Source organism: Scleropages formosus, chromosome 20, assembly GCF_900964775.1.
Source record: "Scleropages formosus chromosome 20, fSclFor1.1, whole genome shotgun sequence".
Classification (NCBI taxonomy): domain Eukaryota; kingdom Metazoa; phylum Chordata; class Actinopteri; order Osteoglossiformes; family Osteoglossidae; genus Scleropages; species Scleropages formosus.
In genome coordinates this window covers 2,889,141-2,959,503 of record NC_041825.1, presented here as the reverse complement: position 1 = coordinate 2,959,503, position 70,363 = coordinate 2,889,141, and the positions used below count along the sequence as shown (strand labels likewise).

The following is a 70,363-nucleotide window of genomic DNA, read 5'->3' as shown; positions in this document are numbered from 1 at the left end:
ATTTCACTACAAAAAATTTGAGAGCGATTAAGGACAAAATCTCAAGGTGGCAGGTTCTGGAGTCCCAAGGGGTTCTTGCTGTACTCTCGGAAAAGGTACTGGACAGTTTCAATAAAATATCCAGCTGTATTGATGCGTGGATAAAAGTTTCAGATATGTTATAATAATTTAAAATACACTCAATGTCATTTGCGCATCATGACATAGAACTACATAAATAATACCAGGTAAAGAATTATTAAATGAAAGTCATGCTAAGTTTGGAACGTACACGTAGAGGTGCATTGTTTGTTGCGAGGCTGAAAACAGTGATCCGTACCCAGAGTTTTCTGTGCTCCAAGAGCCAGCCTCAAATGTTTCAACCCCAGGTGAGCCTTCATTCGATTCACGGCCGTTTCTATGGAAATGGGCTCATCCAAAGTGCCCCGTCGCCCCACACCACAACCCAGAAGTGGTTGCTGGAACAAAGAGGATGGAGGACAAGTTTAAGAAATGTATACTCTCTGAATAAGTGGATGTCTAACTGGTGAAATTACATTTACTATTCAGTAATGTAAAATAAAGGAGCGAAAGAATTTCGGCACCTTGCTGACTGGCAGAATGGAGAGAGACTGTTGGGGGGTCGAGTGTTGCCACAGAGTTTGGACGACAGAGGTCAGCGCTGAGTCGCAACAGGACACACGCACGCTGTACGCGTGGCTGTCAGGTCTGTGTGGCGGGGAAAAAAAAAATGCATGCGTTGTTCACGTAAAAATGCAAACTCATAAAAAAAACCACTAAAGTACAAAACAATACAATCTAGTACTGTACCTGGCCGCAGAGAATGTGACACCTGTTCCTCTGTCCCCTAATTCTGAGAGAACAGTTTCCAGTTCCTCATGATTCCTCACAGTGAACTCCAGTTTGTGACACAGAGGGCCGCTGCTCACAGCCTGACGTAGTACTGAGACGCTGCCGCTGCCTAAAAAGGGGCATTCTTAATATTTGTAAAGCATTCACCAACAGAAAACCAGGAAAACTGTTGGTCTACTTACTGCATAAGTTCAAAGTTCTCTACAGATTATAATATAGTGAGCTTCTGACTCTTTCATTGTGGTGACAATGAGATCCTTCAAATGAAACTATAAATGTCACATATTGTGACTAGCCTTAGCGCTGGTATTACTGCACCCAACTCAGAACATCCCTTGAAAGACACTCATCACAAACATGACATACAGGTACCACAGTACTTTTATTCTGCCTTCATTCTTCACTTAAGTTATTCTTACCCACTCCGCCAATCAGCCAGTCGTTGATGCCACCTTTCACGCTGTCCAAAGCAGTGTGGGGAGAGTAAATCGCAATTCCTGCTTCAACTGCCCGAATTGCTAACTGTTGCTTCCAGTCCTTCTGAACCAGGCGTTTAAATGGTTTAAAGAGCAGTGGATGATAGGAAATGATAAGGTCACAGCTCATAACCTCTGCTTCCTCCATGACACTAACCGTTAGGTCATTGGTCAGTAATATTTTCTGAACCAAGCGAGGTTTACTAGGCTCCACCAGTAAACCAACATTGTCCCAGGGTTCAGCTAAAGACAGAGGAGCCAGCTGCTCAAGCACTTCTAAAATATCCGGTAAGTTCATGGCCTGGGCTGAATGAGAGATGAAGGACAACTGAGTGAAAGAATGACAAGGGGAGGTTAGTGGACAAAGGGAGAAGGTGGGAGAAAACTGACTGAAACAAGATTTAACCCCGGGAACATATACGGAAGGAAAAGGTGATGGAGCAAAAAGAGAGACTGAATGTTTGGCGTGAGGTGGCCTGAGAGAAAGAGAAGTTGCACAACGTGCCAATGCAGTGCGAGAGAGAGAGGAGGAGTAACACAGAGGCAAGAAAGTGTTTGCTAGTCCGTGTGCCAGTGGAAACACTCTCACAGAAGTCCTCAACCATCCAGGAGGCATCTGAACTCCTGCAGACAAAGGAGAATTAATTATTCCCTGCACTGCATTGATGTCTGTATTCAAGCAGAAATAAAGACAGACTTTTAAGTTCACATACATTAATAATATTTCAAAACCTGCATAAAATAGTGATCTCATGACCTGTGTGACTGGGATTTGTGTCTTCACACTTCAATATAACAAGACTGCTGCAGTTTGTGCTGCTGTTGTACCACACACAATGAAATTGTGCTCATTTTCATTACATAATAGACTTGACACTTGACTTATTCGATGTGTACTTTGCTGATGCATTTTGATTTGTCCAGACCAAAGAGACAAACACACGCACAACTCTCTGTACAATTAGTAGTTACTCTGATTTACAGGAGGTACCACTGTGCTCCAGGCCACTGTGGTGACAATATGAAGACTTCCTGCACTAAACTCTTCTTTGCTGTCTGTTTAGACAACAACAATAATAATAATAATAAATACTCTTCTTGAAAGCAATTCAGCCCAGTAGCTGCTTGTGATATCTTCTTCACAAGCTAAACTACGTTTCTCGAATGGTATGTACTTTAACTTTTGCAAAACACCTGAAGTGGGAAGAACATGTACCTTAAACATTCCGACAAATTAGCAAACAGCTATACTACCATCAGTAAGTGTAAAAATCCGACTTCTACACACTACTTACTTCGCTTAACACTAAGCGGAAAGCGCGTTTGCACCACTTCCTACCAAAACACTTCCGGGGCCACGTTCCTGTGATTGGCTGACACAAACCGGTAGTGTGAGGTTATTGGCTAGCGGTTCTGGAGCAAGTTTGACTGAGGAGTGAATGTTTATTGAGTCGGCGGTCCTCGTCAACCGCCTGCCTCGTTTAGTTGGCTGCACGCGCTTAACGGAGACTGCGCACGAGCGACACCGCGGGTCGTGGCCCCGCTTCGTCTATGCTGTTTGGAAATTATGTTCCTTCGTGTTCGTTTATTTTACCGCGAACGGAACAAACATCTTGGACACGGTGCTTACAGTGAATGAGACACCAAGTACCGAATTCTCAGAAATAATAATTTCTGAATACAGTTTTAAATGAACTAAGTAGTTGCGTCATTGATAATTCAAGTAAATTTCAGCTTCAAGTTTTCAGAAGCAATGCTGATGATTCTGTTACTTTTCTGTCACCATTAACTTGTTACTTTTGAATTTTTCATGTTTAATGTTACAACTTTTCTTAACAAACAATCAAGGTCAACTTTACATCGATCTTGGCAATGCCCCCTGGCTGTTAGCTTATTTCCCCTGTGGATGTCATTGGCATTTGTTGACTGTCAGTCACAATTTTACCCTAGTTTAAAAGCCATGGAGGAAGCATGCAGCTGGAATTGATCCCAGTTTATGAATAAAAGATACATAAGCCATTTGCTGTGTAGCTGAGGTCTTTACCCAAAGCCACTTTCAACTCTATTCGTTTGCACTGCAGGTTATTTTCGCTGAAGCAGTTCAAGCTAAGAGTTGCTCACGGGCAGTACAACAGGTGTAGGACTCAAAACGACATCTTTCACTTTAGAAGTCACCTTCAACAATTTTCTCGTACAAAGAGGAATTCATGGTTCCTTCGGTTAAATCAAGGTACCCAGAGCATTCCACTGCCACCACCATATATGACTCATCTATCTAGGGTAGGTGGGATTCTGAGATTTTCTGAAGACATCTACTCACGGTTTGCTAAGTGACGTTGGAGTTACAGAAGCAAAGCTGAGGGACCTACTGAAAGAGCTGACTGAGGAGGCAGGAAAAAAAACTTCTGGCTATGAAGGAATGATAAAGACTGGGAAACACATGGTCCATGAATGTAGCTGGAGGACTCAGCAAGTAAATCAAGGGACGTCTGTATTATAAGATTTAACTCATTCTGACAAAGTACAAAGCAGCTATTTTTATTTTTATTATATCTTTTAGGAAGGTGATCTCTTTTACTCAGTTTGCAGCAGAAGTAAAGAATTATTGTCCACATACATAACTCATATGTTCAAGTTAATATTTCTGATTTGATAAGCTATGAATTAAAACCCTTGGAGCAGTGAATTGTCTTTCCCAGCAAGGTCAAAGTATCCATGATGCCAACAACCTCAAACCAAGCTTCAGAGACAAAGCACTCTTTTTCCCTAACTGAATGTCAACACCCACTCAATGTATAATCAGCAGTGGCTTCTCGTTCCTCCTCTTTTCTTGATTTAGCCTCGAGTATAAGATTTAACGTCACAGTCCATGATGGAGAAAATCCAGAGGACAGAGTAGTGAATGAGACATGAGCTATTGAGGTGCCTCAGAGCCAAATGCCATGTGCAGTCAACTGAAAATTGCTCCAAGGTCAGGTCTCAGATGTGGAAGTACAACACAGCACAGTCATGTTGTCTGGAGGTGCCAGAAACTATTTTCATGTCTGGAAGGAAGGACTCACCAGTGATCTTTTCTATCCCCTTTGGAGAATATTAAATTTCCCTCTAACTGTCTTGATATCTGCTGTTCTCCACCCCTGTGGCAAGGAGACAGCAGAACCTCCCGGTGTCCCTTCTTCATCGTCTGAAGGGATATTGATTAAAAAGGAGAGTGAGCGTAGCCTATATCAACCACATAAATGCTGTTTCAGCAAGATATGTTTTCCCCTGCAGAGCAGGATCAAGAACAAAAATTCAAGGCTAGCAATGTATCTCACTGGATATTATTCCACAAATACCGTCTTAATTTTCCAAACAAGTTGGCTTGGTCAATGTATTAAAGACATTGTTTCTGTATATTGTGAAAAGAATTATAGTGATAATTATGAGCTCCAAGGAGGTGATGTAATGTCTTACCGCTTGGTAGACAGTTCCCCATCATCTACGTCATCCCAATTTGGGTTAAAGATGATCAGCTGCTGGCAATTAATTACATTCAACTTCAGGATCTAAAAGTTGGTCTGAACTTCAGGATCTAAAAGTTGGTCCGAACAGTGGACGAGTCGGAGAGGGACTAATAGAGATGAATAAAGTCCCCTAGAAGGAGTCCAAGGGCTTTGAACCAGGCTGTACAGTTTGGCTGGAGTGTGGCCATCTTTGGCGGCTATTTTGTTTACACCTTTTTAAAATTCCCGTTTGGTTTTTTTTGCTTTAATGTGGTCTCATCTTCAGTTTTCATTGCATGTTTTCAGTAAAAGCATTGCTTTTTAAATATTTTAACTTGCTTTATGATAAAATATCCTTTCACACATGTGCCCTCCCCATTTCACAAGTGGCCATAAAAAATAGTATTTGTCAATTCATACAGTCAGGTAATTTTACTGGAGTAAGTACCTTGCTTAAGGGTACTATGGCAGGAGGAGAGATTCAAACCTCCACCCTTTGGAGACATGGGGAGCAGCATTGACCACTACACTATCAGCTGTTCCAAGCAGTTTTAAACTCATGATGGACTTGATAGGAAATTTTTTGTTCAATTTATATATTATGGTCATTACCTAAAAGATACCCTTTGACAGCAATTTTTTAAATTGCTGCCTTAGTAACCTCAGATGTGGCCTTTGGCAAACTTATAGACAGAGGTTGGATAATATTCAAAATCCGCTTGATAAGATTTTGAAAAAGGTGTTTATTTTCTTAGTGACCAGAATTCAGTCTTCTACAGTTATTCTTGCCATTTTTTTTTTAAATATTTGTTTTTATATTCTCAAATTTTGTCTAGAATTTTTCTGTCAAAATATATATTTAACTTTTTTGTCATGGTTGATGGTACAGTTGCTGCTAGTTTCAATTGCAGTTTTGCATCATTTTCCCCTGATACTGTGCTTTAAATGTTACCAAGAACCTTTCGTAATTCATACATCAGATGCCTGGAAAATTAAAGGTTTTATCTGCTATCCTCATTTGTTAATGGCTGATTTAATCCTTTTCGGCCAACTGCTGCAATGTTTTAAAACCATCTGTATTTCATGGAGCCTAGACTTTTGTTTATTTGTGTCTTGACTGTCAGTTCACTTTCAGATGGTGCTAAAGACACAAAATGCCTTCTGCTGCTTGTTTGCCCTCAATTTGCTTCGGTCTTAAATGACCGAGCAATGCACAGTTACAGCACATCATGGAAAATTTGTCTTCCTCAGCTTGGGGAAAACTAACCTTCTTCAAACTTCTGGAGCTGCAGAACATGAGAAAAATTAAAATACATTATAAATTATCCATAAAGTATTATATATTAAAAATCTCCAAAACCCAAAAGTCCCAATCAAAATATCCAAAATCAAAGCATACAGATCTTTAGGGAAATTTACTATAAAATGAAGGGCTATATAAGGAATGCAATACAATTAGAGCTGGGTTCTATACAGTAATTTAATCTAAATGCAATGCTGTAACATACTTTTGTTGTGCAGCATTGTTCCGCTGACGTGATCTGTTTTTGTTTTTTTAGCCCTAAAGCCGATACTCCAACTAATAACTGGTGATGTCAGTTGTTTCCGTTCCATTCTGATATGCCTCTCTTATGATTGCTTCCCTTGAACGTGCATTAAGCCACACCATCTCTACCACCCTTCATATGCTCACCACACACCCCTCCTTATTTTAAGGATTGTGGATGGGATTATTCAGAGATTATTCCAAAGGTTGGTTGATTTACAGTTTTTTTGTTTTGACTAACATTTGACTCCAACATTCAGTTAATTTATTTTCAGTGTAGAAATGCACAATGTCTTACATTTCAGTTTTATGGCTTTATTCTTTAAAATCAATCCAGTCAAGTTCCATAAAATATTTACAAAGGAAATTTCTAAACGATCTTTGTTCTGTTCAGGTCTAACATTTCTTATGACTAAGTACATTTCAGTTCTGATTTTTTTTCTCCTGTGAAATACTCATGTCAACAAGTCTTTGAAATACATTGTTGCTAAGTACTGAAGGAGAGATGTATACAAGTGTGCAATAATGGTTGGATTACATCAATTTTTTTCCTTTCCATAGTTAAACAATAGTACAAAAAATAGCAATGTTTACCAGTAAGTAATAAAGTAAAGTGAAATGGCTTTTCCAGGACAAACTAAAATGGAAATAAAATTACCTAGAAGAGAAAGAAAACCAAGAAACAGAACCATCATAGTCAAACCCTGTTGGTTCATACCATTCCAAACATAAACTTTTATATTTCTCTCAAAACATTTTCCATAAATCGGAAATTCCAAGTACAATACACTATGGAAGATTATAGGCATTTTTAAGTCTCTTGATAGTGCTAACTGGCCGCACCTGGTGCTCATTTCTCCATAAGGAGTTGTCTTTGGGTGCAGAGGTACGTAGGGGAGGCCCTTGGGCATGTTCAAGCTCCAGCCTGCCCCATGAAGATTATGATATCTTGAAGACCAACATTCAATGCCCACATATTTGGTCAATAAACTCAGCTCGCTGGTGATGAGCTTCAATATGATGTCAAATTGGCACCAAAAATTTGAAATCTGATTTATATTGTAAGCTTTACAGTAACACTTTGACATAAACGTACACACTATTAACATCATTCCATGATAAATACTGCCCTAATCCAATGTTTACAAGTCTGGTATACTTTCGCAAGTAAATTTCATTAGAGGGTAAATCTCTAAATCCCATTAAAAATCCATGATGGTAGGATTTGTTGGTGTATTCCAGCTAGTCACATCTTCTTTTTTTATCCATCATTCTGGGTAATTGGTGTGTTTCTAATAATATTGATTCATGAATGTCAGTAGCTGAAGTGTCCCAGAGAAATATTGTATATTTTGGTCAAAGCATAAAAGGCACAGAAGTCCGTTGACACCATTAGGGTCTAGAGGCAATGAATTTTAGTTAATTGCAGTGACAGGTCAGGCTATATCCGGCTTATAGCGATCAGACCGAGTGGTCATAATAGCCAGATGAAGGCTTTTTTTTTTTGAAGTCAAAAGAAAATCCATTCTGGGTTAAAACTAAACAAAACACCTTTTCAGGTGCATTCATTGCAGAAGCAGAGTAGGACACCCCTGCTAATCTCAGCAACTTGGACCAGATGTCCTCAAATCGACCATAAGGGAACACATCTAATTCCACAGTAGAGCGAAGCTACATGAAAAATCAGGAGAGGCTGTCCTTGCTGACCACCTCGCACCATCACAAAGCTGATTTATTTGGTAAATGTCAGCAGACCGAAGTTTCCATGCTGGGCTACAGGGCGGTATTTACAGCTGCTGCAGGTTTGAAATGCTGCAGAAGATCTCCACGGACCTCCTTCTTCAAGCGACTTGAGATGAACTGCTTCACTAAAAATATTAAGCTATATAAATGCTGTGGAAAAAGTTGGTGTGTGAATGCTCTCTACTCTGAAATGAAGCATCTAAACAAAGCCGCTGGATAATTGTAATACATAAATAATTATGTACTACAATAATAATATTATAGAGGGAGATATCTCACTCATTGCAGTGCCCACTTAACAGCTATAACTTGAACAGGGTTATTGAAACACCTTCAGGTGTCATCAGATAGAAATGTAGGCTATGGTCCAAGCGGGAATTAAACCCCTATCTTGACAACAGCCCGTGGCACCACTCCCAGGAAGACACAGCTATCTCACCCAAAGCTCACCATACACAGTAATCATTGTCTCATCTTGGCTCCAAGGGCATTAGGTTAATATCCGCAGCAGGCCAATGCACAAATTCAGAGTAAATCCACTTCATTTTCTGCTTTTAAACGGTTGACGTGACCTAAGTCATGCAACAGTCTGCACTCCTGAAATGAAACCCATGCCTTCTGCTACAGAATGGGGCAAAGGGTAAGAAAAAAGCTTTTAGCTCTTTGTTTTCTTGGATCGGTGAATTTCTAACCTCATATTATGACTCCAAGGAAGTGTTTGTGTTGCACAGATGATTCTATGGAACACTCTTGCCTGGTTGTAATTAATTAATTTCAATTATACACTTTTAGAGGGAGATTCTTGTTTTTGTATTTCTCAAATTTTAAAGCACTTCTTGCCATAACATTGTCATAGCTATGAAATAAGACCATTGATATTTATGGAATTATACCCTACTATGGACAGGTGTCCTGTCCAAGGTGTACCCCCCTCAGCCTTGTGCCCAGCGATTCCGGGATAGGCTCCAGACCACCGTGACCCTGCTCAAGACAAGCGGTTACTGAAAGTGGATGGATGGATATTTATGGAATTGACCAGTTACTACCAGCTAATACTGGCAGACATTGCCGAGTCAATTTTTTTGTTACCTTTGCTTTCTAGTGACGTGAAAATGTGCACAGAAAGCCGTCTGCTGGATAGCAAATCCGCCATTGTTTAGTTACAAAAGTAGCTTCGCTTAATGAAAATAAACTCAACATCCTAATGAGCTCCATCTGTTTCATTCCTGCGAAACGGGCGCAAAAATTCACAAGGGAAATTCAGTAAATCAGTTCTGTTTTTTCAGAATGTCGGTGAACATTGTATTGAATATTTTTCATCACTAGGGGGGGTGCGGACCAACAGAGTGAGTGACACCAAAATGACTGTCTATAAATCTTTGTGCAGTGTTTAAGCAGAAATGGAAAATTTCCTGTAAAGAACAAAAAATATTTTTCATAATAAAGCCCAGTTTACATGTATCAATATTCCTACGAGGGTAAAACTGTGCTCATTGACCTTTTGAACCTCCCAATGCACTGAGCTCAGAGCTCTCATTATTATCCAATTACAATTACAATACAATTACAATTACAGTGATGCTTCAAATCACGTGGATCCGTCTCCACGCTCTTGTTTTCGTCACCACTGCATTTTTTATTTTCTCACATTTTCTCATGTTTTTGCTACAACATTGCGGTCATTAGTATTTGTGAACCTCTATCAATAAAATTAGAATAAACATAATTTTAATGTAGCTTTTAAACATTTTTCTTTTGAATTCTGTTGTTTTCTTACCGAATTTTCACTTTAACCACATGAAACTATGTAAATAAAAATACATTTCGGTTGCGCGTATGAAATTGTTGTCACGTCCACAAGCCAAGCAGCCGCACATGACGGTAATCAAGGCCAGGGATAAAGGCAGTGCCGTCCCCGCACAAGGTTGCGGAATCTTGCAACGCCCTGGCTATGAAATTCAGCGTTTCAGCCCTTGCTGTTCCTCATTCTCGTGTCCACCCGGCTTTCGACCTCTGCTTGCTTTCCCTTGTTCTGAGTACTGTCTTGCCCTCCCAATGGCGTTTGCGCCTCGATCGACCCTACGCCTGTCCCTGACCACCGATTTCGCCTGCCTCTCTGTGTTGGATGGAATCCGGGATGACCTCACCTGCGCTTGGGTCCGAACCGCCTAGCTCCCGTGTGTGACAATTGTAATTTAAAGGTGTAATTTTAATTTTGCTAGTTGTTTATGTCACCATTATTGCCATTACATTCAATGATATATGGGAATTACAATTTATGAGTAACATCTGTACAAAAAAAACATTGCTAAGGATTCTGTACGCTCTGGTACGGGACGAGGTCCATGGGGGTTGACACCATGAGTTACCGCACTGGTTGGACATATAAAAGGGCCAAGTGTGCACATATGGCATCAGACGTCCCTCCGCTTTCCTCTCTCACTCGCCGTCTCGCTGCCTTTTCTCACACATCCACCGCATCGCCGGGGCTAAATCCAGATTACCAGACTTTCCGTCCTCTTCCTTGCCCCCATCCTTTAATCCCAAAACTAAAGACATTCTCAAGTGATTTTTTTCACCATCTGTTCTTTCCATTACGCGGATTAATATGGATGCTGCTGATTTTCATGGAAGCAAAGATGATTATAAATGTTGTTTATTTAAAGAGATTTGTTGGCTTTATTTCACTGGGGAACCTGTCACGTTTTTATCCCTTCTCGTCTCTGAGATGATGGTTCCACTTTTTCCCCAGTAATTTAGCTGCAGTAATGTTCTGAAAATTGAAATGACAAAAGCGTTACTTTCTGCCTTTATTGAATATCTACCGTTTTTTGTATCAGTTTAAAAAGTAGTATGTTATGTAAACTCAGCAATATCGAGTAAGCTTGTCCAGGCCATGATGACATCCCGTCCAGACACTGCAACTCTCTCCTGTGTGGCCTTCCTGCTACTGCCATCAAACCTCTGCAGCTTCTTCAGAATGCTGCTGCACGAGTTGTGTTTGACTTGCCGAAGCGTTCGCATGTATCTCCTCTACTTGTTTCTCTGCACTGGCTTCCTATAGCTGCTCGGATCAAATTTAAGACCCTGGTTATTGTCTACAAAAGCATCAATAGAACTGCTCCCAGATATCTACAAGACTTGATCAACCGCTACACCCAAACCAGACTGCAACGCTCTTCCACATCTGCCCACTTAGTGGTCCGGGTAAAGCACGGAGGTTCTCGGTTCTGGCTCCGTTGTGGTGAAACAACTTCCCCCTGTCACTCAGAACTGCTGAATCTTTGTAGTCATTTAAAAAGGGTCTGAAAACTCACCTCTTCCTGACTCATTTTGCCCATCATCTCAGGTTTAAATGTTCATGCACTTCAACTTTAAGATCATGTCCGGATAAACCTTTATGCAGCTACTCCTGTCATGTAACGTAAATGTCGATATTTGGATAAAGTTTAATACAGCTACTCGTGTGACGAACATTGGTTCTTATGATGGAAAGAAACAAACTAACTGCACTTAAGAATCACGCGTTTGCATCTTAGTGTCTCTTTCTCCTAATGTAATGAGCACGTTGATTTTCTATGAGATCTTCGTCGCTTTGGAGAAAAGAGTCTGCTAAATGAATACACGTACATGTGTTTTCACCAGTCTGGGAGGAGATTATGACCCCTGAGAGATACAGCATGACATACCCGTTTCCATATTTTTCATCTCGTTTATTGATATTTTTCAGCACTGTACAAGTGATACAGAGTTCAAAAGTGAGATGAGCTCATACAGCGAGCGTCAGGTATTGTTGGGAGGTACGGAAGAGAGAACGGGACAAAAACGTTTCACACACATACTGTCATAAGATGATTTCCTTCAAAAGGGAGAGTCACAAACAACTGTAAATCCGTGTATCCACGTCCAGTGAATTAGACTAATCGGTTCCATATATTGAGCTGTGTCTTCTCCTCGCTCCACATCATTTTCTTCTTCTACCTTCTCGTCCTTTGCTCTTTCACTGGCGAGACATCATTTTCACAAATTCTGTGTATGGAAGAAAATCAAAGCGAATAAACTTCTCTGTAATTTACATAAATTAATGCATCCTAATACCTTTGTATCTAGCAATGTGGCCATGTATTTTTATGGAAATAAATGTTCCTGAGAGACTATTCCGAACTCTGAATACAGCTCTGTAGAGCTACATGTGTGTTCGGTGCTTTTTTAAATTCTACACAGAGCTGGGAAATCAGTTTCATGCACATTTTACATCTAATGCAATTCAGTTTCTGGAAATTCGCTTCTTTAATCAAAATCTACATCCAGCCTGCTGTCTGGAGTCTTTGGATTTGTCAAGCAGCACATAAAGTTTATACCAAGCAAAGCTGAAATGACTCTGACACCAGGAGTGTGTGTCTGTGAGGGCTGCCTGCTCGTGCCCCAGGGTGTGTCTTTGTCTTCAATTCTCACCCTCAAAGTCTACTGTCCCGTCCCCGTTGTTGTCGGCCTCTTTCACCACGGCGTCGATCTCTCGGCGGCTCATGTGTTCTCCCATCAGCTTGGTCATGGCGCAGCGCAGCTCCTCGGTTGTTATTGCTCCGTCCCCATCCATGTCAAACTGCAACCATCAAGAATGAGGGCATGGACACATTTCAGAGACATGAAGTAGACCCAAGTGGATACATCGGGGAGAACGTTGTTTGAAACAGGCCTTAGATGAAGAAACCATAGTCTCGCTCTCTTTTTTACTTTCATTCATTTATCTGACACTGTACTCCAGAGCAACTGACAGTGTTAATCTGCTTACAATTATTTATCCATTTATGCAGCTGGGTAATTTTACTAGAGCGGTTTAGGGTAAGTAGGCACAGTGGCACAGCGAACAGCGCTGCTGTCTCACAGTTCCTGGGTGGTGCGAGAGGATGTGGGTTTGATCCCTACTCAGTCTGTGGGGAGTTTGCATGTTTGCCCTGAGTATGCTCTGGTTTCCTCCCACACTCCAAAGACATGCTGTTCAGGTTCCCCCATAGTGTGTGAGTGACAGAGAGTGTGTGTGTGTTCCACTGATGTATGGATGAGTGACCCATTGCAAGTAGTGTATCAAGCAGTGTAACTGACCACGGTGAATAAGGTGTGTGGGCTGATAACACTACATAGAGCTCATTGGAAGTTGCTTTGGAGAAAAGTGTCTGCTAAATAAATAAATATAAGTACCTTGCTCAAGGGTATCACAACTGGAGGTGGGATCTGAACCTACAACCTCTGAGCCCAAAGGTGGCAGCGCCAACCACTTTGCCAGCAGCTGCCCTTCATTTTCAACCCTAAACTAATGTGACTGCTGCTCCGCCTTGTTATTCGTCCTTCTCACCTCTTTGAAGGCGTCTCTCAACTCCTTGACTCCAATCATCCCGGCGGTTTCAGCAAGGAGCTTTGGGGCCATTAATTCCACAAAGTCCTCAAAATCCACCCTCCCTCCCACTGGAAGAAAATGGGAAGAGAGTCTGGAGATTAGAGGAACTGACCATCAAGCCCTGGCCAGACTCCCAGTTAGGATGTGATGTAAATTTTCCCCATGGAAAGAGCGCAGAAGAAAAGAGCACTGAAATTTATTAAACACTTCTTACAAGAATATAAAAGATTTTCCAACTTAGTTCCAATTAGTTTCTTGTAATTTTTTCCAGGAATAAATTGACGATATTTTTTGCATAAGCTGTTAACTATTGAAAAGTTTATGAATGTGTTACTCTACAACTACATGTAAGTGTACTTACAAGAACTTGCGTAGCTACTAGTGTAGCTGACGTTGCGTTTACGTTACTTTATTCAGCAGACGTAAAGTAACGGAAATAAAGTAACGAAAACGTAGTGTCGCTTCAGTTCTTCAAATACATAAAGAAAAGACAAAAAGACTAAACTTGTTTGTGATTGTTTTGAAAGTTACTATTCATTCCGTACTGATGGAAATAAACATGACTATGCTGGTTACTAATGTGCGCTCCAGTGCGGATTTTTACGTACAGTTTTATTTTCTATGTACGGCTATATAGGCTAGACATTGTTTGAGGTTTTTGCATTACGAAAATATTTTTAAATGAGCAAGGTGTTCATAAACACTGCAGCAAATATATGTTTTGCCATCTAAAATTCCACACTAGTATTCATCAATAAAAAAAATCTTAATTGTTAGCTATTTTTGTAATATCATGTTTTGTTATTGTTTAAATCTGGAAATATGGCTGAAATAAAAACTGCTAATGTCGATATATTTGCAGTCCCTCGCTGTACCTGTATATCGTTGTGACCCCGAGCTGTCAAATAAAATAAAATAAATAAAAAACAAGATACTTAATTATATCAGGTACCGATGAAGAGTATCCTCACTGGAGATTTTAAATATTGCAAAATACTTTTTTAAAAAGTGAAATGCTGGTCTGCTGACATCTCGTGTGTTTTCCTGTAGTTAAATTTAGAGCTAATTTAACACTTTAAAGGAAGTGGCAGCACATTTGTTTTGGATAGCAAAAACCTCAGAATAATTCGAAGGAATACATTTGCTTTCACATATTTTTCATTGTTCACGTAAAATATGAACAATTAAAATTATGTATTACTTTGCGACTTTCCCCTTTTTACTCAGAATTCAGACATTATGTAATGATTTGTTGAGAGTAAAGTTACATGTAATTTGTTAACAATTAACTGTTAACAGTGGCTGTTAACATCACCCTTCACTTTATTTGTCATATAAAACATGGAGAGATTGTCACAACATAAATGAACATACATCATCATGCATTTATGGTTATTCCTTTCATCTGTCTTTTTTGAACTAACACTACTGCTGCATGTTGGGACAGTTCAATTAGTCCAAAGTTGATGCATCTCATATGGTAAAGCATTTCAGTCATGGCTGTACATTATTTACATAATAATATTTACACTGTATATTATATATACAGAAAAGGATGGTATGCCTCCTCCAGGTAAGAGGAGAGAATCTGTCCGGACTGTAGTGGTGAAGGGGGAGCTGAGCCATAAGGCGAATCTCTCCATTTACCGGTCGATCTACGTCCCTACCTTCACCTATGGTCATGAACTTTGGGTAATGACCGAAAGAATAGGATCGCAGATACAAGCGGCTGAAATGAGTTTTCACTCTCCGTGATCGGGTGAGGAATTTGGCCATACGGGAGGAACTCGGAGTAGAGCCGCTACTCCTCCGCATTGAGAAGAGCCAGTTGAGGTGGTTTGGGCATCTGGTACGGATGTCCCCTGGGCGCCTCCCTTCGGAAGTATATCGGGCTGGCCAACCGGGACGAGACCCCGAGGTCAGCCCAGGACACACTGCGAAGATTACATCTTCCAGTTGTCCTGGGAGTGGCTGGGGATCCCCCAGGGTAAGCTGGAGGAACTCGTGAGGGACAGGGACACCTGGCCTTCTCTGCTCTCCCTATTGCCACTACGACCCTAGAAGGTCTAAGTGGCCTAGAAGATGGATGGATGGATGGATTATATATACACTGTTACATCTTCTCAGAGATTCATTGAATTGGAAATACATCGAAAGGTCAAAGTCAGTAGACATTTTCGTCCCGAGTGGATGACCTTTTCTGGAGTAGCTCAAAGGGACAGCAGTCTAGAACAGTCCAAGACCCTGACAGTCCCTCAGTGTGCCGTTCACAGATCACGGTAGACATTACTTTTGTTTACTGCTTTAAGAAACAGATCGTTTTGGCTGCTACACATTTCTGTACTAATGCGTTGACTGTATGAACTCACAATTCATGTTGATGTTCTGGCTCAGTTCGATGAGCTCCATCTCGGTGGGCATGTAGCCCATCGTCCTCATCAAGTTGCCCAGATCCTTGCAGCTGATCAGGCCGTCCTTGTCCTTGTCAAACTCGTCAAAAGCCTCCCGCAGCTCTGCATGGGGCGACAGGGAGTGACTCAGTGTTGGCCAGTGAGGCTGGAGTGAGATCAATAGAGGACAGGACAGTTCCGACATCGCCACTGCCTCATCTCCGCTGCTGGGCCAACGTGGAGAGACAGCCACACCATGTCCAAATAATGCGTTCAAACGGCTCACACAAGGACGCCCATTAGAGTATTTTTATCAGCAGACAACAAGCAGTTTTTTTGCATGGAACAATTATCAGAAAATGAATAAAAAAAAATAAATCGAAAAAAAGAAAGATTTTACCTTCAATTTCATCATCTGCTAGTTCCCTTTCCTGGAATATAACATGAAATTAACAATTAACAATTTAACAAGTCCTTATTTTCACGAAACAAGTTTAGTACTTAATTAAAATTTTAAGAAATTACAATTTTATGGTGTAAGTACATGAGAAAAGTGAAAAAAAAAGGTGTTCAATAACCCAGACACAGTATCACTATGTTACATAAGAACACGGAAAAGCACACAAATACACAGATTGGACGGTAAATATTCTTTTTTTTTTCTGGTACATCAAACATACAGCCAGATTTTAAATCTCTATCATATGATATTCTGCAGGAGAAAAAATAAAAATTACTGAATAAAACTCTTGTAAGAGGAATAATGTTTAATGTTATTATTGCCCATGTGGGGAATAAGGAAGAGGCTGCAGTTTGGCCACCAGAAGCATAACTAGTACAATGAGGGTAAAACACAGACATTGGCCCACATGTGCATCATTAGATGATAAAATACTTGACAAGAAGTGAATAAATTGTGTAGTAAATAGTACATTGGCACATATAGAAAATGCCAAAATTCAAATTCGTGTATGAAATCCATGAATTAAAGAGCGACACACAGAATCCAACCCTGGTTCTCTGTTCTCCTTTTGCCCATTTTTACTGTATTTTATTATTTCATTTATTCATCAGTAAAAAGGGAAAGAATCAGAATCTTTATCTTTTGCTGTTGACATTAATTGTACTCCAATTCAGTTCTAGACCATTTGAACTCGGGTTCAATGTCTTTATAGCGAGACCTGCCGAAAGCAAGAGTATTGAAACACTTTTTGGAAATAATCGATCCAGTTCCTTTATTTGAGGATCAGCATTCAAAATCCCTTTTGTAATATTATAGCAATCCTTATTACGAGCTGAAGTTGACGCCCTCCTCTCAACAGCGCGCTCCGCGGACATTGAGGACACACACTACACGAGCAGGGAAAGCAAGACACTTACGATGTTCTTGCCTCCTCTCAGGAAGATGCACGCTTCTCCAAAGCTCATGGTGGAGGAAGAGGAGTTTGCAAAGAGTCTGTGTGTGTGTGTGTGTGTGTGTGTGTGAGAGAGAGAGAGAGAGGGAGAGTGTGTGTGTGTGTGTGGCTGGGCTCTACTCTCTACTCTACTGCATATGTGTGCTTCTGCTGCGTGTCTGAGTCCCAGCTACAGGCACGTCAGTGAGAGTTCAGCCCAAGTCTCACTCCTGTTTCACCTACAAAATAAGAACGTGGATGTCACATCTTGCTTTCCTTATTTGCACTTTCCAGCACCGTTTAACTGTAAGTAATAAAAAACTTCTGCTGTTGGTAATATGTGTTAAAATCAGCAACTCAGGAACAAATGCATGATCATCACACCATTATTTTAATGCAGCACTGATTTAAATTGTAGAAGAGTACTGAATTCGGGCAGAAGGTGGCATATTAGTTAGAGCTGCTGCCTTACACTTGGAGGAGGTTCGAATCCCACTTCCCAGTACCCTTGAGCAAGGTACATACCCTGAAATGCTCCAGTAAAATGACCCAACTGTATGACAGAGTAAATAATTTACAGTTATTCATTCAGCTGATGCTCTTCTCCAAAGTGACTTACAATTTTAATGACAAGCTTACAATATACCCAATTATACAGCTGGGTAATTTAGGGTAAGTACACTGCTCAAGGGTACTATAAACCAAGGTGGGGATCAAACTTGCAACCCTTGGATCCTAAGGCAGTAACAGTAACCATTACACTACTAGTTGTCCCCATTGTAACTGTAAGCAGTTGAACATTGTTAAAAAAAAGTATAGTTAAATGTCACTGATATGTAATGTGGTAGTTAGTGCTGAACCGACCTGAGGTTTTCCGGGCTTCTCTTCGTCCAGAGATCAGCTCACGTGTTCTTTCCCATGGAGCGAAGGGACTTCCTCTGGACCGTCTTCCCTCCTTGCTATTCCTTCGTGAATCATGAGGAGACGACTCTTTGTCTGTGTGAAAACCGTGAATGAGAGAGGAAAGGAGGGACATTTACAGGAGCAGAGGGCAAGGGGGGGGGGGTTGGGAGGAGGAGCGAAATGAGGAATAAGAGCAAGGGGGGCAGTAAGAATATATATGTATGCATACACACGCGACGATAAAATTGAAATGACATTATAATAATATTTCAGTATTCAAATTATTGTGCAAGAATTGTATAGCAATAGGTAGGAAGTCTCATGACGAGGATATTAAAATTTTGCCAACTATAAGCCGCTTTCCCCATTTAGTGCTCAGCCGTGGCCTTTGGAACTCGTAGTAAATTCCACAGTTAAGCACCGCAATAAAACCTTTAAGTTTTTTTTTTATTCCGTATCACCGGTTACAGCTGAGCTGGAAATATGAGTGGCTCAAAGTGAGCACGTTTCTGTTCTTGCAGTTAATAGTCATTCGTGTCAGTTATGGTGTAGTTCAGAGAAGAAAACCACTATAGAGCAGCAGCTTTGGATTAAGTGGCTCATTATGGTTATGGTTATGGTTATGATTATGTCATTACGGAGCGCCTCAATGCATGATTATGCAGGCCTGCACTTGAAAATCCGTGCAGATACACAAATGGTGAACATATGCAGTCTTTACATTGGCGCGGGGTAAATAGTAGTACCACTGCGACAGACCGGGATTAACCCTATTAAGCTCTTTAAATCACCTCTACAGTCTCAACACAGAGTCTACACTTTATTAACCTTTCTGACTTGGTTACATAAATTTGCCAGAACCCCCCCCCCCCCAACACACACACACACATTTTATGGCAAATGAAAAATCTGTTTGCATAACAGAGTTAATCCAAAGCCTCAGAACGGGGAGCATTAATAGCGATTCGGTTTTTTTCGGTTGTGTTATTATACTGGGGCGACTGCGGCGTTACGTAAAGGCTGGAAGAGAGCGAGGAAGAGGGACCCTGATGTCATGGGCGCCTGGAGTTGGGAGAGGCAAGAGCAGAGCGCTGAGAGGAAAACACAGATGGATAGGGGGTGACAGGATGTTTCGGAAAGGTACAAAGACAGAGGTTGAGCCGGGATAAAAGAAGAGCAAACAAGTTATTTTGGGAGAGCTGGGATCAAGTAGGGGAAAGAGCATAGATGACAGCATATGTGCAGATTCATATGACACAGTATGAGACATGTCATCTCAGGGTGAAGGGGGGGGGAATACAGCTAGAGTACAAGTTAACCAAGAATGAAATCTATCGCAAAGTCAACTGCATATTAAAATTAGATATTTGGAAGAAAAAATAAATATTCTCTAAATCTGACTCTGGGTAAATATCATTAATATTACAGCGTACAGCCCCTCCCCTACTTATGACAGATGCGACTTATGACCATCCGTACACACGACTGAAAAAAATACAGTAGAAATTTAAAAAATAAAGAAAAAATATATGTAGATATAAAAATTACGTTTGGTCGTACGTGCACCAGTGCTAACGGCAGCAAGGGTACGATAGTGACCGTCGGACGATTTCCCGGCATTGTGTTCATCACAGCGTCTCTCTCAGGTCTCGCTCTCAGTTGCCATTCGGTAATTTGCGTTATTCGAGTAGATCTAACGAATTTTCCTGCTGGATTAAACCATTATTGTATTAAACCCCAAAGAAGACGACAAACAAGAGGAAAAACCCATCTCCCCCCGATAGACCTGGCAGGAAGCTGAAGAAGACGCTCGATTTGGAATTTAAAATGAATGTAATCAACCAATATGTAGGAGGAAAAAAGTTAATGTGATTCTACGTGATCTACAGTCGTCCCATTCGATGGTCTCCACAATTTTAAAGGACAAAGAAAAAATATGGGAAGCACTGAAAGGTTCGGCAAGTATGAAGAGTATAATAATGACAAAGCAACGAGGGCCCATCCATGAAATGGAAAAGCTACTGATGCTGTGGATGGAACATCAAATTCAAAAACATGTACTACAAAACTTACTAAAAATAAAAAATAAAAATGATGAAATGTGAACTAAAAAATCTTAAAGGGAAGTCAAGAAAAATGACAGAATCATATAAAATGTCAATTAATGAAGCCGGTTAATAAAAATCGAGATTATCGCGATAGAAACTGAGTAGGATAAAAGAATGTTGTGCAGGTACACGACTTCTAGATGCCATGATAACATACGTCCGACTTAGGTCCATTTCGAGATCCGACCGGTTGGTCAGAACGGAACTCGTACGTACAGTATGTCAGGGAGCGGCTGCCTTGGATGTTGCCGGGATCCGGGAAAAATGTGTTCACTTTATGAAATTATTTATGCAATGAGGAGGCACAGTTTAAACGATCGGTCAGTATCTGGAAAATACTTACAAGACCAGGAATAACGCAAACTTTAAATGTTGACTTTTACTTTGTGTCGCCTTTGCTTACATGTTACATGTGAAATAAAATCCTTTTTCTTCAATGTTCCAATATGATATTCAATTTAGAATATTATTTTACATGTTTGTAGGTACATTTCCCCTAATTTAAACTGGAACTTTGTGCTGGACAGACAGTTACTGATGATGGATGGACAGATGGACGGATGTATGGATCGATGTCTCTTTTTATTTGATTGTTTTAGTCAATATAAGTTACGCAGCTTACGAGCAATCTATTTGTAGAGCCAAAATGAAATAAATGAGGTCTGGTGCTTATTTTAATGAGCAGATCCTTCGTTGGATATGAAGTGAGAACCTGATGGTCATAATGCATTGCTAGTATCTCTACTGTCAACTTAAAAGGTATGCCGTCCAGCAGCCTTCTGATCATATTAAAATGATATTAATATATCAAATGATGATACTGAAATCACTGAATGTGTTCATTTGTCATTTTCTCCATCGCTACTCCCTCTGAAGCTAGTGGCCGTGCTCACACTTGGCACTAGAGCTTGAGAACTTTGCAGATGATCAGCCGTTTGTGAGAAGCTGCTCTTGTACCCTTGACCAAAGCGTCAGGACAATTTTCAGCCCTTTGGCCGATAATCATCAACGAAACGTCGCAAGCTGCGCGGAGCTTACAGTTCCTTGTTCGTGACGGACCTCCCGTCTCAAGGCATGGCGGTTTAGACTTCTGACATGATGTCGCTAGCTTGGTTGGTTTCTTGTCCTGCAGGTTCTGTCACATCTTGGCATGGTGGCACAGCGAGTAGTGCTGCTGTTTCACAGTGTCTGGGTGGTGCAAGAGAACGTGGGTTTGATCCCTGCTCAGTCTGTGTGGACTTTGCATGTTCTCCCTGTGTCTGCATGGATTTCCTCTGACTGCTCTGGTTTCCTCCCACACTCCAAAGACATGCTGTTCAGGTTCACCCATAGTGTGTGAGTGACACAGCGAGAGTGTGTGTTCCACTGATGTATGGATGAGTGACCCATTGTAAGCAGTGTAAGTCACCACAGTGACTAAGGTGTGTGGGCTGGTAACACCACGTAGAGTTCATTGGAAGTTGCTTTGGAGAAAAGTGTCTGCTAAGTCTTTAAATTGAATGCAATGTAATTCTCCAAGGCAACTTACAAAAATCAACCTATTTACAATGGTTTACATGTATTGATTTAGCAGGTGCACTTCTCTAAAGTGACGTACAATGGAAACTTTGTAGTGTTTACCTGACACCTTCAGGTGGAACCCACGTCTCCACGCACTGGGAGAAAACAGAGCTTCTCGCTGCACCACTGTGCCATGCATTTACATAGCTGGGCAATTTCTGCTGGAGGTAAATACCTTGCTTGTGGGTAGGACAGCGGGAACTGGGTTCAAACCTACTACTTCTGAGTGTAGAAGCAGCAGCTCTAAGCCCCACACCACCTTGGGCCAGGATCACGAGACAGTTGAGATTCAGAACCACAGCGCTGAACAGCTCCAGCTTTGTTTTTTGACAGTTGAGGTCCAGCTCAGCCCCCGGTGTGTGTGCTGCTCATCCATAACCACTAGATGGTGGCCAAAATTCATTGTGCAGCCAATGAGGAATGGCCCCTCGAAAACTGGCACAGCCAAAACTGAACCTTGATCTGGCGATGGGAGAACACTGGAATTTCATATTTTGAGGACACGTTTCAAATTGAACGCTGAGGGATATCGGTGACGTAGGTCAGATCCTGCGACGCGTCCCCCTCAACTCTGTGAAACGTTCAGTCCGAATCAAACGGGCTGCTTGTAATTTTCACGTTTCCACAATGCAAATGGGTGCTGTAAGACGCAGCCAAAACAATAACTGAACCATACAGCATTTGAAAAAGACTGAGGAGGACTCAGGGTTGAAGGGAATAGAGAGGTAGTGTCGAAAAGCCAGAATTAAAAAGGAAAAAGCACTGGATGAAGGTGAGTTAAAGCGCTCCAACATAACTGATATATCCTGAATTAAAGTGTGGAGTTTGCATGTTCTGCCCGTGTCTGTGTGTGTTTCCTCCAGGCACTCTGGTTTCCTCCCACAGTCCAAAGAATGCTTTTCAGGGTCACCCACAGTGTGTCAGTGACAGAAAGAGTGTGTTCCCCTGATGTATGGCTTCACCCATCATCTCTTAAGTTCATGTAAGGTGTAAATGTTCCTGCACGATAACTTTAACATGATGCCCAAATAAACCTTTAAACATCTACTTCTGTAATGTAACATAAATATTGATATATACATTCACACATTGTCTGAACTGCTTATCCCATACGGGGTCGCGGGGAGCCAAACCCAGCAACACAGGGCGTAAGGGGAGGGGACGCACCCAGGACGGGATGCCAGTCCATCGCAAGGCACCCCAAGCGGGACTTGAACCCCAGACCCAGCGGAGAGCAGGACCCGGTCCAACCCACGGCGCCACCGCGCCCCCCTGTAAATGTAGATATATATGTCCAAATAAAATTACCAAGAAGGTGATGAGGACTCGTGGATATTCTGAAAGTTTTATGCAGCTACTCGCGTGATGAACATCGGTTCATATGGTGGAAACAAAACAAAAACTAACTGTACTTTAGAATCACGCGTCTGTATCTAAGTGTCTCTTTCTGCTAATGTGATGAACACGTTGTATTTTCTGTGAGATGTATGTCACTTTGGAGAAGACCGTCTGCTAAATGAATAGATGTAAATGTACAATGTAATAAGGGGGCGCGGTGGCGCAGTGGGTTGGACCGCAGTCCTGCTCTCCAGTGGGTCTGGGGTTCTAGTCCTGCTTGGGGTGCCTTGTGATGGACTGGCGTCCTGTCCTGGGTGTGTCCCCTCCCCCTCCGGCCTTACGCCCTGTGTTGCCGGGTGGGCTCCGGTTCCCCCGCGACCCTGTATGGAACAAGCGGTTCTGAAGGTGTGTGTACAATGTAATATATTCTGAATTAAAGACGGATGAGACACAGCTGGTGCTCAGTAAAACATTAAGGCAACTTGCACTTAGTGCTGAAAGATATGGAATTCCACGGAAAATAATTTTACCAAAGCTGTGCACTGGTTGCCACGTAGGCCGTATTCTAACGTATTGTTTCTTTTTTTGTGGGGAAAAAAGTTCATCTGCAGTTTTCATTTAAAATAAGAGCAGCACTTTGCACTTGAGTTCACATCAACAGCAGTCTCTTTGTAACCATGACAATAATACATTCAAAGGACATGTAATTATCGCTGTTTTGACAGGCGTGATCGCGACTACAATGTTTCGGAAAAAATGAACACGCAAGGCTTTTTCCTGCTGATTCTTAAGATGCTTATGGTGATGGCAATGATATGAAGGCAGATGCTGCAGCTGAGTTTACGACAAGTGCGTAGGAGAAACTGCTGCCGGTTCTCCGCACAGGAGCGCAAACGATGCCTTTCGGCCCTATGTGAGATTCTTCATGCGCAGGGTGTGTCGACAAGCTCTAGAGAGCTGTATGATTGTCTACGTAATCTGGATTTTCATACGGTTATCAGTGGCATTGTGTCTCGTTGAAATATTGGCATGCAAGATTGGAGAAATGGAACAGGAGGACCATTTCCCAGTTTATATTTATTGTTTTCCCAAGGCAAACAGCAAAACAACAGACACAAAATACACATTGCATCCAACAGCACAAAAATCAGTTCTGCTGGGAAAAAACAATAAATAACGCAAGGATATTTGACAGACTATTTCAGTCTATGAGATACATACGTAAAATTAACAAGGTTAATCTTGTTGCTCGATTCTGTCCTGGGCGACTCCTTAATAGGCCTAAAGGGTCCATACTCCGGACCATCGGTGTGTCCGTGTCCATGTCCCTGCTGGATGAAGCGCCACGGTGCTTTACGGAGATTACCCAAAGAGAACTTTGAAATGCATTATAAAGATCTTATGAGGAAAAATATATGAAAAGCATTCCTTTCAGTGTGGCCAGCTGTACATGAAATACAAGCATAGAAATTTGCATACCTGCTGTATTCTGTATGCTATATATATTGCAGCGCAGATATATTTAATTCCTCCACATGAGTCAGAACAGTAAATACATACAGTGATAAATAAGGAAAGTTATACAGCACATTACAAGGTATGATTTATGGAGATTTATGCTCATCATAGTGTTTGCTATATCCAGAGATGGGCTGTGGTCAATATTGTAGTTTCCAAGTAATATCCTGTGGAGATGATCTAGTAGTCATGGAGGGGTCATGGAATGTATAAGTGAATGTTATTACGATGATTAACCGACCTTAGAATCATTTTTCAGCATTTGATGGTGGTTGGGGACTGACCGACTTGTTCTTTTCTCACAGCTCTCACATTGATGCCTGCAGTTGGTCGGCACTTGAATATTTACAGGCATTTTTATGCTCTATGCAGAACGCATCTAGCTGCTCATTTTCAGCACTTTATGTCCTTTGATTACAGGTTATGCTGCAGGTTTCAGGGTAGACGTGGACTTTTGAAATATGCTCTTCTTTCTGTGTTCGAACGGAAGAGGGTTCCTATTGTTGGAACGGAATATGTTCAGATAATTCTCGGTTCTTTGGAGTTTCAACAATGAGGCAGAAAATCTTAATAAATGGTTTATTAGAGTAATGCAGAGTTTCTCCACATTTTACCCTATCGCAAACAGATGTCTCCCCGCAGTGCCCTCACTGCGCTTTTACCGCCCCCACCCCCCATCTACCTGAGGCCGTGAAACAGACCATCTAAGGTCTCCTAAACAGATGAGCAGAAATTTCCAAGGCAAACAAAGAGAAACAAAGGCACCAAGTGAGACATAATGGAATAAAATTGAGACATAGATAGATAGACATATCTGCAATAAAAATAAGACATAGCAGTAGGGTGAATGATATACACACACACTCTGAACTGCCTGTCCCATAGGGGATTGCGGGGAACCGGAGCCTACCCGGCAACACAGGGCATAAGGCCGGAGGGGGAAGGGACACACCCAGGACGGGACGCCAGTCCGTCACAAGGCACCCCAAGCAGGACTCGAACCCCAGACCCAGTGGAGAGCAGGACCCGGTCCAACCCACTGCACCACCGCACCCCCCTCAGTGAATGATATAATAAAGAGTAATTAAAGAATTATGAAAAGTCGTTAATGACAAAAATCATGATGTTATACTAAAGGGAAACAATCAGCTTCCAACACTACCCTCCTATTCCTTCACATTTATAGATGGTTTTCTTTTTTCACAAAGCTTCTTTTTTGGTACCTGAGCAAACACAGAGTTCTCCTGCCCTCTTGTGCCCCTTTATAATTATTGCTTTACAATGTTCACTTAGTTCAGGTATTCAGGTGTTCGCTGAGCTTGGCATTCAGACTGCAAACTTTTCATCACCAGTCGAGGTGACATCATCACTGATGTCATCAGCGATTATGACATCATGTCATCAGTGATGATGTCACCTCTACTGGTGATGAAACGTTTGCAGGGAAGAATTCCTCTTGTATAACATGTCTGGAGGACAATGCAGTGCGTCCTGTGGTAGCAATTTAGTTGTGACTCAGATATTCTCGGCGCTCTAAAAAAGGGCCGAAGGACCGAAGGAACGCTGGGAGTTGAGGACTGAACAGTTTATCAAGAAAATCTTCCAGCTGCTCACATTCACCACAGAACATCAACATTCTCCTTTACAATTTAATCACTAAAATAACACTCTTGTCTTAAAGAGTGTTTTATCAAAATCAGAATCTGATTTATTTGTCCAAGTCTCCACACATATACAGGGAATTTGGCTTCAGTTCCCAATGGCTCATAGTGCAGAGAAAACAAAAATAAAAACACACACACACACACACACACACACATAGTCAGACATCAGAAGACTGCAGCGGATAGTTCGGACTGCTGGAAGAATCATCGGCACATCCCCCCCAGCTCTCCAAGAACTGCACTCGTCCAGAGTCAGTAAAAGGGCGAGCAAAATCATTCTAGACCCCTCACATCCAGGCCACTTCCTCTTCGGACCCTTGCCATCTGGCCGGCGCTACAGAGCACTGTGCACCAGGACAGCCAGGCATAAGAAAAGTTTCTTTCCTCAGGCCATCTACCTCATGAACACCTAAATCTCTCACCTAGAGAGTAAACCGTGCAATACATAATGCTATTTATATTTATAACTATTTATCACATTTCTCCTACACTCCCTTGCATTTGTATCTAGCGACTATTTTTGTACTATTTTTGTATATTGGGTACTTTATATTTTTTAATATTTTTTGTCCCTTGCTCGCGTGCTCTATCTTCTCATCTGTGTCTTGTCACTGTCATTCTGTCTGTGCTGTGGTGGTTCCTGTCACCAGGACAAATTCCTTGTATGTGCGAACATACTTGGCAATAAAGCTCGTTCTGATTCTGATTCTGATTCTGATATATACACATATAAACATACATACAAGTGCAGGGATGGGAAGGAATAAATAACGAGGGGTGGAATAAATACGAGGGATGGAATAAACAATGAGGGAGGGAATAAATAAGAGGGAGAAAATATTCTGCTGTGTAGACCTGGATCAGTAGCTCAAGCTTCCTCAATCTGGGACAGAAAGTGTATCCTCTGCTGGGCCTTTTATCAAGTTTATTGTCATTTTATGTGATAGACACCATGTTGGCTTTATATTTACATTTATTTATTTATCTAGCAGAAGAGGGTGTGGTGGTGCAGTGGGTTGGACCAGGGTCCTGCTTTCCGGTGGGTCTGGGGTTCAAGTCCCTCTTGGGGTACCTTGCGATGGACTGGTGTCCCATCCTGGGTGTGTCCCCTCCCCCTCCAGCCTTCTGCCCTGTGTTGCCAGGTTAGGCTCCGGCTCCCTGTGACCCTGAATGGGACAAGTGGTTCAGAAAATGTGTGTGTATCTAGCAGAAACTTTTCTCCAAAGCAACTTCCAATGAACTTTATGTAGTGTTTTCAGCACACACACCTTATTCACCATGGTTACTTACACTGCTAGATACACTACTTACTCCTCTATACATCAGTAGAACACACACACCACAGGTGAACCTCAATAGCATGCCTTTGGCCTGTGGGAGGAAACCAGAGCACCTGGAAGAAACATGCAAACTCCATACAGACTGAGCAGGGATCAAACCCACATCCTCTTGCACCACTCAGGCCACCGTGCTACTTGTAGTTTTCCATGTTCGGTCCCGACATATTGTGGATTTGTATTGTTTTGTTATTGTAAAATTGTAAATTTTATTGTTGGTTAAATTGTGTTTGTCTCAAACTTCTCTTGACCCCCTGTCTCATATTCATTTTTTTTTTTTTTTTTTTTTTTTTTTTTACAGGCCCGTAGCGGTACTTGGACTGGGACAGCTGGTAGTGTAGTGGTCAGAGTTGCTGCCTTTGGATCCTAATGTTGTAAGTTTGAATCCCACCTCCAGCTGTAGTTCCCTTGAGCAAGGAACTCAGCCAAAAATCATTCTAGTAGAAATGGTGTAAATGGGTAAATAAGTGTAAGCTGCTTTGGAGGAAACCACAAACTACATGTAAACAGCTTAATATCTTCCTGTTAAAGGGTATTGAGACATTAGCCCACTTCTCCCTGCTGAAACTCAGACTGACTTTTTGAAATGTAAACTTAGAAGAAAAATTTACGGATTAATTTGCTCATGGGCTTTTATTACACATGAAGATAAAGTGGAAACCTCTGTAAACACGTATTTGTATTTTAATTAGGGGGTAAACTGCGCACCATCTCAATTAACTCATCTCAGGCCTTGAAAAATGCTGGGAAAGGGAAAAAGTGTTACTACAGTTTTACTTCAAACGAGGAACACAGGAAACTGTGCGAAGCAGGTCATCACAGCACGTTCTAAACACGATGCCGCGCCTCAGCACAACAGCGCTCCAAGTGACCGGAAGCAAGCCTCGTTTTCCTTCACTTTTACTTCCTGTTTCCGGTTAGCGACCGCCCCTGTCGCCATCTTGAATTTTTGAACAAAAAAAACGGATGAGGAAGAACGGGGAAGCTCGGACTTGAAATAAGGCAGAAAGAAAAATTTAATTGCGCTTCGGCCGAATGTGACGAGGAAATATGACGGAGAGGGGTGCGGGAGAGGAGAGACGCGGCGTCCCGCTTTCAAACGGAAACGTTTAGGCGTTGTGTGTGTGACGGTTGCAGGGAGGGACTGAATTCATCCGGCGAGGGGGAGAGAACTAAGCGAGCAGCCAGACGGAGAGGGGCGAGTGCAACTGTGGCCGGAATGGTGGACCGTACGGACTGAGCGCTGGGAAGCGGAGAGCGCGTCGAGCCGCGGTGAGCCGCAACGCCGCCGTCCGTCCGTCCGTCCGTCCGTCACCGTGTGTTTGCCGGATTCATTGCTGAGTGCGTGCTGTACAGCAGCAGTACAACGGGGGCGCGAGCGAGAGCGCGAGCGCGCCCGTTAGGTAATGTAAAATGTAGCGGCCGGGCACGAGGCCCCCCGGCGACCGGCCCGGTTCCCGGCGTTCAAACTGCACTGTCCTGTCTGCACTGCCGCGAGGAATGAAACACGCGGCAGAACACACTCGTGTACAGTGGTGCAGCGGGTCCTTGCCCGTGAGCGCGAGCTATATCTCTGCGACCATGATCATAACATACGCGCGTGTTAGTTCGAATCCCATCTGTACTGTACATTCATTCTCACTTCCCCGCCCGGGTCCGGGACAAGCTTTTTACCCTCATTTACTCCACTCAGAAAACCTTGCTGTTCGTATGGGTAAGTCATTGTAAATTTGAACGTGTAAAACCTGGTAAAAGGTGTAGAAAGGTTGGGAATGAGTGGGCTGAGCACGCACAACCTCCTGTCCACTCGGGGTCCCCCCCCCCACCTCCTTCTCTTCTGCTGATCTGACTTGCAAGGTGATAATTATGTGATGCTTGATGCAAATGTTTTGTGCTTTTCTTGAATTAATATAATACGGCTGTCCATTTTTTTTTTTTTTTTTTGTTTTCCACCCCACTTACTCTGCTTCTGTTCTGGTGCCTGTAGCTGTGTCATCAGGCTGCCCATGCTGGTCAGAGTTTTACCACGCCACGGTTCATCATTTAATGATTTGTCGTTTCCTAGGACTGGAGGCACTGGTCGTCTTCATACTCGGTAATAATTCCAAGTTGTGAAGTTCATCCCCCGTCACTCGGGGTTAAGTATACAGTTGGGGGGGGGGGATTCGAACCTCCAACCCTTCAGTCCACTACGCTTCTGCTGATCAGTAACTTCAGTGGCATTTACCCATTTTCTCCTCTTCGCTCAGCCCCAGGTTGATTGCTGTCAGGGTCAGAAGCTCCAAGTTTTTCCGTGACAACACAAATATTTTATTTTTGTTTTCCTGTCCTGTTGAGAGGTTTTAGTTCGTTCCTTTATATAAGACCTCTTGCTCTTAATGGTTTACCATTTTTAGAGGTGCGCAGCTGAAGTCCCGGATGTTTTAGACTGTATGTTCTATTTTTGGTTTAATAATAGTACTTGATCCCAGCTTGTCACCAGGTGAGGTGAAAACACCATGCAGTTACCTACGTCAATAGTGCAGTGTAAAGGTGAGGGTGGAAAAGAGGTATATTGGGCAGCACTCGAGGACCCTGCTATGGACCTGCTAGTTGATCTATGTGATGTTAAGTATAAATTCCAGAGCCTGACAGCATAGACACATTGTACTGTTATTAGTTTAACTCACACCTTCGTCCAACGGAATTTACAATGTAAGATGATTGACTTTACAATGATTTATCCATTTTTAAAGCAAGGTATTTCTTACTGTATCAATTCAGGGCAAGTACCTTGATCAAGGGTCTTGCAGGAGTAGTGGGATTTGAACCTGAGACCTTTAGATTGCAAGGTAATGGTCCTAAATAATATCCCACTGCTGCACTACATGTAATGTTCTGGTTTGTTCAATTCTTATTTATCTTAGTTCTAATTGTAAGAAGTGCACCAATCGGTGTGTAAGCTAGGGTGTGTGTACCTGTTCACTGTAACATTGTCACTGATTTGTCTTTGCAGTGTAAAGACATGTATTTCGGCTTGTGTTTTGTGTGAATGTGCTTTTTTTGGATAATCTTTTGTATTGCGGTGCATTGTTAGGATTGATTGAAGTCGTCTTTGGCAGTTGTAACTAACTCGTCCAACTTTGGGGGGGGTATCTGACATGTCTATGGTTTGTTGACTCATTACTTTGACTCATTCTAAGTCTCAGCTACAGTGTTTACATCTGAAACTTTCTTTAAATGGAATTCTTTTTTCCACTATGAAAATTCACATTTGAGCTAAAGTTTAATATATGCTGTTAATGTTCACTTATTTCAATGTTATGCAGCAGTTTTTTTTTTTTACACCTGGACTAGCCTTTCAGTGCTGAAAATGTGTAATTAATGAAATATTATTGTTCCCTTTTGTATCAGCCTTTAAAGGTAATTTGCAGGAAGTGCAGGCATGGTTTCGCTATGGTTCCTGACTCGCCGATTTCACACAGTGCCGGAGTGTGAATATTCAGATTATCCACTCGTCTATTCTCACGTCTGCCTCTCCTAGATGATCAGTTTGTTATATATGTGCTCAGGGTTTATGCAACGCTGTGTTCTTTCTCAAATATAGTCTGTTCCACATGAGGTTTGCGGGAACAGCTGACCTCCACCCACAGCACTATCAGCCTGAAAAGCGATCAGTTCAGCACAAGCATCACATCACCTTAAACACATGCTTTAATTTTTTCAGTTTTACAGAGGCTTCATGTTTAAGCTGTTGAAATGTAGGTTAATGTTCTGCATTTCCCGAACAAACGGCCAGTAGCAATGCTTCACTTTTAAGTAATTTGGAGCAGTGGTTTTAGTATGGTTAGTTGAAGTTTTTGTAACCAACAAAGATGACAGCTGTGGATGTCTGACTGTGTAATTATAGATACAAAAATTCCTGCGTTTACTTGAGCTCAACTTCTGCGTCTTCAAATAGAGTTGGCTCGGTCTTGGATACCCAGCGCTGCTCGGCGCTCCTGGCACACTTTGATGTTCCCATGAAACGTAAAGGCTGCTGTGTGCTTCGTGCAGATGCAGAAGCGAGATGCAGTGAGTGCAAACAAAATGACATGAATTCAGGCAAACTCATCGGGCACGCGAAAGATTGATTCTGTTTTGCTTGAACAAACAGCACTACATATGTCCTCCTCGCTTTCTTTTCAGGTTCTGGATTTCATCTTTTTCATTATTTGCAGCCATACAGATTTTATACTTTGACGTTTAGCGTTTCATCACTCTGTCATGTGTAGCTATCTTGTAGCTAGTAAACAGTTGACTTTTTTAAGAATTCACTGCTGTTAGTTTGATTGCTGATCAGTCAGGGCAGCAGGCAGTCTAGTGGTTAGAGATCTTGCCATGAAATCCCAGGATCTGCTTACAATCCATACTCTTGAACAAGGTACTTACCCTAAATTGCTACAGTAAAAACCATTCTTTTGTATAAATGTGTAAATCGGTGTAAGGAGCTAAAGATGTAAAGCTAACATTATAAGTCAGTTTGGACAGAGGTATCAGCTAAACAATTAATTGTAAATTAAAAATTGTAAATTACCAGTGGTTAAGAAACACATCAACATACATTACTGATCTCAAGAGACGTACTGAGATGCTGACGCTTTTTCTGTCTTTGCTCGAGTGTTGAGATAGCCTACTTCTTTACTGGACTGTTGAGGTCGGTTTGGCTGCAAAAGCTTAAAAAGCATTAAAGTTCTCAAATGGGGAGTGATTATTCCCAGAGTGAAAGGCCTTGATCCATATATTTTAGAAATTACATGGTATTTTTTAACACCTCCAACACATTCCTGTAACTCAGCATTTATGCCAGAAATGGTTTTATTTGAAAATATTTAAATGGAGTGCATTTTATTGTTTAAAAAATAAGGATGGAATCGTGTTTCAAAAATAGCAGCAAACAGTTTATTTGAAGATGTGGGTTACGAACAGTGAAATGCGAGCACCTTAGTCTAGTGGTGCGGTGTACTGCTAATGCACTTCATTTACTTAATATTGCTAACTGCTTATTGTCCCCATCATCAAACCTGGGTTAATCTTGTCCGCCTGGTTTATTTTTATCATTCATCACTGTATTGTCACTTTGGTTTGTAAGGTGTGTGGGCTGATAACACTATATAACATCCAGTGGAAGTCGCTTTAGAGAAAAGTGTCTGATCTATATCTGCTCATAACAAAAGACATGTTATAAAAATTACTGCTTTAAACTGGGTCATGTTCAGACATGAAGTGGTGTTGCTTGGATAAAGGTTCAGATCCAGTCATGTTTACAGACTGTTATGATCAGGTGATTTAAAAAAAACTGTTTTAATGATGCTTCGTGGGGGAAAGCAGCTTGGCTGGTCTCACTGGTGTGGGAAGTGTAACCGGTGGCCCATTGTTTGAAAATCACATCCTAAAATTCCTCAGCATTTTGTTTTCGAGGCAGTGCTACACAATGTGTATAAGGACTCTTTGACAGTGAACCAGCCTGATGCTTTTTACCTTCATGTATGGTTAATTAACAGATTAACTTAGGTACAGCTTTTGCGGTACCAAAGCTCTGTTTAATTTTGTCTTGATTCTTTAAGATTTTGGGGGATCCTTTTTTTGATTTTTGCAAAGTAGAAGAAATTGTAGTTTTTTTTGCACTGTGGTATTGTTACTGTCCATCCATCAGTTATCAATAACCATTTGTCCAGTGCAGGGTCCAGGTGGTGTGGAGCCTATCACGAGGGAATGGGGGTACACAGAATGTTAGCGTGACATTTTAAATCACATAAACTGCGCGTTTTTCTTTTCTCATGTAACGCTTGGTTCTTCAGTTTGTCTGGCAGCACGTGGAGACCTGTGGTTCCTTACCTGCCGACTTACTGAACCCTTATTTTGGGGGAAATGAAAAGCGAGTGGGTTGGTGGGAGTGTGTTTCACTGAGGGACTGACGGAGAGTGGAGCACTGAACTTTACCTCCCCTAAAAACCTCTCCCCACATCATTTACGCTGCTCAGTAGCTAAATTGTTGGCTTCTTTTTTCCCCTCTCAACATTCTTTAAATATAAAATTTGTGTAAGGGAACTGGGATTCAATGTTATGTAAAAAGATGTAACCGTATGCAAATAAGGCTGCTAGGTAAGAATTGTTGCTTTGCACTGAATGTTTTACCTGTTGCTGTTGTTGAATAGAACTTAACTGAAAGCTCATTTTAATAGTCTGCAATGCTTTATTTATTTAATAAAACCAGTGGACCAAGGGAAACAGCTCTGGGTTTCTGGACAAGTTTGGGATGTGGTAGTTTTTCCTCACTGAAGCTGTAAATTAAAAATTTCCACCACTAATGAGGATAAACATATTTTGATTTGTGTGTAGAGAAATTAGTTTTCCACTCAGTTGAGGCAGTTGTAATTAAGATATTTTTTACACAGAGCTTGCTCATTCTCGCCATGTTGACGAGGGCTTCTCTGGTCCTCATTTTCCCTACCGCGTCACAAACACCTGCTCTTCAGGTAGATGAAGGAAAATCCCCAGCTGTGGTCCGGGGAGCGTTTACCCCGGTGACGCTGCTGAGCTCTGCTGGCTTTGCGTCTTCCTGCACGTAAGAGATTGCTGAAAATGGAAGGGTGGATTGTTCTGTTTCAGGAGAGCATTTTTAGAATCTGGGTGGGTTCGAAATGGGTGCCTTTCATTTCCAGTTGCGTTTGAAGCTACAAGCAGCGCCAAAGGTCTGTTTTGTGGTCCAGTCGGCCGGAGAGTTCGGTAGCACACCTACACTTGACGTTTCCGCTGAAGGGCACTAGGACATACGTTGGCCAGGGCTTTGGCCTCCTGGGGAGGTTATTGAGTGTTTTTCTTTTTCAGAAAATCTCTTTATAGCACTTTGAGTGCGCTGTTGCCGAAAGGGCAGTTTGGCGGCTCTTCAGTGCTGGTCTGAGGAAGTGTGCAGAGGAACCTGGCTGTGTCACACAGGAAGCGCTAGGGGGATGGGGGGGGATTCAGGAAGTGTGCGTTAGGAAGGCAGCTGGGCCTAAAAGAATAGTTTTTTGCTGAAGGAATGCTAGGCTGGCGTCAGCACTGGGTTCCAGCCGCACTGTTAATTCACCCATGAGGATGCCTGGGTTGCAGTAATTGGGTTGGTTGTTGAACACTTTCGCCACTTTGCTGACTTGTGTAAACTGTGCCTGTTAACTGCTATGGACAGAAACTTCAGCTGAATAAATAGTAGTAATTGTGCAGTAGGAATGATGGTATTCATCTGTTGCATGTTTGAAAAAGGAATTATTTTGAAAATGTGATAAGATTGTGGGCTCCTGGACGTTAACGCGGCTGGTTTTGGACAAATGATCGAAATGTTGGATTCCTCGCTGATATGGAGTTTATTCTGAGCCAGGGCCAGAAATCATTTGATCCATTTATCAGAATACACTCGCAGGCTGAAGGTGAGGTACTCGTACCTTCGTTCCAGTGGCTTGCCTGACTGGATCTGGAAGACATTTTATCAAAAACCATGCATCACTTTAAAATAACCTGCGAATATCTGGACAAGTGTGGTTATCATTAGAGTTGAGTAAACGTTTTTCTTAATATGAAACTTTTCAAGCCCCAGTGTTTCGGTTGCCATCGTACACAGTTTTTCACCACCCTGAAATAGCACATATCTACAGTGCTCTAACAAAGGAGAGTCACTTAAAAATTAGTTTTTCTTCATTCTGCTGCTCTGCCGTACTGTTAAAATGAGGTGGTAACCTTCACTGTCCAGGGTGACTCAGGACAGCATCATCTGTCATCAAAACTTAAAGAAGTATTCGAGTGAATTTACTGTAATTATTCCTTGCAGGCAAAATAGTATTAAAAGGTGACAGGAATTGAAAGATTGGTACCTTTTTTTTTTTTTTTGAGGTAGACCAAGGCATGTCTTTAAGCTTTTGAAGTGATAGAGGTAAGAATGTATCAACACTAAAAGTGGTGCATATTGTTATGTTAGTGTCCAAAACGTTGACCCGTGACCCCTGCTTCTGTACACAAGTGTAGAAAGCTCACTCTCACACTCATCTGCTTGTCCTGCTCTTGGACATGGTGGTCTGGAGCCTATCCAGGAATCAGTGGGTGCAAGGTTAGGTCCGTCACAGGGCGGCCACACACACGTGATCACGCACTGCTTTCAACGTCGAATGTCCAGTTCATGTGAACTGCGTGTCTTTGGGCCGTGGGAGGAATCCAGAGTGCCCAGAAGGAACCCACACAGACATGGGCAGAACACGCAAACTCCACATATTCCGAGTCGGGATTGATCCTACGCCCACGCGCAGAGACGTCAGTGCTACCTGCTGCACCGCCATGCCACACGGTGTTAAAAAGCTGTTGACTACAAATTTATAGTTGTTTTTGCATCGCTACGCTTATTTCTGAGTTGTGTTGGCTGTACCACAGTCAATTTGCGAGGGTAATGTTCCAGCTAAGACATCTGGGCTATCCCTTTTGGTTGAAGGGCAGCGTTTTACACTACTTAGGTGGGAGGGAAATCAAGGAAATGAGGGCATGGAAAATATTCCCCACCCTTTTTTTTTTATTTTGGAATGTAACGCCCTTTGAAATGGACAACTTGACTTGAGATTACCCCAGTAAAGATGGCTGGTTTTGGGTGCTACAGGATGCGTTTTTCTGCAGTGGATCCTGTGAAGGATTATCTGTCTATGGTCACGTATTGCTGCCACCAAACAGCAGTTCCGTCAGGATGATCAAACCAGCGTTAACATTTGGGACTTCATAGCCTGTTGATGGTATGTCCAAGTGATACCTTGTCATATTGCCTTTTACCAGAAGTTATTGAGCACGTGTTGTGAATCGCTTGTGAAATAAGAATATTTTCTTGTAGGTTTGTATGTTCAGTCATTTTTAATGACTAATTTCAGGCATTGACAATGGAATTCTTGGTTAAAGGTTTTACTGTGTTGGGATTAGATGACTGGGGCACAGTGAGACCACCTGTCACCGTCTGCGTCATTTAAACTGGTCTTGTGTCTCTGTCCCCATGTGCCTCTCCAGGCGCTGGCCATGCCGTCGAGTGCACGGGCCGGGAGCCTGAAGGACCCAGAAGTGGCCGAGCTGTTCTACAGAGAGGACCCGGAGAAACTGTTCACTGACCTGCGGGAGATTGGACATGGCAGCTTTGGCGCCGTGTACTTTGTAAGGAAGGGGCCCGGAGGATGTGGGAGGGTGAGGGCGATTAAAAATGATGTGGAGGTGTGTACGAGGAAGGCAAAGGGGATTTAGGGGTAGGATGTGCTGTTGAAATTATTGCACCGGGAGACATGATTTCAGTGGCAAATGTTGTACTTATTTGTCCCTAAGCAGACATTTTTTAACCCAGAGCTGCTTAAGTATTAGTTTTGGTAAAACAGGCAGCACAAATAACCGCAGTAGCACTCATGTCACAAAATTATGGCATAATAATATCAATATTATTAAAGTCAAACTGTATGTCAGTAGTGCTGTTGTTAGATTAGTCAATCTGCGTGTTTTCAGAAGTGATGCCTATTTTGGTTCCATTGCAATTTAGTTTCAACTGCATGTAACTGTGTCCTGCACGTTCCTCTCTGTCAGGCTCGGGATGTCCGCACAAATGAGGTGGTGGCGATTAAGAAAATGTCCTATAGCGGCAAGCAGTCCAACGAAGTGAGTGTCCAGATGTCATATATTGACAAGTACTACCCAGCTTGTTCACACTCTGCCTTGATTTGTGGGGGTGGTTTTCAGTTGAAGTTGGTGTCTTTACAACAGCTGCTTAGACTGGGTGCAAAGCATGAAGGGAAAAGGGTTGTTGCATCTTAATACAGCCACATAACATTGTAGTTCTGTTTGCGCTGCAGTGGAGACACCTGTTATGGGCTGGAATTTTAACTGTTTTTCTTTTTGGCAGAAATGGCAGGACATTATCAAAGAAGTCAAGTTCTTGCAGAAGTTACGACACCCCAACACTATTGAGTATAAAGGATGTTACTTGAGGGAGCACACAGCCTGGGTGAGTTGTGGAAGCTCCGCACTTAGCTGCGCTCCACAAAAAATAAAATAAAAAATTGTCAAAAACTTAACTTGATGGAGGTTGAAATCGACAAAATGAAATGGCATTTAGGTCTTGCAGTAGTTACTTCAGTGTTGTTTGCAGAGTTTGACATACAGTACTGTGCAAAAGTCTTAGGCACTTAGATGTTTCACAGAAATGTTTTAGACGGTTATTTAATGTCTTCTTCATTAGTGTCAATACGCAAGAGCATATTTTACATTTCCAGGCATTCCTTTTGCAAAAAGTTACAGTATTACAGTAAGGGTTTTGTATGTTAAAGAAAGAACACACACACACAGTCTGAAACCGCTTATCCAAAGCGGGCTCGCAGCGAACCGGAGCCTAACCCAGCAACATGGGGCACAAGGCTGGAGGGGGAGGGGACACACCTATGGCGGGACACCAGTCCATCGTAAGGCACCCCAAGCAGGACTCGACCCCCAGACCCGCCAGAGAGCGGGACCCAGCCAAGACCGCCATGCCAAGCGGTTGTTGACGATGGATGGTTACTAAATTTTGTAGGATGTTTATTAAGAGCATTGTTTTTGGAAGCATTCTCACTTTACAGGTTTTTTTCCCAAGTGCCTAAAACTTTTGCACAGTACTGTAGTTGAAGGACTGTGTTAGATTTTGTGTAAGAAAAGTATGCAGTTCTTTAACACTTTCCTTAAAGTGGCTCCTTGTTTTGTGCAGTCCATAAGGTAAGTGAAAATGAGTGCGGTGTGGGCGTAGCTCAGTACCTGGTTTACATATAACAATATATTCTTAAATTCTTCCGAAGGTTGCCATACGGAATTTTATTGTATTGTATACAGTGACAAAGTATCGTATTATATGTTATCTCTATATATTTGTATCGATATAAACATGTTTGTCATGGGCCAAACGGAGAAATGTGGCAGACTTCTATAACAGTCTTGTTTTCTCTCTGTGTGTTGCAGAGTCAGTCATTGTGCATGTAATCCTTGTTATCTTTCAGCTGGTGATGGAGTACTGCTTAGGTTCAGCATCTGACCTTCTGGAAGGTGAGTAGCAGAACGGAAGATTGTTTTAGTCTTCCTCAAATAGTTGATGGTCAGAGGTGTAGGTCTGCAGTAAGAATTGTGTCGTATAAAGTAGTAATTATGCGCAGTGTGTTGAAGGCCCATCAGAGGAGCATAACTGCTTGTGATTTTCTCTCTACAGTTCACAAGAAGCCACTACAGGAAGTGGAAATAGCTGCTATTACCCATGGCGCACTGCAGGGTTTGGCGTATCTTCACTCTCACAACATGATTCACAGGTAAATCGGATGTTTGCTGCTTTCACATGGTACAGCAAACAGGATGAGGTGTCGATCTTCTGAGATCCATTAATCATCTTTGGCGACGACATTTCAAGGGATGTGAAGGCAGGGAACATCTTGCTGACGGAACCTGGTCAAGTGAAGCTGGGAGATTTTGGTTCTGCCTCCATCGTTTCTCCCGCCAACTCCTTTGTGGGCACACCCTACTGGTAAGTCCTTTGACTACAGAGCAAAAACCATGAGTGTATTGCTTTAAACGTGTGCGGAGCATACGCACTTTGGTTGGGACTTTCTGGAGGTGAGCAGAATGTAAAAGACATTCCCAGTGATGCAACTTGGAGCAGGACTCGTTCTGAACGTTTGCGGTGTTGATGTATGGGCCTCCAGAACGCCACATGCTTCAAATAATACATCTTAAATGTTTATTCACGATGCTGTTCACGCACACTCACGACTGCCTTTTCCACACCCCGTATAGGATGGCCCCGGAAGTGATTCTCGCAATGGATGAGGGCCAGTACGATGGCAAGGTGGACGTATGGTCACTGGGCATAACCTGCATAGAGCTAGGTAAGAACAGAGGAGGAAATGGAGTGCAAATCCATGCATTTTGGAGCGTGCCGGGTCAATGCTGTACGAAACATTTGTGAAACGGGTGCCGGGGATCCCCTCTTGGGCCTCTGTATGTACAATGGACTGATCAAGTTGACAGTGTACACTGATTAGAGCAAAGGTTTAAGGTAATACTTTGCCTGTGTCACTTCTGTTAGCGGAGAGGAAGCCCCCCCTTTTCAACATGAACGCTATGAGTGCCTTATACCACATCGCCCAGAACGAGAGCCCTGTCCTGCAGTCAAACCACTGGTGAGCAGACGGCTGCTGCGTCTTGTTGCTCTGGTCGCCGAACGAAAGTGCTCGATTGTAACATACGAATGCCCTCTTTTCGCTCTCAGGTCAGATTTTTTTCGTAACTTTGTCGACTCGTGTCTGCAGAAGATCCCCCAGGACAGGCCTACCTCTGATGTACTGCTCAAGGTAAGCGTGACGCTAGCTTGTGCGCAAACTCGGCGGCGTCTCATTTTCACGCGACAGACGAGTGACCGTTACAGGTGCCGATCAAAAACGTTCTCTGCCCTTCCAGCACCGGTTCCTTTGTCGAGAACGCCCCGTGTCTGTGGTGTTGGACCTGATAGCGCGGACGAAGGACGCAGTCAGGGAGCTGGACAACTTGCAGTATCGCAAGATGAAGAAGATCCTGTTCCAGGAGACGCACAATGGCCCCACGACAGAGGGAGGGGAGGAGGAGGAGGTAGGCCTTCCCGTTTTAGCAGTCTCTCTTGCCTTTGCTTGACAGTCAGCGGGTTAACAAGTTAATCCTCCCTCTCTGTGTTTGTGTTGTGATCGTCTGTGAAATGTCCTACAGTCATCTTCCATCTCTGTCCCCGTGTGTCAGGAGGTGGAGCAGTACATGCTGCGGACCGGCACTATCAACAGCATGGAGAGCTCCCATTCGGTGCCCTCCATGTCCATCAGCGCCAGTTCGCAGAGCAGCTCTGTCAACAGCCTGGCGGACGGCTCCGACGACAGCGGCGAGATGGCCATGATGCAGGAGGGCGAGCACACGGTCACTTCCAACAGCTCCGTCATCCATCTGCCCCCGGTTAGCAAATAGCTCACAACGGGAGGGAGCGGCTTCTTCCTCAACTGTAACCCTTTACCGATGTGTCCGGCTGGATTACAGGGCAATTGAACTGTGGCTCCACTCTGTGCTCGTTTACGCTTTGCGCATGTGTTCAGCCTGTTTATGGCTTCCGTAGTGATTCGCCTTCCTCTTCTTTAGGGTCACGAGAACATTTATGATGACCCTTATCAGCCTGAGCTCGATGCCCCGCAGCAGGCCTCTTCGGGAGCCCGCCGGAGGGCCTACTACCGCAACCGGGACCACTTTGCCACCATCCGCACAGCCTCCCTGGTAAGCAGAGGCACAAGCATGGTGAGGCTGCACCACAGCATGTGTTTCATTACTGTACAGCAGCGTACTGAACTAAGGGCGCTGTCGGAACTTACTGATGAACGTCTGTTTTAGCCCGTACACATCAGTCATGTTCATGCTCATTTACTTTGCCTCAGCAGAGTTCAGCTAGCATGTATCACAGGTAAGGCCTGAAAAGCAAAAGCTTTAGAGTATTAGTCGGGTTTTCTAAGATCGGCTGGTGCAGAAGGCAGTTTGGGGGCTCTGGTGTCAGGACCCCATACCTGCCACAGGCGGCTGTTCCCGAGGGAGACGTTTACGAATGAATCCACGAAGTCTGCTGGCCGTGGTGTTATTGGAAACTGCGCACAAAATTTTGTCATGCCCCGCTGGTGGAGAAAAAAAATGTATTTAGACACAGTATAACAAATTCATCTTGCCAAGTTTTTCATTTGAATAATATTACATAAATATAATCATCCATTCCAAGACTGTCTGTTCTAGCCATTTGTTGTACATTTAATTCTGTTATTTTAAAACGTTCTTTCCATACTTGGAGACGGAAAGGTGGAGTAGTTAGGTAACTTGACATGTGAGACAAACATTACAGATTTACATCCCCTGGGAAACAACTGTTGTTTTTACCTTTTAAGAATGGTAGCTGATATAAATGAATATTAGCTGAGCAGATGTTTATGTATAATTACATTTCATTGTTCATCTATTGTACATTTCAGCTTATTCTCTGTAGAGCCCATCCTAACACGGCTGCCCTCAAGAGCAAAAAAAAAAAGAAAAAAAAATCATTTAACAGTTTAAAACAGTTTTTCTAAGTGTGGGGAAAAAATCCAGAAGGCAATCGACACAGAACAACCTTAGGGGTTAGCGGATAACAAAAAGACTTTTCTGACAGGATCCTGAATCTAGTAGTGTGTCTGTAGGTGCCTCTAAGGCAGTGAAATTGATTTGGCACTTTGGGGTCTTTTAAAAAGTCTGTGCCTCTGTGAAGGTACCCATGGAAGCAGGTGCTCCAAAAAACTGGGGCTAAATTGCCTGCCTCTGCTAATCCTGCAGGTGACGCGACAGATCCAGGAGCACGAGCAGGGCTCGGCTCTGCGGGAGCAGATGTCCGGCTACAAGCGCATGCGACGACAGCACCAGAAGCAGCTGATGGCGCTGGAGAACAAGCTGAAGGCCGAGATGGACGAGCACCAGCTGCGCCTGGACAAGGAGCTGGAAACACAGAGGAACAGCTTTTCGGGGGAGGGAGACAAACTGAGCAAAAAGCACCAGGCGATCTTGGAGAAGGAGGTACAGAATTTGGGGACAAAGTGGAGACCAGGAATGAGTTCAGGCATTTCTGGAAGTATGGAACTTACTGTATCCTGTTATCTTAACTGTGATCATTTGCCCTGTATGAGAAGTCTTGATAAAAGTGAACATTTATTGAAAGTTACAACACATGTTGGCAACGGTGGGGATGAGCAGCAGTGAAGAAGGGAACAAGTTTGAGGGATGGGGTGAGAAGAAAAGGTGCAGGTTGACTGGCCCTGAGGGCCTGGTGTGTGACTGACAGCCCATGAGTGTTAGTGAAAGCTGTACAAACTGTGTCACACCTGAATGTTTCCAACTGACAAGGGCTCCCAAAGGCACCGAGGCAATGAAGAAGCTCCGAGGCTCACTGTGGGGTCGGGGTCGTGCTCACATGTCAAAATGTAACTGATGAGGTGCCTCTGTCTGCAGACCAAGGCAGCACTGGCAGAGGAGAAGAAGTTCCAGCAGCACATCCTGAGCCAGCAGAAGAAGGAGCTGTCCACCCTGCTGGAGTCTCAGAAGCGCCAGTACCGCCAACGCAAGGAGCAGCTCAAGGAGGTGCGAGAGCGCCGCTTCTTGCTCGCTAGTGTTCGTTCACAGCGTACCACCCGCCCGTGCATCCCTGACCCCTGCGGCCACTTACTGTGTATCGGGGAGGTATGAGGGAGGTGGCGGGCGGTGCTGTGGTTCAGCACACACTGCAGCCTCGATGTCCACGGCTCCTGTGTTTGAAAAGGGCCCCACTTTAGCAGCACCCTGTTGCACGGGTGTCGCACACAGGTTTTCACAAGTGTTGCTCTCCTCCTTTCGCCGCACGCACAGGAGCTGAACGAGAACCAGTCGACACCGAAGCGGGAGAAGCAGGAGTGGCTGGTGCGCCAGAAGGAGTGTCTGCAGCAGCAGCAGGCGGAGGAGGAGGCGGCGCTGCTGCACCGCCAGAGGCAGTACTACGAGCTCCAGTGCAGGCAGTACAAGAGGAAGATGCTGCTGGCCCGGCACAACCTGGAGCAGGATCTGCTGAGAGAGGTGCCCCGCAGTTCTGCCTCCTTTGCCACATTAAAGCATTGGACGCGTGCCTCCACATAAATGTTAGAATGCGATGCCTAGTTTAAAGGGGTGTCTCTGAAAGTCAACAGCAGCAGTTTGTGTCGAGGTGCTAGAAATGAACTCGTGCAGGACCACTTGTACATCTTGCAGGTCTTGGCTTGAAGATATTTGGTGAGCAAATGACCTGACCCTCTTAAATGAACGCGGTTTGTGAGTGTTCCTCTGACGTGTTAATGGTTACAGATATAGTCTGGTCGTCTGCGTGTCCTTAAAACGACTGTCCGTAGTTATTCATAACAACTCGGTGAAGGTGGGACAGCAGGTGGCGTACTGGTTAGAGCAGCCGCCTTTGGGGCCGGTTCAGTTCCCATCTCCAGCTGTGGTACTGTTTAGCAGGGTACTTACCCTGAATTGCTCCAGTAAAAATTACCCAGCTGTTTAAATGCGTAAATGAGTGTAACTCACTTAATGGTGAGTTGGTCTGGGTTAAAGCATTAGCTAAATGAACAGATGTATTAGGGACAGCTGGTAATGTAGTGGGTAGAGCTGTTGCCTTTGGACCCAAAGGTTCTGATAGGTACTTGGCCTAAACTGCTCCAGTACAAAAAAAATTTACCTTGCTGTATAAATAGGTAAATAATTGTCAGTAGCTTAACACTGTTACTTTGGAGAAAAGGCATTAAATATGAATATTTATAAAAATGAATGTATAACTGTAAAGACGTTAAAGCCAGATGAATCTCGACAATAATGTCTAGAATTAGCTGCGAGCACTCCAGGGGTGCAGGGCACTGCGTCCAGTGGCCTCTCTCACTGCCCTGCGCTGCTCCTTCTGTCCCAGGAGCTGAATAAGAAGCAGACCCAGAAGGACCTGGAATGCGCACAGCTGCTGCGGCACCACGAGTCCACGCAGGAGCTGGAGTTCCGGCAGCTGGCCTTAGTGCAGCGCACCCGGGCCGAACTGATCCGCACGCAGCACCAGACAGAGCTCACCAACCAGCTTGAGTACAACAAGCGGCGCGAGCAAGAACTACGGCAGAAGCACGCCGTGGAGGTGCGCCAGCAGCCCAAGAGCCTCAAAGTGAGTGAGCCCCGAGAAGGAGGGGCGGGCGGGGGGGAGCCGGACCCCGGCAGCGACGGCACTGACCGGAACCTTGGTGCACTTCTCAGGGAGGTAGTCGGGGAGGGCGAGGGAAATGCAGACGTGCTTTCGGAGGGCGAAGGGGAGCAGGAGGAGCAGGAGAGTGATGACACAGGGGGGGCTGGAGGGAGTCCAGAGATGCCGGGAGTCTCAGTGCTGGGAAAGGTCTTTGAAGGAGGAGGCGGCATCACTAGCCAGACTGCAGCCATAGAGGAAGAGCAGAGCGCGTGGACGAGTGAGGATGGTGTGCCGGAGGGATGCGAGGCAGAGGGCGCCGGCATTTTTGAGGGGGTCACGGCCCTCGGCCCGGAGGACGAGCGGAAGGCCGAGGGAGAGGGTCAGTGGTCAGACGGGGAGGTGCGAGGCAGGCCTGGGCCCCCCGAGGGCGCCGTGTGGGAGGAGGATTACGGAGGAAGCGACACAGACATGGAAGCGGGAGATGAGGAGGACGAGGGCAGGGGCGTGGCGGACGGCGGCACCTCCGAGGAGGTGTCCGTCCATCCGGAGCGACACAGGGAGCGCGAGGCAGACGAGCTCTCAGAGTTCTACTTCCCCGAGTCTGTGGAAGAGCTGGACTCGCCTCCCCTGTCTGTCCCCCCTGCTCCTCCCGCCCCCCACCCTTCCCTCCCGTCACTTTTCTCCCACGCCATCTGCCTGGTCCTGTCACTGTCGGCTGCAGCGCGCCCCACCCTGCTCGTCCTGCTGGTCCTCTCCATCTTTCTGCTGTCTCTCCGGCGCTCGCCCCCACTCCCGTCGCTGCCCTCGCTGCTCCTTTCTGCCGAGCTCATCCTCATGGCGCTCTTCTTCTCCTACCTCTTCCTGCGCTCGTGCTGCTCCCTCTCTCTGTCCCTTTACCTCACCTTTGCCCTCTGGGGCTGCGGCCTCTTCAGTTTAGGCCTCTCAGTGAGCCTTGGCCTCTACTACGTCCCCGTGGCCCTGGTGTCGGCCTTCTTCCTCAGCTCGCCATCCCTCTTCCTCTCCCTCTACCTGCTCATCGTGTTGGTGGTGCGCCCGGCGCGGCTCTTCTTGCAAAATGCCCCAAAGAAACTGAACCGGCTGTGGGTGCGAGTCCTCTTCAGGCTCCCCAAGCCCTTGTTCACCGTGTGCCAGTCTCTGCTGGGCGGCCTCGCCGAGAGAAGCTTGTATGACATGTTCCCCAAGGCGGGTCGGAACTGGGGGGTGCGCCAGTCCAAAATCCCCGTGCCCCTGAGGACGCTCCCGCCCGAGTATTTGTCGCGACTCGCCAGGGCCTCGGCCGCCTCCAAGGCCTTGCTATGGGTTCGCCGCTTCCTCAGGCGGCCCATCGGAGCCCTCGCCGACTGGGCCAACGCGGTGGTGCTCAAGCTGGCCGGGCGCCTGCTGGGAAAGCTGCCCAGGAGGTACCTGAGCAAGATGAGGACCTTGGGCCTGCTGCGGGAAGAGAGGGCGAGCCGGCTGCCCCGGCTGCTGCCCCGGGAGGTGCGGGAACGGCGCGACAGGGAGCGCAGGAGGAGGGAGAGGGAGCGCAGGAGGAGGGAGGACAGAGAGAGGATGATGAGGGAGGCCGGGAGGTGGGAGTGCGGCTTGAGGCGAACGGCATCGGGAAGGAGCATAAGGGGAAAGGTGATTCCCTGGCGATAGGAGGGGGGGGGGGGGCTGGGCTGGGCTGGGCTGGGGGGCACATGTTCATGCAAATGTACAGTGTTCTGTTTCATATGTTCCTGTGTTTATATTACATTGCGTCAATGTTGTGCTTGACTTCAGTCAGTTTCTTGGCCCCCTGCTATAACGGGGGGGGGTGGGACAGAAGCAAAGAACATGCGGTCAGTCACCGAATGTGAATTCACCCCCGACCCCTGCATGTGCTTGTCCTACAAGCGTGTGAATGTTGGTCCTTGGCATGTAGTGGCCTCCCCCCCCAGTTTCCTTACATCCATGTTGTTTTACTTTTTGTAAAAGTTTAATCAGTGTTGTTTTCTGTATTTAAAAGTTAGTGTATTGTTTTTTTTCAGTACCCTTTTGTGAACTGATTACTGTTGTTTTTGTATGTGATTTAAATTTCGAAGTCTTAAGGTTTCATATCTGAAATTTATAGTCTTGCACTGTCAATATAAATGGTTATTAATAAGTTGTCATCTGATCAGGATTCATTGGTAGTCTTGAAACTATTTTTTTTTCCCCTTTCTCTCAGATTGGCAATATTATTAAGGCACAAAAAAGAACACTACATTGCAGACGGTCCCTATATAGTGCAATAGGAATTGAGAATGGACACCTAGTACCTAGTCCAGTAACTCGCTACACTAGCTCGCCCACCTACTGTCTTACCTTGCACATTTAATTGACTTGGGAAAAGGTCCAGTGATTCGCATCTCCAGCCAAACTAGTTGATTAGGAAGCCGTTGGTCGGGCTCAGAACGGAGCCATGCGAGATGAGTGACTGGGACCCGATGCACAGCGTCACAAATTACTGTACTCTGCTCCTGAAGTTGGGAAACATCACCTAGTGCTGCCACTTCGCTGTAGGACTGAGTCATAGGTGTCGTTATAACACCCAGACAGTTTCTAGTCGTTTAAAATGTGAATTCTCACTACACGTAAAGTTTTCCAACTCCGTGTTGTGCTGCTTTGTGTATCGAACCTTCTATCGTTCTGTTGATCGGTAGCTTAACCGCCTCCTCGTTGCGGCACCATCCACGGTGTTAGTGGTCGCCGTCGGCCACCTCGCTTGTCACATATTGTTCCTCATGAGTGTTTTTTTCTTTTCTCCTTCGTTATGTCGAGATAGTAGGAGGAGGTTGTGGAGTCAAATCTGAACACGAGGCAGAGTGCACATGGTGCCAAGTTTGGGTGAGGGTGAGCTCTTGGTTTGGGGAGAAATGAGCACAGGAAGTCTGTTTGTCACTGATGAGACTGCGTTGGCCAGGACAGTATTAGTTGTGAGCGACGGATGTTGCAGCCGCTCCACTGCCTGGGAGAAGTCGCTAGTTTAAGGAGCAGCGTCAACTTCTTTGCACTTTCGGCGATTCGCTTTGAAGGATTTGCCGTGAAAACGAGTTTATGAAGACATTTTTATTTAATAGTGGCTTTATTCAGTGGTGATTCTCCCAAATATGCAAGGAGTAACTCCTTATGAACAATGTTATAGATTGTTCAAATACCTGTATTTTGCAGTTTGTTTTGGGTGTTTTTTGTTTGTTTAAAAACACCAAGTGAGGGTAATTCATTGAGAGTATTTCACTAAAGTTGATACCAAAGATTAAGGGGTGTTTGGTTTTGACCATCCCGGAATGTGTAGATGGAAATTTGCATATCACAGTGAAGTGGTAGCCTTAGCAGTCTAGATTTCTTTTTATTTATTTATTTTTTTTTTAATATAAACGTTTTGTTCCTACAAATCGGACTGATGCTGTTGGCTATGTAAAGAGCCATTTGGGGACATGCAGCGCACAGTGTTTGTACCTCAAACGCTTTGTATTTCCCCCTCTGCCACTCCACTGGTTTTTGACACCGTACAGAAAGGGAAGGGAGACACCTACTTAGAGGAAGGAGACGTTTAAAAGAGGATCAATTCCACTGAAGAAAAGTTGGTAACTGTTCATGCATTAGAGCACAGAAGTGGCCCTGAATGTCCATTTGAGAGCAGAAGGACTCGGCTGTTCCGTAACTCCCGATCAGTAGCTCGCTCAGGGATGGAGATGGATTTAACTCATTGTCTCCATGTAACATTTAGGGGTATACATTTTATTTAATGTACACAAAGGCTGCCCTGGTGTACATCTCAATTATGTAAATTAGCACACAATTAATAATGCAAAAATATTCTGCTCCAAAAAGAGAATCAGCATTTTGTGTTGAGCAGTCATTTTCTGTTCACATTGAATGTATTTTATTTGATTTTTATTTTTTCTTAAAATCCCTTGTCTTTGTTTTATATGCAAGTAAGTTATTTATGATTGATTTTCAAAGAATTTATGCCTTATGTAAATGTTATGTAGTTTTTGTTTGGTTTGTATTTGTCCACATGTGCATGTTTAGCCATTTGTCTGCATTTCATTTTTTGTGTGTATATGCAATATTCCATTACACACAAGATTTTCTCCACCCAAATAAATTTTATGTTGAAACGTCATTTTAATGTGTTGTTCATTTTTTTAATATTTGTTTTTCATCATTTAATTCCTGTCCTGAGTTACTAATTTAGTCCAGCATATCACATTAGTCGTAATAGACTGAATATATGTGTGTTGGTTTTTAAGAAAAAAAAGTTATTCAATATTATAAGAGGTTGTTAGTTGAATTTCTCTTAACTGTGGCACCTCGCTGCTCCGCCCTCTTGATGGCAGCCTCACTGGGTCCCGGCACCGAATTCTGTACCATATATTAGGAAATGAAAGCACTGGATGTGCATCGCCCCTTCCCGGATTATCATTCAGTGTTTCTCTATGTTACATTGTTATTCTGCACCAGGTCAAAGCACTTGGTTTCCTATATTTGACAAATACAAACATGGTTCAGGTCACAAAGGACAGGAAGAACCTCTAGATGTGGCTGGAACTTGCGTTTCTGCGGAAGACAATAGAAATGGGGGGCTCTTTAATTTTGACCTGAACGTTTTTGCTGCAAGTTTATTGCAGCTTCTTAATTTAAAGTTCACGAGACATGCAAACACCTCTTAGTTTTCTTAGTGTGTGCAGGAAAGTTTAAGGCAAACGGCGTTTGGCCTGATCAAAGATCACGCAGACTTTGGTTTATGAACCGAACTGCTGCCACTCGACAGGTTCGAGCTCTTCTGCGTGAGGTTGGCTTCGTGTCTGTACCTCATTTTAACTTGGGCCCCACCTAATGACTTGGACTCCGATGACAAGCGCTTCACCCATCCGCGGAAAGAGCGTTTCGCGTGTCTGTTCAGCCTTGGGGGAAAAACCAAAGGAACGTTTGTCTTTCGCTCTCTACAGTCCAAAGAGCTCCAGATCAAGCGCCAATTCCAGGACACGTGTAAGATCCAGACCCGCCAGTACAAGGCGCTGCGCAACCACCTGCTGGAGAGCACGCCCAAGGCGGACCACAAGGCCGTGCTCAAGAGGCTGAAGGAGGAGCAGACTCGTAAGCTGGCCATCCTGGCCGAGCAGTATGACCACTCCATCAACGACATGCTCTCCACACAGGCTGTGAGTAAGGCAAGGAGACACTCAGTCGGCACACCACAGTACACTGACACGCGGGGATCCCGGAGCCGCTCCTCATCCGTCGCAATCTTACCACAGAGAGTCACCATCTGTCACGCTGCACTCGTAGCACTCCCTTTAGGACACCGAGAGGCAAAATGACATGTCGTTAGAACGTGATGCTGGATGTGGGTTTTAGGCTTTGGTTTTTATTTTTTCCTTATTTATTCTCCCTGCACTGTAAACACACCAATATCAGGTGCCGCCCTGTTGCGTGACGACGATTTGTAGACGACCACTTCCTCGCTGCTGTATATAAGGGGACTGGAAAAGGTGACCGTCGAGATGTTTTCCGTCTCTGCTATGTACATTTCTGCAATTTGCCTTTTGAATTGCCTGAACAATTGTAAACGCCCAAAGAAAGGAGGAAGCTGGATACAGGGGTTGCTTTCTAATGAATTAGGTTATTTATTTATTTATTTTATTCATTGGAAAGCAGGTATGTGTCCCTGTGATCATTTGAATTCAAAAGAATGATCTGACCAGACGGGACCGGTTTTTAGGTCCGTTTATGTGCGCCTTAATTATAAGCAACAGTCCCAGATTAACATAACCGTCAGTTTGACCAGACAACTGTCTTCTCGTAAATAAAGTGTCGCACCAGTGATGGCAGAACTCAGGATCTCGGGTGGTTGAGCTGCCGGCCACTCATTTTTTATCTAAAGCCTGCAGTTTTACAGCAGAGATTTGGTTTTGATAATTATGGATCGTAAACCTCCGAGCAGCCTGGGTTGTGAAGGCAACGGTATATTGAATATTAAATATTAAAAGCGGAAATTTGAGCTACTTGAGGCCACAGCGCTGTCAGGTAGGAGTCAGACAGTCCGCTGTGCGAGACGCTCGAGCCTGTGAGGCTGCTTCCGCGACATCGTGAAACGCAAGGCGCTTTGGACGAGACGTGCAAGAGTAGTAAACCGATAGGATCATCCATTACGTGTTCAGTAGGAACAAGGAGTCATAATTAGCAATGAGGCTTTTCGAGTGAGCTCCGTGAAGTTGGCCCCCCTAACAAACAGCACAAATGAAAAAAACCTCATGATTCGTTAGTGCTACTTTTGTGCCGTAAAAATTAGAATTTGTGCCGTTGCAGTTTTTCAGATATTAACGTTTATTTTTTTCCAAAGTGACGTCACTCCACCATCCCCACAACGCCGCAGACGCTCGAATTCGGGCTCATTCGTTAGCGCTACATTTGTGCTGTTCGAACCGCGGTCCAATCTCTTTTATGTTTTCAGATATAAAGGATAGCATTTCACGTGATGTCACCCGGAACCGTGAAGTTGTCCCCCCTACAAACGGCGCAAATAAAGAAATACATATTTTTCGTTAGTGCTACATTTGTGCCAATTTGTGCAGTTTTAAATCACTGTTGTATCTATTTTACTTTTGGAGAAAATGAAAGTTCTTCACGCTGGAAGTGACATCACCAGCCCCCCTACGACACCACAGACAGTTGAATTCGGGGTCATTCATTACTGCTACATTTGTGCCGTTCAAACTGCGTTTGTATCTTTGTCCTACTGTCATGTGAAATACTATCCGTTATATTAAAAAAAGAGGGGGCGCGGTGGCGCGGTGGCACAGTGGGTTGGACCGGGTCCTGCTTTCCAGTGGGTCTGGGGTTCGAGTCCCGCTTGGGGTGCCTTGCGGCGGACTGGCGTCCCGTCCTGGGTGTGTCCCCTCCCCCTCCGGCCTTACGCCTTGTGTTGCTGGATAGGCTCCGGTTCCCCGCGACCCCGTATGGGATGAGCGGTTCAGCAAATGTGTGTGTGTGTGTGTGTGTATATTAAAAAAAAGTGAAATAGGACTGCAGTTCTAATGGCAGAAATGAGCACAAATGTAGCACTAATGACTGAGCGTAAATTCGAGTTTCTGCGGCATTTTAGGGGGGCTGGAGTGAGGTCACGTGCCATGTAAACAATCGCGTATATCTCCAGGATCAGAGGAGGTAGATCCGCGGTTTAAACGGCACAAATCGGCATAAATGTAGCACTAATGAATGAGCCGAAATTCGAGTTCCTGCGGCGTTGTGGGGGGGTGGAGTGACATCACTTACAGAAAAAAAAAATGGCACAAATTCTAGTTTTTACGACACAAAATGGCACAAATGTAGCACTAACGAATCGTAAGGTTTCCTGCTGTTTGCAGGGGGACCAACTTCGCGGAGCTTTTCGAGCGGCGTTCCTCATGCCGTAATGTTTCCGATCTTGGCAAAGTCCTCCCATATTTTTTATTTTCCTTTCGTTCGTTTCGCTAATACCGAGAGAAATGAATTTGCAGGAACACCCACTATCTCAAACGGCGCAGCAGGCCGATCGCCGAAGAGATCCCATGAAGCCCTTTCTGTCCTCCTCCAGCTGCGGCTCGACGAGACGCAGGAGGCCGAGTACCAGGTGCTGCGCATGCAGCTGCAGCAGGAGTTGGAGCTGCTGAACGCCTACCAGAGCAAGATCAAGATCCACACGGACTCGCAGCACGAGCGCGAGGTCAAAGACCTGGAGCAGAGAGTATCCATCCGGCGAGCGCTGCTGGAGCAGAGGGTGAGCTGGGTGGGGCGACGTCCCGTTGTCCGGAGGGAGGCGGGTGCCGGCGTGCGCGTTGCATGACCCCGTTGCCGATGAGCCGTGTTCCGCCCCCAGATCGAGGAGGAGATGCTGGCCCTGCAGAACGAGCGCTCGGAGCGCATCAGGGCCCTGCTGGAGCGGCAGGCCCACGAAATCGAGGCCTTCGACTCGGAGAGCATGAGGCTCGGCTTCAGCAACATGGCGCTCACAGGCATCCCCGCGGAGGCCTTCAACCAGGGCTATCCGAACCCGCCGGTTCCTTCAGGGGGCTGGCCGTCGCGCCCCGTCCCGCGCTCGGGCAGCCACTGGACGCACGGCGTGCACCCGCAGAACTCGGGGGCGCCGCACTCCTGGAGGAGCCAGAGCAGCTGCGGCGGTGGGGGCTTCAGCAGGGGGGAGTCGGTCACGTCGCTGCACGGCGTGAGCCGGGAGGGCGGCCTCCACTCCTCGCACTCGTCCGCCTCGTCGTCATCCTCGTCCTCCTCCTCCCACCACCACCACTACCTCCCGCAGCACTACCACCACCAGAGCACCCCGCAGCTCTACAGGGAGCGGGAGCGGGAGAGAGAGAGGGAGCGGGAGCGGGAACGGGAGAGAGAACGGGAATGGGTGGGAGGTGGGGGGGGCCACTTGTCCCACTCTCATGCCCACTCCCACCACTTGCCCTCCCGCTCCTCCTCTCAGTCCCTTGCCCTCCTCCCCCCGCTGCCACCCCCACCCCCCATATCTCTGTCCTCTTCCTCCCCGCCGTCCTCATCTTCATCTTCCTCCTCGCAGGGGGGTTACAGCGGGGGTGGGGGCGGGGGCCTGGTGGTGAGGGGCCCCAGTTTAATGGCCCTAAGAAACAGTCCCCAGCCCCTGAGGAGAACTGCCTCCGGCGGGGGGCCCGGAGGGGCCGGGGGTAGCGAGGGGGTTCTCAGTCGCAGCACTTCGGTCACGTCTCACATTTCCAATGGCTCGCACCTGTCCTACTCCTAGGGAGAAGGGGACGGTACGAGTGTGCAGGAGTGTGCAAGAAGGTGGCGATCACCGACCGACCGACCGACTGACCGCTAGACAAACGCATTTACCGTACGCTAACGACAACTGCTGCATGCAGGAGTCGGGAATTAAGGGCACAGAAAAGGAAAAGCGAACAGGCGTAACTTAATTTTGTAAATAAGGCAACTGTCGAGACTTAATTAGAATTGACATCAGTTACGATATTTCATTAGTCTTTGTCAAAGGGAAAGTATTGTTTTTTTTTTTTTTTTTAAAGGATCATTTCCGAAAAAGGATTAAAAAGTAGATGACACTGCCATGCATACAGTGGCTCAGAACACCTACTTATCACATCTCCGCCCACTGCCTTTAAGGCCCCTTAAAGGCATGCTGCCATGGAGTATTTTGTTGTCTGAGCAATAAATATAGACATGTATATTGACATGAACATACAGGATGCTTGTGATGAATGTTGATCCAGCCGTATCTATATACTGTAAGCACTGGGTATTTTAAAAAAAAAAAAAAAAAAAAGAAGAAAAAAACGAAAAAAGTTTGTGTGAACATGAAACGGACCACTCCCTCTGCTTTGTGACAAACATACTGAGTGTATGTATATATGACATATATGTATGTATGGGAGTTGCAGCAATGCATGAAGTTGATGTACAAAAGCATTTGTATACATAAACATACACATTTATATATATAGTACTTGTCAAAAGTATATTGACAAAGATGTTCACTGTCTAACTTTTGACCTATATTGTACATATATTTGTGTATATAAAATTGTTGACTCTAAAACACTTTTATATAGTAATAATAATAATAATAATAAGTTGAAATGATATCGTTAGAATAATTGTTTGGAAGAATTTTTTTAAACAGACATCATTATTATTATTATTACTAGGACTTCTACTACTACAACTACTACTACTAATAGTGCAATTTATTGTTGTTATTGTAATTATGTTGTACACATTTTTAAAATGTCTAAAAAAAAAAGCAGGAAATTTTAACCACTTGGTGGAGAATGTGACACGTGACAGTAAGAGTGGGATTTACTGGGTTCAGGTGGTAAAAAGACGTAGAAGGAGCATTAGCCGTTCCAGCGTTATGCCTAAGGGTACATGTCTGTAGGCAGTGTGCCGCCAGGACTGTCCTTCGTTGGTCATTCGAGTGTGTAGAGTGTGTCTTTGTGTGTGTGTGTGCGTGCGTGCGTGTGTATTTACATACTTGTAAATATGCCTGTATGTACGAAAGTGTTTATATGTAAATACATAGTCTCATACATTAAATTGTCTTGGACAGCATCCACTGTTACACAGCAGGTGTTGTCGTTGTACTCATAAGTATTTAGTACTGTTGCAGATACAGGAGGAGCAAAACAGTGTGAAGGGTGGAGCCACGTTCACCGGCGACGCTCGACACACCTGTCGCTCATGTTAGTTGAAGCAGATTCGGGTGTAACTCTGCAGATGAGTCCGTTTCGACACGTCCTCCACGCATTCGCGAGCACCCAGGTCAGGCTGCTGACAAATGTGAAAGAATCGGTTCCATGACTGACATTCCTGTTTACAGTCTGTGGAATGATTTACTGGTAAAAAATGATATCAAGCTGTGTGTCTAGGTTTACTGGAAGAGAGAGAATTTCTTTCTTTTTTTTTTTTTTTTTTTTAAAGCATATGGAAAAGTGATGCTTGAGGGACAAGAGATGTTTCAAAGTGTGTTGTACAGAAGCATAATTTTAAGTAATAAACAAATATCAACATACAGTGTTTTTCTTTAATGACTTTTACAATGGTTATACTTTTTTCAAATGTATTTTTTTTTTTTTGTCTGTTCCTAGTAGCACTAACAAACAGTGAATTTGCAAACTCTGTGTAGAATTACAGCTGCCGCCATCTGAAAGTAAGAATGCCTTCAGTTTATGGAGAATGTCCTCACTTTATTACGATAATGAACAATCTGGCACATAATGTGGAATTAATTATTACCAGAACATGACACCATGCAACAGAACTGCAGACGAGTCAGTTCAAGTGGTCCATATGAGAAGCTATACTATTTTCAGGTATGAATAGACTGTACATGGTCTCTTAGTTTTTTCCACTTCTCAAGCAATCATCCTAACATGTTATTATATAAAGTGAATTATATACAAAACTAAAATGTCCTATCACATGTAGTGCTGCTTGGTGTTGAAACCAATAAATATCAGGTTTTCAATATGAGACTAAGTACTGTTATTGTTAAGGCAGTGCAGTGTTCAGATTGTTTTCACCATCAAGCTCTGCCATGAAAAAAATAGATGCCCTGGAACTTAAATATGTGGTTATTCTCAGACAGCTTGCACTGGAAAAAAGCTGCCTCTACCAAACAAATTAAACTGCATCTTGGAATTAGTACACATGCTAATTCTGAAGAGAACATGCTGCAAGGCCCGAGTCACATTGTACGGTCATCGTATTGAAATATTTATCGTGTTTTTAATGAGATCCTATTCTGAGACTGTGAGTCACCGCAACTGAGAAATCACCTCATAAAATGCACCAACTATTCTAAAAATGTCTGTTTTCTCAAATATTCTCACATTTGACTCAAATTGTAATGTATATATAGTATATACATTTTAAATAGGTATTTTATTACAACATAGTTTTGATTCTAAAAATGTAAAAATATAGATTTTTTTAATGGAAATATTTTTATTAGCTGATATACCTCCACAACCCACATAGACGATGGAGAAACTATACATCTGCACAATGTTATGGGAGTTTAAAGGCGGCTCACGCTGCTGTCAGAGCACAGGCAAGAAATAGTTACCTGTTTTATATCAAATATAAAGGTATATTAATTTTTATTTCAAAATAGAGGAAATAAAAAGGCATTTCTTAGTGCTTTGAGAATGCAGCACAGATTGTAAGGTTAAAGAAACAGAACTATATAAAAAGTGTAGTTATATATAAAAAGTATAGTTTCTTATATACTATAGTATGCATGCAAGGTGCTGCGTCAAACCTGACCCATAGCGACCACTTGTGTGGTTTTTAAGGCAAGTCAAGGGAAGAACAGAGATGGGTTGCCAGGTCTTTCCTCTGTATGCTGGGGGAGGCAAATGCAGGGATAAACATGGATCAGCCGCATACACCAAGCAGGACTCGAACCCCAGGTCTGCCACACACCGAGACATGACACCCCCCTTACTATAGTATACTTATATATATTTTATAGACACTTACAAGCATAATGCATTATGTTACTTTCTTTATTGCACCATATCTAAACACAGGCTATCAGGAGGTAACACCATACCTACAGTAAAGCCTGGTGGTGGCAGTATCATGTTATGGAGTTGTTTTTTCAAACTGAAAAGCATGTTACTATCAAGAGCATGAAAGACTGAGACACAGGCAAACCTTCTGAGAAAACCAATTTCAGTGAGCAAGAAATCTGAGAAGATTCATGTTCCACCTGGACAATGACCTCAAAACAAGGTCAGTGTTCTGAAGGATCAACCCAAAGCCCAGACTTGAATTCCATTGAAAATCTTTGGAATGAACTAAAAATTGATGCTCACCAACACTCTGTTTGGCTTGGCAGAGTCAGGCAAATTTTCTTGGAGGAATTGGTTAAAACTGAACAACATAAATATGCAAAGGTTACATAGACATTCTCATGAACACTGAGCACTGTAACTGCTGCCTATCCACACAATGTAATGACCGAGTCATAGCTTTTCTAAATGAGAAATACAGGCTTTTGAATATATATTTCATATTGCAAATATGTTGAATGTATCATAATAAAGAGGAAAAGGCATTATTTCTATCAATTCAAATTTTAAAGTGTAAGGGGAATGAATATTATCTGAAGGCACTTTGCATAAATAATTAATTTAATCGTTTAAGTGTCTGTTTCTGACTCTACTTTCCCCTCCTGGAATTGTTATTTGTATCTCTTTAGTATATTAAAACTCAGTGTTCATTGTCAAATTATTATCTTCCCCACACCCAGAAGTGTAGGTAAAAAGTTGGCTTAAATGTTGGATTTGATCATTAACCAATGAACCATAACCATTTTCCTTATCAGTCATTTAAAATTTCCAGATGTAACATTCCTGGTGTTTTTACGCTCATATTCACATTTAGACCTTTTTTCATCATTCTCAGTCTCATAAGGTAGAGAGTTTAAAGCAACGGGGCAACTGGCATCCAAGGGAAACCCATGTGCAAGCTTTACTACACCTTTCAGATGTGGAATCATGGGACAACACACAACACACGTTGTGAACGTAAATGGACTGTTCTTTCATGCATCACCCAGCTACTGCTGTCTGTGATATAAATGGGCAATAAACTGTTCTCTTTCTGTTAAGTGACTAAAATGATTGTAGACATTAGAAGAAGTAATGCAGAAGGGAAGAAATCTCATCACCAACAGAGAAAATAACAATACAGTTCAATCTGTCGGTGTGTATTCTGTCCTAAGGTATAAAATGTTTTTTTCATATGCAAAAACTGAGTGCAGATTTAACATTTAATGTGAGCTCCCAGAGAAAGCTTTGTGAAGTAGATGAGATCAGGTGTAGAAACTAATAAAATGTCCCATCAAGATTTCTTTATGAGGCCAAAACCAAGGTTTAACACTTAATCCAGGACAGGGTGGTTACCAATGGACGCTAACAACATGACCATCAGCAGCGGTTTAAATAAATGTAGCAGAAGGAAGACACAATGGAGATGTCCGAGGTTAAGGGGTCTTGCGAGGAGACATGTATCATATATTAAGGAATAAGAAGCTATACATCCTGACTGGAGACGTTTCTCCAGACTGATGCTCAGAACTTGCCATAGCTTTAAGTTCAAGTTTCAAGTTTATTGTCATAGGTACAAGTACTGTGTACAAGCATCATGAAATTCTTCTTGAATGCTTCTCCACAGACTATGGACAGGACAGAGACAATACAAATACTGCACAAAACAAACAATGACAATGACTAATGCAATAGCAATAAAGGTAATGATAAATAACGGTAACAGTAATAACAATACTGCCAATAGACAGCCAGGGAACTCTGAACGTGAGAATGAGAATGCTTTAAGTGGCAGTGTAATTTACCAATGTGCTTGGGAGGAGCAGTCCAACTCTAGTTACTAAAGGTGGCACACTGGTTAGTGTTGTATACTCTTTTAGCAGTGGGGTAAAAGCTGTTCCTGTACCTAGCAGTGGGGGTTCGAATAGACCTGAGCTGCTTTGCAGATGGCAGAGAAAAGAAAAGTGCCCGTGCAGGGTGACTATGATCTTTCATGATGCGCATCGTCTTTCTGAGGCAGCGTGTGATGTAGGAGTCCTGGACTGCTGGTAGCTGTGTGCCGATGATTCCCTGAGCTGTTTTGACCACCCTCTGTAAGGGCTTTTTTGTCCTGTATGGAGCAGCTGCCACCCCAGGATGTAATACACCCTGTGAGGACGGACTCCACAGCACACCTGTAGAAAGTGGTGAGGACTGTAGTGGACATCCGGGCTTTCTTCAGACGCCTGAGGAAGTGGAGATGTTGATGGGCCTTTTTGATGGTCGATGCTGTGTGCTCAGTCCATGTAAGTTTGGCAGTGAGGGTGACTCCTAGGAATCTGAAGCTGTTGATCCTCTCTACAATGTTCCCTCCTATGTAGATGGGTGCATAAACCGTATCCTGTTTCCTAAAGTCAATCACCAACTCCTGTTTTACTGACATTGAGAGACAGGTTGTTGTCCTGGCACCACTCTGCCAGGAGCCTTTAGACATATGTACCACTCCCTCTAAAGAGGTGAAGAGCTCCAGTTTGAGCAAAGTATCCAGGCGTGATCTAGAGGCCCTCAGTGGTGTGGGTAAGATATCCAGGTGCAGATTTCTGCCAGGCATGCTGAGATCCGATAAGGGACCTGTGAATCAGAGGGAGGAAAAGAGAGGAACAGTTACATAACAGCACAGCAGTGAAAAGAACAGCCATGTACAGTCATGGTAATGCCTAGAGCTGCACTCCAAATTGAGAAAAGGAATGGTCTAAAGACAGGGCCCTGAGGGACCCCTGCTGCAAGGCGACAATGTGTTGAAGCAGATCCTCTTCTTATTATCAGAAGGAATTGTGGTAAATAGTAAAATCAGCTCGGAGCAGGGCCTTTCCGGAGCCATCGTGTTCGGTGAGGGTAGCATGAAAATGAATGTTTGTTGAAAAGGTGTCAGACTTCAGTTCCTTCCCTCTAAATGTAAGATTTTAGCTTATAGTGCTCTAACTGATCAGCACTTCTAAAAGCTGCATATTGCAATTAAAAATTTACAAAATAGCTGCTGCTTGGTTTTGGAGGGAAACAGGAAGTAGGACCTACAAAGGAAGCTAGAAATTACACAAATAACAGCTGGATATAGCAACTGTGGGGCCCAATTTGATGCGGCCTCCTTGATTATTTAATATTAGGAATTTGTGCTATTAAATTGAATTGGAAAGCAAAAAAAAAAAAAATTATTAGCTTATGTTCTTACATAAAATGTTTTAAAACAAAGTCTAAGATCTTTCTTGCTTCATTACATTTTATAGATAATATAACGACCCACGGGGGCGTGGTGGCGCAGTGGCGCAGTGGGTTGGACCGGGTCCTGCTCTCCAGTGGGTCTGGGGTTCGAGTCCTGCTTGGGGTGCCTTGTGACGGACTGGCGTCCCGTCCCGTCCCGTCCTGGGTGTGCCCCCTCTCCTTACGCCCTGTGTTGCCATGTAGGCTCTGTGATCCCATGTGGGACAAGTGGTTCAGAAAGTGTGTGTGTGTGTGTGTGTGTGTGTGTGTGTGTGTGTATATATATATATATATATATATATATATATATCCATCCATCCATCCATCTTCCTCCGCTTATCCGGGGCCGGGTCGCGGGGGCAGCAGTCCGAGTAGAGTACTCCAGACCTCCCTCTCCCCGCACACCTCCTCCAGCCCCTCTGGGGGAACCCCAAGGCGTTCCCAGGCCAGCCGGGAGACATAGTCTCTCCAACGTGTCCTGGGTCTGCCCCGAGGCCTCCTCCCAGTGGGACAAGCCTGGAGCACCTCCCCAGGGAGGCGTCCAGGAGGCATCCGGAATAGATGCCCGAGCCACCTCAACTGGCTCCTCTCGATGCGGAGGAGCAGCGGCTCTACTCCGAGCTCCTCCCGGGTGACTGAGCTCCTCACCCTATCCCTAAGGGTGCGCCCAGCCACTCTGCGGAGGAAACTCATTTCTGCCGCTTGTATCCGCGATCTCATTCTTTCGGTCATGATCCAGAGTTCATGACCATAGGTGAGGGTAGGAACGTAGATTGACCGGTAAATTGAGAGCTTCGCCTTACGACTCAGCTCCCTCTTCACCACAACAGACCGGTACAATGACCGCATTACTGCGGACGCCGCACCGATCCGTCCGTCGACCTGCCGCTCCATTTTTCCCTCACTCGTGAACAAGACCCCAAGATACTTGAACTCCTCCACTTGAGGGAGCAACTCCCCCCTAACCCGGAGGGAGCAATCCACCTTTTTCCGACTGAGAACCATGGCCTCGGATTTGGAGGTGCTGATTCTCATCCCCGCCGCTTCGCACTCGGCTGCAAACCTCCCCAGTGCACGCTGCAAGTCTTGACTTGATGAAGCCAACAGGACCACATCGTCCGCAAAAAGCAGAGACGAGATCTCGCGGCCACCAAAACAGACACCCTCCGTTCCCTGACTGCGCCTAGAAATTCTGTCCATAAAAATAATGAACAGAATCGGTGACAAAGGGCAGCCCTGGCGGAGTCCAACATGCACCGGGAACAGGTCTGACTTACTGCCGGCAATGCGAACCAAGCTCCTGCTCCGGTCATACAGGGAACGAACAGCCCGTAGCAACGAGCCCCGAACCCCATAATCCCGAAGCACCCCCCACAGGATGCCACGAGGGACACGGTCGAATGCCTTCTCCAGGTCCACAAAACACATATGGACTGGTTGGGCAAACTCCCACGAACCCTCCAACACCCTAGTGAGGGTATAGAGCTGGTCCAGTGTTCCACGGCCAGGGCGAAAACCGCATTGCTCCTCCTGAATCCGAGGTTCGACCATCGGTCGGATTCTCCTTTCCAGTACCCTGGCATAGACTTTCCCAGGGAGGCTAAGGAGTGTGATCCCCCTGTAGTTGGAACACAATCTCCGGTCCCCCTTCTTAAAAAGAGGGACCACCACCCCGGTCTGCCAGTCCAGAGGCACCGTTCCCGAACTCCACGCGATGCTGCAGAGGCGTGTCAGCCAAGACAGCCCCACAACATCCAGAGACTTGAGAAACTCTGGGCGGATCTCATCCACCCCCGGAGCCTTGCCACCGAGGAGTTTTTTGACTACCTCAGCAACTTCAGCCAGGGTAATGGACGAGTCCCCCTCCGAGTCCCCAGCCTCAGCTTCCTCTACGGAAGGCGTGTCGGAGGGATTGAGGAGATCCTCAAAGTACTCCTTCCACCGCCCGAGAACATCCTCAGCTGAGGTCAGCAGCGCACCACTTCCACTGTAAACAGTGTTCGTGGAACACCGCTTCCCCCCTCTGAGTCGCCGGACGGTTTGCCAGAATCTCTTTGAGGCCGACCGAAAGTCTTCCTCCATGGCCTCACCGAACTCCTCCCAAGCCCGAGTTTTTGCCGCGGCGACTGCCAGAGCCGCGCTCCGTTTGGCCCGTCGGTACCTGTCAGCTGCTTCAGGAGTCCCATGAGCCAGCCAGGCCCGATAGAACTCCTTCTTCAGCTTGACGGCATCCCTTACTTCCGGTGTCCACCACCGTGTTCGGGGATTGCCGCCGCGACAGGCACCGGAGACCTTATGGCCGCAGCTCCGAACCGCCGCACCGACAATGGAGGAGCGGAACATAGTCCATTCAGACTCAATGTCCCCCACCTCCCTCGGGACCTGGTTGAAACTCTGTCGGAGGTGGGAGTTGAAGACCTCTCTGACAGGGGCCTCCGCCGAACGTTCCCAACAGACCCTCACTATGCGTTTGGGCCTGCCAGGTCTGTCCAGCTTTTTCCCCCGCCATCGAATCCAACTCACCACCAGGTGGTGATCAGTTGACAGCTCAGCCCCTCTCTTCACCCGAGTGTCCAAGACATATGGCCGAAGGTCAGAAGAAACGACTACAAAGTCGATCATCGACCTCCGACCTAGGGTATCCTGGTGCCAAGTGCACTGGTGGACACCCTTATGCATGAACATGGTGTTCGTTATGGATAAACCGCGACTAGCACAGAAATCCAATAACAACTCACCGCTCGGGTTCAGATCAGGGAGGCCGTTCCTCCCAATCACGCCCCTCCAGGTATCACTGTCGCTGCCCACGTGGGCGTTAAAGTCCCCCAGTAGAACGACAGAGTCCCCAGTGGGAGCGCTTTCCAGCACGCCCCCCAGGGACTCTAAAAAGGCCGGGTACTCTACACTGCCGCTAGGCGCATAAGCACAAACGACAGTGAGAGACCGTTCCCTGACCCGAAGGCGTAGGGAGATGACCCTCTCATTCACCGGGGTAGACTCCAACACATGGCGGCTGAACTGGGGGGCTATTAATAAGCCCACACCAGCCCGCCGCCTCTCACCTTGGGCAACGCCAGAATAGTGGAGAGTCCACCCTCGATCGAGTAGAGTGGTTCCAGAACCCAAGCTGTGAGTGGAAGTGAGCCCGACTATATCTAGACGGTATCTCTCAACTTCCCGCACCAGCTCAGGCTCCTTCCCCGCCAGTGAGGTGACATTCCAAGTCCCAAAAACCAGAGTTGGCGCCCGAGGTTTGGGTCGGCCGGGCACTCGGCCCCGACCGCCGCCCAAATCACAATGCACCGGCCCCTTACGGTTTCTCCGGCAGGTGGTGAGCCCACCGAAGAGCGGCTCCACGTTGTGGCTTCGGGCTGAGCCCGGCCAGGCCCCGTGGGCATAGACCTGGCCACCAGGCGCTCGCATGCGAGCCCCCCCCCCAGGCCTGTCTCCAGGGTGGGGCCCCGGTGACCCCATACCGGGCGGGGTAAACGGACGCCTTGATTTTTTCGTCATAAGGGGTTTTTGAACCGCGCTTTGTCTCGTCTGTCATCCAGGACCTGTCTGCCATGGGAGACCCTACCAGGGGCATGTAGCCCCAGACAACATAGCTCCTGGACTCATTCAGGCACTCAAACCCCTCCACCATGATAAGGTGGCGGTTCACGGAGGAGATATATATATATATATATATATATAAAAAAATAAAATGACCCATGTTATGGAAAGTTTGGGCAGGAAAATGGGTCTATTGTAAACAGTTGGATTGTGGGTAAGATGTGAATAAAGTGTTCAACCACTAGGGTGACTTATGGGGAATGTAAGGGGGTCATTACCTTGGAAAGGGAGAAAGGGAGAAAGGCTAGGGAATACTAAGTAGACTGGTTTGGGAGAAAGGCCCTTCAGGAAAAGGGATTCCTGGATTGAGAGCATTATTTCCTTTATATGTTGGTGTTCCAATAATTGTTTGTAATAAACTCTGCCTGTACGTCCTTCTTCGCACCATCCAAACCTGCAGCACAACTTGCTACTCTATATTTTGAGGCTATCCCTCTGACGCTACGGTGACTGAAATTGTAAAAATGATGCACAAGGGGGAAATCTGGGAGCTTTCTCATTCAAAGCAAGGAATGATGGGACTTTCAAGGACTTTCCAAAGTATGAAGAAGGAAGAACTGCCTTCAGTGCTTCCATTTCTTCACCCAACGCAACGCAGAGCAGGATGCCGTTGAGCTCAACGGGCCCAAGTGGCCTGAGGGGGCCTGGGAAAGAAGTGGATCTCAAGAAAACCAGCCTGGATGGAAGCACTTTATCACATCTGCTCCACCGGTTACTGTGGATCCTGTAATTTGCAAGAAAATGATATTACATTTGTGCAGAAGTTGGCCGGAGGCGCGAGCAGCTCCAGCACGCGCGCGGAGGCTGCGTGACTAACATTAATTTACATATATTTGTATGTATTATTTTTAAAGTCTAAAGCGACCTCTAGTGACAAAGGTGTGAATTTAAAACGTGCAGGGAAAATATGAACAGCGGGTGAACAAGTACACCCTTTCTTATTTGGGATGAATGCTGACTGATTTGCACAACGGATGCGCTTAAATTAGTTAAACGTTGTCCTGCATTGTGTTAATTGTATATTAGTGTAAACAAGCGTTTCATATTGATACATTTATTCCCTTTTTTAATACCGCAATCCAACAATGGAGAATGCGCTATTAACGTCATTAACCAGCGTCCCCACAGTCGACCGTCGAAATTACGTACGTGCGTCACTTTTCCTTTAAGATACGTGCGCTGTAAAGCTAGGGTGTCACCGCTGCTCGTGCGCGACCGCGTACAAATTCGTCCAAGTTGTAGCCGTCGAGAAGCTGCGTGAGGTGAACTTAAGAGAACTGCTTTCGCTAGTGCGTATTGAATAATTTACGTCGGCCGAAAAGTCAGCGGGAGGGGAGCGAGAGGAAGAAGAGTCGGATAGAAATAAAAAAAAAAAAAAAAAAAAAAAAAAAAAAAGCTCAGTGTGCTCTGTGGGGAGGGGGGAGGTGTCCGGACGAAACACCTTCCCTTTAAATATTAAGTGGGACACGCAGCGAGGGGGGCGAAAAGGAGAAACTGAAAAAAGAAGAAAGAAAGAGGGAGGGCGAGATAAAGGGGGAGAAAGAAAAGAAAGATGACACTTGTATCGTTGAGCACCCAAGGTGGAAGGACGTGTTGCCGCTGGGTGGAAGCCCTTTAGCGGAGCCAGGACCGCACGCAACTCCGAGGCTTCGATGAACACCCGCTCTGGCCTATAGGAAAAAAAAAAATATCTGAAAGCCAAGGAGGCAGAAATAAATAGTTATTAGTTAAATGCACTGATTTTAAATATTACGATTTCTTATAATAGGCACTCAGAAGACTTTATGGAGTCACATCTTTGCATGGTTTGGAAAGTAGCAGTTAGTGTTGTGATTGCGGTGCACAGCAGCGAAGGGTCCCGCACTTGAAAGGCGCGCGCGCTGTGTTCGCTTAACGCCTCAGAGTCACCTCGGATCACTCCTACACTGGCTTTTGGCATATAAGTGTCATATAGTGATATAATTGCGTTTTAAAAAACCATTTTACCTACTAGTTTTCTTTCCACAATCAAAAAATGTCAGCTTCGCCCAGCAGGAATTGTTTTTTTTTGCCAATTAGTGCTTAGCATAGTACCTAAGCTCATTTGTAAACGAGTGTCTTCCGCCTAAAGTAAATGACACGCCATTGCGTTTTTTTATGGATAATTTCGATAACTAAGGCACGCAGAAATAGCAGTTTTAAAATACACAGTTCTCTCCCCCTCCCTCGTTAAAATAACTTCGTCGCTGAGGTGCAAAATGGATGCAACTTGGAGCAATTTTCTTTTTCAGGTAAGTTCTTTATTTTTTTTACTTAAACTTGACGTCAGCGTTGTGTAAATTGTGGTAGAGGGGGAAAAATATTCCATCCGATGTGCAGGTATAGTTAATGCTTTTAGTACTAACCGAAGAAACCAGCTGGACCAAGAGCGGAGCCCTGAGGTACAATTCTGTATATATTCAATTGCACATATAACCAAGTTAAGTCCTTATCTGTTATGGCACTTTAAAAAATAATAAAGTTTCAGTGAGTGTGTTGTTGTTGTTTCTCCTTAGACTACGCCAACCCAAAGTCAAGTTGAAGCAACTCTCCAATCCGATCTCCTCCCTGGTCTTACAGGCTCTACCCACAATCCCCCAGCAGAGCACATAGGCTCACCTCCTTCCACTGTTGACACTGCAGCTCTCAGCGAAGAACCTTTACCTGGTGAGAGGGTCAAACGTACGGTGACAGGGCCCAGTGAATCCACACACACAATGTCTACAATCACTTGTCCCAAGTGGGGTTGTGGCGAGCCGGTGCCTAACCTGGCAACACAGCACGCAGGGGTGGGGGGGGAGGGGATACATCCTGGGCCGGACGCCAGTCCTCCGCAAGGCACCCGAGCAGGACTCGAACCACAGAGCAGGCTCTAGCCAAACCCGCTGCCCCCCCCCGTGAATCCAGTACATGTTAAATGAAGGTTTTCAACGGTGTGGAATTCTTTGACACATCTGTATTAACGTTTTTCAGTAATCTTTCCTCCGTTCCATTTTAGAAAGAACTGGCAGGTATTACCTTTCCGTTTTTCCATTCAGTCATATATTTGGTTTTTTTTCTTTATTTAAAAAATTCACTGCAAGATGAATGTTGCTCATGTTTCTGGGATGAGTCAGTAAGTAGCTTGCATTCAAAAATGATTTTGGGGGAAAAATTAATTTCATGTCATTTAAAATCAGTTTTACTGCAACTTAGATTTAATAGAAATACTAAAATCTTCAAAGTGTTTTGTGTCTATAGCTATGTTTAAAGGTTTCCTTAACATTTCCTGTAGATTAACTTTGTCTATTTTTATGCTTTTTATTGATTTGATTGTGTCAGTGATAAAAGTAACTTTAGATTAATAAATAAATTACAGGTAGACTCAGATGACTAGATTATTTTTCTGAGTGCACTGAGAGATAATTCTTTATATATACATTTTCCACACATATATATTTATGAAGCTGAGACAATGGAAGCTATTTTAAGTGTTTGGCTTAAGCTTTTTTTTTTCTCAGTTTACATTCAAAATCTATGTTACTGGACACCTCGTAACATGCAAGTCCAGTATGCATCATAGTACCACTGGGTTTCTTACATTTAGCCCTTTACTGTCTACTTTTGGTAAACAGCCAGGCCAAAGCTATGGAGTACCCCGATGCCATTCTGAAATCTTTAAATTGGAACCATGTTTTAAACTAAAACTGGTCTCCCATATTGCACAGTTTTAGTGGAATGGTTTCAGGTTCAGCTGATCAGTAAAAGAATAAATACTCTAGATCCCTGGATGGAATGGTGTCATGTATGTGCTTAGCAAATACTTTCTGATGCTTGGAGAAAGCTCTTGTTAATAAGGCCCATACAATCATGCTGTAACTCTAATGGTAAACAGTCGTCTGTACTTTGTCTGACGAGGTTTCTTCCCCCTCCCCCATCTTAGTGAAACCAGTGTCTCGGCCTGTTCGAGCTGCCCACATCTGTCCCTTGTGCAACAAGCAGTTCAAGAACAGCTACAACTTGCGTCGCCACCAGTCTGTTCACACAGGGATTCGCATGAAGGCCCGGGCAGCCCGTGAGGTGGCCGAAGGGGTCAAAGACGAAGGAACAGTGGCAGCGGCAGTCATTGGAGGGAGAGTGGAGAGACAGACAGTTCCCCTTTCCTTGCTCCATCTCTCTGTTCCTCTCCCCTCACCTGCTGTGTCAGTTCCTCATCCTCCTGCTCTTGGCAGCCAAGATGGTGAAGCGATTGCCATGTCACTTAGTGCTGCAAATGTTGCCATGGCATCGCCCCCACCTCCTGCTGTTGTGGTGGCTGGAGCGACATTACAGGTGGGTTTTGTTTCTTGGTCACCCATAGATTAAAGTATATGAACAGATTCTTTGTGGGGTGGTGTTACCGACACAAGCGTCTATTTACATATATGTATTTTTATTACATCAGCCTTCTGTTCTACCAAAAAAGCAACTATTAATACATTTGTAAATAACCTACTTTGTATTGCGTGATGTTGTTAATGTCCGGGTTGTCCTCGACTTACAAATGGTTCTGTTCCAATGACCTAGTTGATAGTGTAGCAATTAGGGCTATTGCCTTGTGACCCAAAGGTCATAGGTTCGAGCCTCACCTCTGGGTTTAGTACCCTTGAGCAAGGTACTTACCCTAAATTGCTCCAGTAAAATTATCCAGCTGTATAAATGGGTAAATAATTGTAACCTCAATGCTTTAGGTCGCTTTGAAGAAAAGCGTCAGCTAAATGAATAAATGTAAATGTGAACAATTAACCCACATGAATGGTATGTTGTATAAGAGGGTTTTTTGTTTTGCTTCGTAGATTTCATACATTATTCATTTTAAGATAAAACGATAAAGAATAAAGTATAGTACATTATTATGACTAATTTTCATATTTTGTTTGATTTCTGAGTGTTTTCTTCTGCCGTTTCTTCTGTGCGTAACCAGAATACCGACATTATTGCTTGATAGATTTTTTTTAGGGGGGGAGTTACTTGAATGGAATCTCAGAAAAAATGTTTATTTAAATAAAGTTTTTCTAAATAAAACGCCGTTGCTGATACCCATTGATCGAGTCAATAAGAAATATGCTGTCTACGTTATTGCACAGCACTGCAGGGGAAGTGTCGAACACAAGCACTAATAATATAATTAGGTTGATGAAACAGCGGTTGCAAATCTTGGTGGTTGTAAGTTGCTTGTGTCGTAAGTCAAGGACCACCTGTATTGAGACTTGGAAATGTTATGTGTGCTCAAAAATACTTTGTGTTCTACAGCATTCTTCCAATCCCAGCCAAAACCCAGTGCGCAAAAACCACGCCTGTGAGGCTTGTGGGAAGGCCTTTCGGGATGTTTATCACTTAAATCGACATCGCCTGTCCCACTCAGACGAGAAGCCCTATTCTTGTCCCATCTGCCAGCAGCGTTTCAAGAGGAAGGACCGAATGAGCTACCATGTGCGCTCTCACCAGGGCGGGGTGGAAAAACCCTACGTGTGCCCCCACTGTGCCAAAGGCTTCTCACGGTGGGACTCTGACCCTGGAATCTGCCCCTTTACCCCACGTATTTGTTCAGGCCTTTAATTAGGGTTTTTGTGGGGAAAAACAGAATGCATTAGATAGGGCAGATATTTTTAAAACCCAAACAAGAAAATTTGCATGGAAAGGCATGGATTTAGAAAGATACAATTAATATATGTGGAATTTAGATGAATATGAACAGTTAATTGTATGTTAAGGAAATGATTTGCTCTCCCCTTTCTGTAAACTGGTTGATTGTCACTATGTTACCTTAATTTAAAATATTTTTCCCTTGTCTTTTAGGCCTGATCATCTTAACAGTCATGTTAGGCAGGTTCACTCTACAGAGAGACCCTTCAAATGTGAGGTATGCATTTAATCTTATGGTCATTCTGTCTGTACCCTGTAAAATGGTATTGTGTAGTTCGTTTGAGTTCGTGTACATTTATTAGAGTAGCAGCTGAAGGGCAGTGGGTGGGGTAGTGGTTAGAGATGCTGTCTCTGGACTTGGAGGGGGCAGGATCAAATCCCACCTTCTGCTGCCTTACTCTTAGTAAAGTTCTTATTCTGAATTGCTTTGGTAAAAGTTACCCAGCTGTATAAATTGGTAAGTAATTATAAGGATCTTAAGTTGTAAGTCACTTTGGAGAAAAGCATCAGATAAGTGAATAGATCAGGACTCTGTCCCTCTTTCCACAATTTAATTAAGCTGCTGCATTATTACTTCTTACTTCCAGACATGTGAATCTGCTTTTGCCACACGGGATCGCTTGCGCGCTCACATGATCCGGCACGAGGAGAAGGTGCCGTGTCACATTTGTGGCAAGTTGCTGTCTGCAGCTTACATCACAGATCATATGAGGGTTCACAACCAGTCGCAGCATCACTCTTGTCACCTGTGCAATCGCAGTGAGTATCTGTCTCTCTAAAATGTTTTCTCCCTTATACAACCACACACACACACATCTTCTGAACCGCTTGTCCCATACGGGGTCGCAGGGAGCCGGAGCCTAACCCTAACCCGGCAACTCAGGGCGTAAGGCTGGAAGGGGAGGGGACACACCCAGGACGGGACGCCAGTCCGTCGCAAGGCACCCCAAGCGGGACTCGAACCCCAGACCTACTGGAGAGCAGGACCAGGTCCAACCCACTGCGCCACCACGCACCCCCCCTTATACAACCAATCATTTCTTAATTATTGTAGGATCCGGACTCCAGCCAACCATTACAAATGACCAACTGCTCCATGATGTCATTGGTGCCCATAATGGGGCTTGGCACAAAGAATAATTTTTCATTTGGATACATTCACTTATGCTGGGTTTAATCTAGACAGCTGCTTGAAGAAAGATAGTCTGCATGTGGCATATTGTAGTGGGTAAT

The 70,363-nt window shown here is 44.5% G+C and overlaps 4 protein-coding genes across 9 annotated transcripts in view; 2 read left to right on the top strand and 2 right to left on the bottom strand.

The window, feature by feature from the left end:
- Nucleotides 1-2,662, bottom strand: part of nif3l1 (NIF3 NGG1 interacting factor 3-like 1 (S. cerevisiae)) — a 3,703-nt gene extending 1,041 nt beyond the window's left edge. The window contains exons 1-5 of one of the 2 annotated variants that reach the window (XM_018749819.2): nt 2,624-2,662; nt 1,272-1,952; nt 811-961; nt 585-708; nt 320-458 (exon numbers count right to left, since the gene is read on the bottom strand). In XM_018749819.2, coding sequence (XP_018605335.1) covers nt 320-458; nt 585-708; nt 811-961; nt 1,272-1,944 — 1,087 coding nt within the window. In that variant the 5' untranslated portion in view covers nt 1,945-1,952; nt 2,624-2,662. The other variant, XM_018749818.2, reaches the window with a different exon arrangement.
- Nucleotides 2,663-12,102: 9,440 nt separating this feature from the next.
- cabp5a (calcium binding protein 5a) lies at nt 12,103-17,315 on the bottom strand. Its single transcript, XM_018749798.1, has 6 exons — nt 17,268-17,315; nt 16,288-16,318; nt 15,867-16,010; nt 13,456-13,565; nt 12,558-12,705; nt 12,103-12,131 (listed from the first exon to the last, which is right to left on the bottom strand). Exons 1-6 carry the CDS (start codon nt 17,313-17,315, stop codon nt 12,103-12,105), a joined length of 510 nt encoding a protein of 169 aa, XP_018605314.1.
- An 11,334-nt stretch (nt 17,316-28,649) lies between these two features.
- taok2b (TAO kinase 2b) lies at nt 28,650-53,842 on the top strand. 5 transcript variants are annotated; one of them, XM_029246727.1, is made up of 20 exons: nt 28,650-28,981; nt 36,743-36,883; nt 37,301-37,372; nt 37,617-37,718; nt 38,740-38,785; nt 38,946-39,042; nt 39,141-39,254; nt 39,524-39,615; nt 39,816-39,909; nt 39,999-40,080; nt 40,187-40,354; nt 40,499-40,705; nt 40,886-41,017; nt 42,092-42,328; nt 42,761-42,889; nt 43,154-43,357; nt 44,220-44,459; nt 49,457-49,669; nt 52,084-52,266; nt 52,366-53,842. In XM_029246727.1, exons 2-20 carry the CDS (start codon nt 36,752-36,754, stop codon nt 53,266-53,268), a joined length of 3,447 nt encoding a protein of 1,148 aa, XP_029102560.1. In that variant the 5' UTR covers nt 28,650-28,981; nt 36,743-36,751; the 3' UTR covers nt 53,269-53,842. The 5 variants fall into 5 exon arrangements, with proteins under 5 accessions (XP_029102560.1, XP_029102561.1, XP_029102559.1 ...); XM_029246728.1 differs by having other exon boundaries at nt 40,469-40,705; nt 49,457-49,604; XM_029246726.1 differs by having other exon boundaries at nt 40,469-40,705.
- A 10,780-nt stretch (nt 53,843-64,622) lies between these two features.
- mazb (MYC-associated zinc finger protein b (purine-binding transcription factor)) overlaps nt 64,623-70,363 on the top strand; it is an 8,733-nt gene continuing 2,992 nt past the window's right edge. The window contains exons 1-6 of the mRNA XM_018749795.2: nt 64,623-65,718; nt 65,983-66,133; nt 67,389-67,777; nt 68,738-68,985; nt 69,284-69,347; nt 69,718-69,889. Coding sequence (XP_018605311.1) covers nt 65,686-65,718; nt 65,983-66,133; nt 67,389-67,777; nt 68,738-68,985; nt 69,284-69,347; nt 69,718-69,889 — 1,057 coding nt within the window. The 5' untranslated portion in view covers nt 64,623-65,685. The remainder of the gene's footprint in view (nt 65,719-65,982; nt 66,134-67,388; nt 67,778-68,737; nt 68,986-69,283; nt 69,348-69,717; nt 69,890-70,363) is intronic.

Coding starts and splice junctions, on each gene's coding strand:
- cabp5a (XM_018749798.1), bottom strand. CDS start 17,315: ATGAGCTTTGGAGAAGCGTGCATCTTCCTGAGAGGAGGCAAGAACATC. Junction 16,319..17,267: donor TGAGAGGAGGCAAGAACATC/GTAAGTGTCTTG, acceptor GTTATATTCCAG/GAAAGGGAACTAGCAGATGA. Junction 16,011..16,287: donor AGCAGATGATGAAATTGAAG/GTAAAATCTTTC, acceptor CGCCCCATGCAG/AGCTGCGGGAGGCTTTTGAC.
- taok2b (XM_029246724.1), top strand. CDS start 36,752: ATGCCGTCGAGTGCACGGGCCGGGAGCCTGAAGGACCCAGAAGTGGCC. Junction 39,255..39,523: donor TTTGTGGGCACACCCTACTG/GTAAGTCCTTTG, acceptor CACCCCGTATAG/GATGGCCCCGGAAGTGATTC. Junction 40,706..40,885: donor CCGTCATCCATCTGCCCCCG/GTTAGCAAATAG, acceptor CCTCTTCTTTAG/GGTCACGAGAACATTTATGA.